At 34.9% G+C, this 72,089-nt stretch overlaps 1 non-coding gene and 1 pseudogene across 1 annotated transcript; one reads left to right on the forward strand and one right to left on the reverse strand.

Moving 5' to 3' along the window:
- Nucleotides 1-16,088: 16,088 nt before the first annotated feature.
- On the reverse strand, nucleotides 16,089-16,195 carry LOC131161129 (small nucleolar RNA R71). The gene has a single exon (XR_009138288.1). It is a non-coding gene; the product is annotated as a small nucleolar RNA R71 (small nucleolar RNA).
- Nucleotides 16,196-59,174: 42,979 nt separating this feature from the next.
- LOC131160928 (chitinase 1-like) lies at nucleotides 59,175-69,548 on the forward strand (annotated as a pseudogene).
- The last annotated feature ends 2,541 nt before the right edge of the window (nucleotides 69,549-72,089 follow it).

The raw sequence follows: 72,089 nt of genomic DNA on the forward strand, positions 1-72,089 counted from the left end.
AAGAAGGGCAGGACCTCCATTTATTTATTGATAAACCCTCACTTTTGGCGGAGGAATACCGTGGTTACAAGATATTTAAAGAGAGAACCAAAAGACAAACCTTTAAAGGCCTCCCAAATAATAACACCAACAATCAACCAAAATAAGATAACAAAACCAATCAAATCAAAACAAAACAAGGACCTACAAAACAAATATCACGCAACAAAAAAACAAAAGATAAATAACATAAAGCATAGACTAAAACCAACAGGAAATCTGCTAAACATACCTCATATAAGCCGTACCCATCTTCTCCAATTTATATAACCCATTGATAACTCTAGGGAGTTGATTACTATTTCTAAACAACATATTCCTCCCCCTAGCACCTTGACGAGCCAAGGCATCTGCCACTTTATTTCCTTCTTTATACCAATGTTTCATCGAAAAGTCTACTCCCTCCAATAAATCAATCAGCTGCTCCCAAAAATCTCATAAATACCACAAGGAGCACCTACTTGTTCTTATCCAATTTACAACAATCTTTGAATCACATTCAATATCAATACTAGTGTGGCCCAAATGTTTGCAAATCTTTATTCCCTTTAACACAGCTCTTAATTCAGCTTCATTATCTGAACAAGAACCTAAATATTTTGAAAAACCAAACACAAAAGAACCTGTATGGTCTCTAAGGATGCCACCACCATCCGCCGGCCCTAGGTTCCCCAAACTGCTTCCATCCAAATTTAGTTTCAACCTCCCTTGCCCCGGTTTTAGCCATCTCACACATTGCATAGTTTTACTTCTTTTATTCACACTTTTCACTTCTAGATTCTGTAATATCCGAAGATCAACATCCTTTAGCTGAGTCAATCCTGTCATGTTCCTGCTCAAAACCCCCACTCAATACTTAATGGACAGCCACACATCTGAACTATTCTCTAATTTCCCCTCTATTCTAACTACACATCTCCTTCTCCATAGCCTCCAAACTACTAAACAAGGAATCAAACCCATCAATGATCCCAATTGAGAAAATCTGGAAGCCCTATTAAACCACATTTGGACTTTTTCTTTCCAACTTTTGTTGTCTAAGGAAAGGAACACCAACCTCCACTGAAACCTTCCTCCAAACCTTAGTACCAAAGTCTCCCCTATTTAATACATGCTCCATATCTTCTGGCTGCCTCATCTCACAACAATTACACGCCGAAGCCAGTGAAACCCCCACCCTTCTCACCTTTTCATCAACACTTAAACACTCAAAACCGGCTTTCCACATGCAAATAGCAATTTTCTTCAGTAACCATTTATTCCAAACCCACTTTGCCCACTCAAACTTTGGAGCTCAAACTCTGATAACATCCCATGCTGACTTTGTATTAAAACAACCATCCCTTTCCGGGAGCCAAAGCAGTATGTCCGAAGAATTTTTAAGATTTCCCACCTTTTGCCTCACTTCTTCCACTTTATTATACCCCAGAATTCTCTGCAAAATTTTCACATCCCACGCATTATTGATAACCAAATCATTTAATTTGATATGAGAATATGCACCATCTAGACATTTTGCAACCGAAGGTCCCGAATCTAGAAACTTATCATACCACAAATTTACATCTCCTTCTCTAACTTTCCACTTAGATTTACTTAAAAGTTCAGGCATAGCCTACAGAATTTTCCTCCAAAAGGAAGAATCTAATCCATGAGGTCTGCAAAAGCAATATGTCCTCCCTTCACATATTTAGCTCTAAAAAATCTAGCCCATAAAGAATTTTGAGTTAATAAATGTCAACCAAACTTTATGAACAAAGACCGTTGCATTTTCGAAATGTCCCTAACTCCTATGCCCCCCCTCCTCTATCGAAACACACAATTTCTTCCAAGCCCTCCATTTCATTTTTTCTTTTCCATCCCTAAAACCCTAGAAAAAAAAAAGCATACATACCTTGTATCTTTTTTAACACCAGTTTTGGGACATTTAGAATAGCTAACAAATGCAATGACATACTCGACAACAAATGTCTCAACAAAACAAGACGACCTCAATTAGACAATAGTCTACTTTTTCAGCCCTCAACTCTCTTACTTATTTTTTGAATTAAAGGGTCAAAATGACGGCCCTTCAATTTACCATCCACTATCGGCACACCCAAATACGTAAAAGGAAATTTACCCTCACTAAAACCAATTTCTTGAAGAATTTCTCCTTTCCTCAGAACACCCAACTTCTTTGAAAAAAAAAATGGCTAATTTATCTTTATTCACCCTTTGGCCAGTCTAGCTTTCATACTCCTTAATCACCTCCATTATCTGTCTAATAGATTTTTTTTCAGTATTAGCAAATATAACAACATCATCCGCATACATTAAATGTGATATAATAGGTGCACCACACAGATGTGCAAACGGTAAAATCCTTTTCTCAAACATCCTTTTTTTAACTAACTTAGAAAAAACTTCTTCCATGATGATGAAAATATACAGCGACAACGGATCCCCTTGCCTCAAGCTCCTTTTTGACTTGAAGAAACCTCTATACGTGTCATGCATCATGATAGAAAACCAAGGAGTAGAAATATAATTTTGAATCAACTTACAAAACCAATCTGGAAAACTAAGAGCATGAAAAATCTGATCTACCACCTGCCACTCCACTCGATCATACGCTTTGCTCATATCAAGCTTTAGCATTATCTTACCTCCTCTCACCCGCCTATGTAATAATTTTGTCATCTCTTGAGCAAGTGTTATACTTTCAAAAATACTCCTCCCTTTCACAAAAGCACCTTGTTCTAAAGATATTACATCACCTATCACCAACGAAAGCTTACCAACATGGATTTTGGAGAAAATTTTATAGATTACATTACAAAGGTTTATCGGGCGAAATTTATCAAACGATTGAGGATCCTTTACTTTAGGAATAAGCACTATGTAAGAAAAAAAAAAATACCGAGGCAACATATCACCTCTGAAGAATTCTCTTACCGCATCCATCACATCATTTTTAATAATCCTCCAACAGGTAATACAAAAAGAAGACCCAACCCCGTTCGATCCCGGGCTACTATTCACGAAAATAAAAGAAATAACTTCATAAACCTCCTCCTCAGTTGGTCCTTCCTTCAACTGACCTATAGCCTCCTCAGAAACCACTGGATGGATAAGACCGTCTAGATTTGACCTTTGCACAGAACTATTTTGCCTCAAGAATTGCTCAAAATAATTTACAGCTTCATCATGGACCATCTGCATATTTTCCAACATCGAACCATCAGGGAGCACCATTGAATTTACACAAGAGTTACGTTTTTTTTGCATAATCACAGCATGAAAAAACTTTGAATTCTGATCACCATCAATCAACCATTTCAATTTTGCTTGCTGAGCTAACCTAGCCTCTTCCCTTTTGTACCAAACCTCCAATTCAGCCTTGGAAATAAGGAACTCTTCTTCAACTGACTCCGAGTACTTTGTCTATAGTAAATTCTCATATTTTTCCATGAATAAAACCACCAACATGCCCAAAAGTCTGTTTATTCCACATCCTAAGTCTTTGTTTTAACCTTTTCAATTTACTCGCCAATTTACACAATCTTGAATCTGCCACAATGTGTTCTTTCCAAGTTGATTCAACCATTTCCAAAAAATTCCCATGCAACGTCCACATGTTTTGAAACCTAAAAGGCATTGGCCCATACCTCTCCATATTAGCACACAGCTGTAAAATGATAGGAGAATTATCTGAAGTATTTCTTTTCAACAAAGATGTCTTAGCTTGACCATATTTTATAGAAAAAACATTATTAATCAGCACCCTATCCAGTTTCGCCCAACTTCTCATCAAACCTTGTTGGCTGTTACACCATGAAAATTGACTTCTTTCGAATTTAAGGTCCAATAAACCACATCTATTAATACAACCATTGAATTCAGCCATAGAAGAACCCAAGCGAGGTTTACCTCCAACCCTTTCCTCATCTGATCGAATTACATTAAAATCCCCCATAACAACCCAAGCCACATAAAAAATCGACAGCCCCTGAAGCTGTTCCCATAACTCTCTTCTTTAATATGATAACATTTGGCATATATAAAAGTAAGAAGCAAGGGACCTCTATCCTCTGTTAACACAACTGTCACACATTGATTACAGGCACCCACCCAATCCACATGAACATCCTCTTTCCAGAACAGCCAAATCTTCCCACCTTCCTCTACATTAAAGAAAAATTTAGTAAATTGCAAATACACCGCCAACCTTTTTATCTTTTCTATATCTTGAAAAGGTTCCGAAACTACCAAAATCGAAACTTTCTGATTTTCACAATTGTTTCAATCTTCTCTTCGACGTGCCCAACCCTCTTAAATTCCAAAACATAATTTTTTCCATCATAAGTTCAACTTTTGAGGCACTGCCTTAGCCCTCTTAGAATTTCTCACTTGACTATCATCTTTATATCTTCCTTCTAACTCACCCATTGTCATATTACCTTGATCAGAATGATATTCTTTTTGAGTATCAATGCAAACCTCCATATCTCCCTCAGACAACACATCATAATTCTCCCTACACCCTACACCATCCACATCCCTCTCTCTCTCATCCACCTCCTCCACCAAAATCACCTCCTCATCCTTGTCCTTTTCAACTTTTCCCTTCTCTCCTTCATCAACAACTCCGATTTCCTGGGCAAACCTAGAGCAACCTCTCAGTTATACTTGCACCCCTACCACCCCTAACTTCTGGTTTTGACAACGATTGAATTTCTCTCCACTCTTTTTCTCTACCAAATTAACTTCATCCACTTTTTGAGTGCCCACATTAATAATTTTTCTCAATCTCCTTCAACAGCCTACTCACGTTTCCCTCCTTCTCCTCCACCTTCTGAACCTGAATCTTCAAAACAGGACCTTCCTCTTCAACTATCATATTCTTTTTTCTACCCACTTCTTTCCAAACCCTCTTATCTCCCTCCTTCCTCATACCTACCTTTCTTTTATCCTTAGGCTTAACTCCAAATCGGTATACTACTTAAGTGTGACCTTGTTTACAACATTTATTACAATAAAAACATCTTTTCTCATATATTACCCTTTGCCAATTCTGCTTTTGTCCTACCAAAAACCCTCCACAGGATCTTTTTGCAAGTCCACTTCAACACATAATCTCGCACCAGTTGCTCATGTTCTATATAAAGTGGCATTTTATGTCCCCAGGAATCTACCAAACCTAGTGGCCAAACTTTGCAAACAATCCATTTTATATAAATGTAAAGGCAAACCTGGTAGGAAAATCCACTGAGGTGCGATCGATGGCTCCTTGTTTACATCAAAATTCACAGATTAGTTAAAAAGCTGAAATTGGCACCCTGCCACCCATCTTCCTTCTCGTGCCCATGCATAAATGTAATCCTTTTCATTTACCAAATTCAACTGAACATGGTAGTTGTCCATAAAACTTATCATTGGGACTTCAGAGAGACCCAGGATTGGATAATATGCCTCCGAAGGACATCAATAGATGGCCTTGCAGAAAGAAATTTAAGAACCAATGCAAACGTCAGATCCTCAACAGCCTTTTCCATCTCCAAATCTGAGAAAACAAAACCTAATTCTCCATTAATTAGTCCCAGTTTCCTTAATGGGATTTTGAATTTTGAAGATGGAATTGGCCTCTTCAAGGCTTCCATAAAACAATTTTCCCCCAGCGAAACCTTCCCCCTTTTCGACCTTATTATTCCCCGAACCACTCCCCTCAACCCGTAAACTAGCGTCGACACCTCCCCTCAACCCTCTGGTAATAGCTACCGTAGGTGGCGCGATCATGTCTAATAGTTATTCCATATTGAATACCAAAAAAAACAAAATAACAAAAAAAAAACAATAATAAAAAAAACCAAACCTGCGATAGACCTATGTCGTCACCGTATGTCGCCGATGCAGGTTCGCCATTACCACTTCGTCGTTGTCTCCATCTCAGATTACCTCAGCCCAGAAGCCTCTACCACTGCAACCTGCGGCAAAGATGGCGACACTGCTGAGGCGGTTGAAGCAACGGAGATGGCGGCGCTGGCGAGCAACCCCAATCCCAACTCCACCATTGGCCGCCAACAACACCGAATCCCTACGCCGTCAGGAGCGACGGAGCCTCGCTGAAGTCTAGAGGCAGAGCTCCAAACGCTATCATCGTGGGTTGCGACGACGATAAGAGATTCACAGCAACCTCACGGGCAGAGAGAGAGTCGGAGAGGACCACTAAATGCCGTCTAGGCGACAGATCCAACCCGTGCAGCCGAAGAAGACGAAACTCTCCATCCTCATTCGCAACGTCGGCTAGAAATAGCACCTCACAGCTTGTTGTCTTCCTCGTCGCGAAACTCTCCAACTTTGTCGTTTGCGATGTCGGCTAGAGAACAACACCTCGCGGCGACAGTGACGCCGGAGAAGGACACCCAAAGCCAACGCCGTCGTCACAGATTAGCGCTCCAGGCCATCATCGTCTTCCTCGTCGTGACGGTGGCTAGGGTTTCACCAGAGCCTCTACTACCATGACTTCTACATATATTAATGATTATGAAGTGCTTGATGCCATTGACTTCCTTCTTGTTTAGGTACATAGGGTTCCTTATGAGACTGAAGCAAAACGTTTTAAAAGGAGCATGTTTAAGTTTGAGAGGGATGATGATATCATCCATGAAACAGGATATCGAGGGAGAGGAAGGGGTAGAGGAAGAGCAGTGTTAGCCTTTGGAATAATGGATGTTGGTCTTTTATTTATTTATTCATTAAATTTTTTCATTATATATGAGCATGTATCAATGTATGATATGTCTACAATTGTAGAAATGACGATACTAAGAACTCAGATTGCAATCTAAATGCCTTTGGCTATTAAGTTATTATTTCTCACTGCAACTCCCGAAGGTTTTGGACTACAGAACGAAATCTTAAATTGAAAGTCATTCTTCACAAGTGTCCTATGAGTTGTATGAAGATCTGCATTTGTTTTTTTAAGAAGAAATCAGCACTTATGGTTTTCGATTAAACATACAAGAGCATCATTTGGACAATTGTCATTTTTGTGGGGACAACTTTCATCCCTTATGTAAGGAAGACTATGGAACGTGTCATCTCGATGATGGAGGTTTTAGGGATGCTTCTACAAAGAGTTTTGTCGTCCCCAAAAGTACAAGGAACGAATTTCCTATCTTAAGGAAATTTCCTATCTTAACAAATTTCCAAATCCAAGTCTTCCCTATTGTAGTAACCCAGAAAAAAAATTATTATTAATTAATTAATTAATTAGATAATATGATGGGCATATATATACACACACACACACATATATATATATATATATATACATACATACATACATACATATATATATATATATATACATATACATATATATATATAATATTAATATAATAATATAAGTATATATGTAAAGAAACCTTCCTAATTGTTGAGGAAGGTTAAAATTTGATTTGAGAACCCCCCCAAGCATATAAGCTCTCTCTCTCTCTCTCTCATCCTCTCTCCTCTCTCTCCTCACACTCTCACACTCTTCATTTTTTCTCCATCTGTAAGCCGAATCAAAAAACGAACACCACCACGAGGTCCCAGTTTCGATCCTTAGTAAGTTAATTGAAGCAGACTTTAGGTTTGGATTTCTTATGCACCACTCCAAGGTTAAGGTAAGGAGAATAAATTATGGCGGGAATTTCTATAATTTAATCGATTAAAATTTAATATGAGACTATAGGAATTATATACACGTTTTTCTAAATATTATGGCATATTGAAATTGGATTTTGGATTATTATTATTATTATTATTATTATTATTATTATTATTATTATTATTATTATTATTATTATTATTATTATTAAATTGGTGTTTGTGGGCCTAGAGATTTTGTAATAATTGTTATTTTAAAGTTGAACCGATAAAATTAAAGTATTTGATTTCTAGATTATCGTAGTAGATTTTTTGAATGATTTGACCGGTTAAAATTATTGATTTGATTTATTATACGTATTTTGTAAATAATTAAAGTGAGTAGGGTTGGTTATCTCCGTTTTTCTTTTAAATACATATTTTGAGTTAAATAAATGGTGGAGATAATTAAACTGGTGTTTTTAGTAAAACAAATATTGAAAATAGAACGACTAGTTTTCTAGTAATTTATATAATTATGAGAAACACTCAAATCGTGTGGCATGAGAAAGAATATTATTGTTTAATTAAAGTTATGGGTTTATAGTATGATATATTGATATACTGAAATGTGTGGGTATTATACTATTTTTGGAACTGTGGAAAAGAAAGTAAAGTATAGAGTATCATTATTGTTAAACTGCAATGTATGATTTAAGAACTCTGATGGACCATAGAACACTCGGTACCGCAGTTACAGCAATAAAGAGCTTAGTGCAACCACGCGTCTCAGGGAGAGTGTTGTATTGAATATTCAAGTGGGCTAGTGAAGTGTAGAGTTCCCACCTGAAGTCTAGACCAGCTATGGGATGACCATTCGTACTAGCAGACATATAGTATAGTTGACTTAGCCATGTGACAGGCCAGTCAGGGTTAAGTCCAGCCTACAGGCCGCACAACCCGTCATGGGGGGAAGTATGTCGCTTATCCATTCAAGGGTGATTTTTTATATTCATATTTGTAGATTTAACCAGAGTATAATAAAGTAAAGTATATGAAAACGGAGCATATGAAAATAGAGTATAACAAAGTAGAGTATTCCAGAGATTACAGTTCACAGAGTATAGTTGCAAAGTATTTACAGTGCACAACTTATAGCTGCAAAAATATTAACAGCTTATAGTTTATAATATTTATAAAGGTGTGAGTTATAGTTTGCATGTGAAAGTTATTTATAGCGAAGTATTAAATGTAATTTATAATGTGGTATTACCTGTGGTTGAGGCGAAGTAAACTCTCCACCCGAAGGCTTGTTGAGTAAGGCAAGTGCCCTGATAGGTATTAGTTGTAACCACACCCAAATTAAATTGGTAATGTTACATAAGGAATCAGATCAAAGGGGTGTTACATATATGGGCGTGTAATTTCCTCAATCCACAGGAACTCTCGCTTAAAAAAGATGTTGCATGTGTGAATACAGTCTATAAGTGTCTTAACAGTTGTTGTTGTTCATTAACAAATGGTTATATTTTGTATACACTAAACTCATTGGCCACACACTAATGATAATTTATTCCATCCTTACTGAGAGGTGTCTCACCCTATCATACAACTTATTTTTCAGAACCGTCTCGCGATCGAGCCTAGCGAGCTCTAGAGTGGGGTGATAGTATTGCTCAGTGTAAGTGGTTGCAGAACTCAAATGTATTTTGTTTATTTTATTTTATGGTTATGTAATATGGATAAAAGGATACATATTTTTGGGTTGTATAAATTAGTACTCTGGTATTTTATTTGAGGATGTTTAATTATATTCCGCTACTTGGATGATATTTATGGTATTAGAGATAGATGAATGGAACACATAACACCTCGGGCCCCACTTAGTGGGTTCGGGGCATTACAAGTGGTATTAGAGCTTTAGGTTGTTAGGTTCTGTAGACTCTAGGACGGAATAATACTAGAGTAGGTTCGAGTTAGGACGAGGATAGAAACGGGTAGATTAGGATACTGATAAGAATTTTGAGTTTTGTTTCATGGCCTGGAGGTAGACACCCCTTAATGGTCTTCTGTGATTTTCTGAATCAGTCACGAGTTTTAGAAAATCATGGTAAATCCATCAATGGTGATGTTTCCGAGCAGAGAGACTTGAACTTGAAATTTAAACTCGAAGATTAGGTTAGTTGATTATGTGGAAAAGTCTTTGAAGGAGAATCTTGGCAATTTAGGTGTCATGATTTGACAGTTTGTGGTCAAGTTGAGTGTTTGATGTTTAATTGAGAATTTAAATGTTAAACAGGTTAATTGTGCGAGAGAAGTTTATAAGGAAAAATTTAAGTATTTCAATATAAGGATTACCAATAAACTCAAGCTACCAACCTTAGAGTTAGATATCTATTTAAAGGAAAATCTCACAGTTGTGTTAAGTGATTGATTAGAAAATTTTGGGAACGAACTTTTTATAAGTAAGGGAGAATGTAGTAACCCGAAAAAAACAATTATTATTAATTAATTAAACATTATTTAATTGAATTAATTAAATAGATAATATGATGGGCATATATATACATATATACATACATATATATATAATATTAATATAATAATATAAGTATATATGTAAAGAAACCTTCATGATTGTTCAGGAAGGTTAAAATTTGATTCAAGAACCCCCCCAACATATAAGCTCTCTCTCTCTCTCTCTCTCTCTCTCTCTCTCTCTCTCTCTCTCTCTCATTGTTGACTTTTTGAGTCTGATCCCTATTTTGATGCTGACAAAGCACTTGGAACTAATGTGTGTGCCTAGTACTTGAACAAGTCATTAATTCCGAACACAAACATGAGAGAGGATTGATGGAGGCCAAAAAAGACTTAAAGCACATAATTCTGACGCACTCCATGGAAGACGGAAGAGCAAAAAGACAAGAAGACATTTGTTCTTATTGTAATCAGTTTGTTTTGTATTTGGTCTGTCATAATGCAAGGCATACATGGTATGAATGAAAGCTCAATGATGACCATATATGGACCGTAGGGAAATCAAAAGACCATAGGAAAGACTTCGGTCGGCCGACGCCAAGTTTTTAGGCTTAATTAAAAAGCCTAGGTCGTAGACTGACCATAGGTCACCAAGCACTTTATGAAAAATCCTCATAACTCAAAAGTTATAACTATGTGAACATGGGAGAATTCTAATCCAAAACAGGAGCTAAATCTTATTTTCAAAGGGCCTTGAGTGTTATAAATGGTCCGGTTGACCAAACTAGTAGAAAGTCAACATGTTGACTGAGGCCCAGGCGACCGAACCAAAATTGAACTAAACGTCCACGGTCGATCGAACCTTAAAACTTACTTTTTCTACCGTCCCAAGGCGCCTAAACCATTAGTTTAAAAACACCCCGGGCGACTGAATTGGGAGGTTCGGCAACCCGAACCATAGGTAAAGCTCCCAATCCTACAAAGGTTGGGAAATTGCTTTGGCTTCAGCCAACCGACTCACCCACATTCACCCAAACCCAAAAACAGGCTTGTGTCTATACGGGCGACCAACTCTAAGGACCAGGCGAGTGAACCCCTCGATCTCACAAATTTTTACTATGGTAATTAGGGTTAAAATTTAATTAAATATTTTTTAAAATCCCTAATATGTCCCTAATGGTCAAAAATCCTCCCAACTTTATATATAGCCCTCCATTACTCATCTTTAAACAAGATATCAAATTTGAAAACACTCCCAAAATTATTTTTGATTTTAAATTCCATACTTTCTTATTCCTTTTGGTTTGAAAATCTTTTTAAGAGAGAATTTATTTTTGGGCATTGATCTTTTATATCAAAATCTTTTATCCTCCTTCCCACACTCATTCTAAAACTTCTTTTTGAAGGAAAACAAATTTCTTGTGGGCATTCATTCTTCATCCAAGGCATAATTCTCTCTCTTGTTTTATTTGTTGAAAATCAATTTTGAGAGTATAGCTAGAAGTTTCCCCATATATTTCACTTGATAAATATTTTTGGGGACAACTGGTTATAGCTTGAGAATCTTAGCATACTTTTTGCAAGATTCTAAAGCTTATCTTGTGTTTATTGAAAATATTTTTGGATAAACTAATTTGAAATATCTCTAGTGCTTTATGTTTGAGATATCATTTAGGGCATTTGGATCTTTGAAAAGAAATTTCTTATTATTATACATTTGAGTCAAAGATCAATTTTATTGTTATCTCTCACACTACTTGACAAACATATTTTTGAGAGATAAGTTTGAATTGCTCTACTAAGCATAACTCACATTGAGTTCCACATTCATATCGTACGTGAGTGCGCATTGTTCTTATTGTTGTACATTCTACTTGTGTAAGAAACATTTTATTGTACAAAAATATTAATATTTGTTATATTCCCGACGTGTTGGTCGGAAGAGGGAGACTAGCCCTATGAATAGTCCCGAACTTGCTCATACCAAGTTAGAAAAGCACCGGACTAGTTCAGACTCGATTAAGAGAACTAGGTGCACCATCCTAGTAAGTTGTTGTATTAGGTGCCGCTCCAGCCGTTAAGCGAGCCATAGTAGAATCCTTTTACTTGTTAGAGTGAGGCGGGGACGTAGGTAGTATTGGCCGAACCCCGATAACATTTCTTGTGCCTGCTTTTAATTTCTTTAATTTAAATTTTAGCACTTGAATGTTTTTGTTTAATTGTTTGAATATTTGATTGGTTTTTTGATTATATAGAAAAATTGTAGGTTTGTGTAATGATGTTTGTGGAATCTGAATTGACCTAGGAGAAAATTTTTAAATGCCCAATTCACCCCCACTCTTGGGAATACACCAATTCCAACAATTGGTATCAGAGCCTCGTTGCATAGATTTAAACGTTTTTGTACAAAAGATTGCAATGGCTCAAATTGGTGTATCCCTATTCGGCAAGGGACAGTCATCTACTTGCCGTCCAATGTTTTGTGGTGTAAACTATATCCACTGGAAAATTAGAATGAGCATTTTTATTAAATCAATGGACTAGATGGTCTAGCATGTAAGTGTTAATGGTATTCGTATGCCCTTGGATGAAAATAATATTAGGTTGATGCATGCGAATTCATATGCCATGGATTTATTATACTGTGATTTAGATTCTAATATTTTTCTTAAGATTATGGCATGTGATTCTGCGAAGGATATATAGGAGAAGTTAGAAAAGAGATATGGAGTGTCTAAGATAGAAGAGACCACCACTCCAAATACTCCAAGCTCGAATGATCAAGAAGTGGTGAATCATGAAATAATAGCTGTAGTTGATACGGAGGTAACTGTATCTCACCCTCCTTCATTAAATATGTCATGCAATGACTCCTCTGTTGATTCATGCTATATGTTATGTGATGAATTATCTGGAAGCATGAGTGATAATTCTAAAAATGAAGCATACACTTATTCATGTAATAATTCTCATTATATACTTTGTATTCAATTCATCTGATGAATACAATGATTAAAGCATGCTTTCCAACATAAAACTAGAAAAGTGCTTTATTTAACATGCATAAATTTTTAGTTAAAGTGTCTAAATAGAAAATGATTTTGAAAAAAGGAAAATAAAAGGTTGGCTATGCAATTGGAAACTCTAAAAGAATATCATGCCACCTTAGAAAAGAAGAAGATCGTGAAGGTCTTGAAAATCATTTGCGTAGAAAAAGAAATTGATTATCTTGAAGTGGTTTTCAAACCTACTAGTGAAAAGGATACATCAAATGAGCCCTTAAGAATTAAAAGAAATATTTTTTTTCAAAAAGGGTTCACCTTTTAATTTCCATACCAGCTTTTATGCCTCATTTAGTAAAAGAAGGTTAAATAAGCTTAATCCTTCACGCACATTGATTACGCGTCAAAGTTGCGTAATTAGGCATTTAAAATTCATGCATTAAAGATCATAGTTTTAATTAAATGTCCGATTATGTCTAATACTTTGATCATCGAGTTCATTTGTTAATTTTAAGATATTTATCCTAATGCTATCGTGAATTTACAGATCTTCATGTTTTATTACTTCAGGATGCATTTTGGATCTTAGAGCCGAATTTAAAATGATAGTGAGCCATGTATGTGAATTGAGTGCCACGCATGAAGTCGTGTACATCAAGCTGTAAGCTAAGCCACGTAGAAAATTTGGAGACTCCAGCTATGCACGTGACAAGGAGACACCGCATGCAACACACAAAGAAATCGTATTTGAAGAATGTTAAAGATGAATTCGGCCATTCAGGGGAGTCGGGCTCCATGCTCGTGATGAGTTCCTCAGGTTGCTGGGCCTATGGATGTGCGCTAGACATACATAACATAAAAAAAAAAAAAAAAGGAAAAAAAAAAAAAGGGAGAGGTGAGGTCTGATTTGACCCAGCCATGAAAAATTGTGAGAAGAACCTGCGGGTGTATGGGCTTTAGAAGTTCATGGGTTGTGTGTGTGTGAGTTATGAAACAAAACAATAAAAAAGGGGGTTTAGTTTTGATGTGACCTAGCCATGCGAAGAGCTGAAGGTTACGCGCACGTGAGAGGTCAGTGTTGGAAAGAGAAGGGCCGCATGAAGTAAATTAAAAAAAAAAAAGGAAAGAAAAGAAGGAAAGGAAAGAAAAAGAAAGTAGCTTTTAGGGTCTTTAACAAAAAGGTTTTCTTTTGGGAAATGGGAGCGGTGCGCAGCAGGGAGGCTAGGATTGAGAGTGATCATTTTTCTTTCTTCTTTTCTGGGAGGCTGCTGCGAGGAGTTTGGAGAGAAGGTCGTGCGCCCGAGAGTGGGGGATTTTTTTTTTTTTTCTTCTAGAGGGCAGCAACCGGAGCAAGGGGTCCTTTTTTTGGGAGTCTTTTGGGTGCTATGCAGACACAACACATGAACAAAAAGGGTAGTTGGTGGTACACTAAAAAATTAATATATTTTCGGGAACTGAAAAGCAGTGAACAATGGCGGTGCTCAGGGTGTTCGCGGCACATGACGGTGGTGTTGTGGGTGTTGTTTTGTCTTCTACTCTCCAAATAAAAGAAAGCATGGTGAAATCGTTTATGTTTGATTTAATTTTCGGCATAAACTAATTTTTATATTCTAGGAAAATGATGTAACCCAGTTTTAAACTATGCTTGCTCTTCGATACTAATCTGAAGTAGTTTTCTTTTATGTTTGTCTGAGTTATTCTGCGCTTAATGCTTTTAATTAACTGGCCATTAATTAGATGATGTTGGTCTTGTGATTTGCTATCGAAAGGGGGAATTATAGGATAGATCTTCGATAATTCAGCATAGGTGAATATAGAGATCGAAAGACTTGTATGAACTTACGTAGCATTAAAAATCGAGAGTCTTATTGCGTTCTTGCGTTATTAATTTGCATATTCTTATGTTAAATAATAAATAAGAATATGTTCTGATTGACTATCGAAAGAGGCTTTTGGAAAAATTAGAGATTTGCTAACAAATAGAGAAAACAAAATCTAATTAGCTATATGAGTAAAGCATAGTGAGAAACTAGGTGAAATCGGTTTCCTAGAAGTTTTCACTCTCATTAATATGATATGTGGCAACTAGTTTTATTTTCGCTTGAATAGTTTATTTAAAGTAGCCTTATTTCAATTTTGTATTCTAAAATCATTAATCTTTCTAAGTAAAATCAAGATTAGTATTATTTCGGTACTTGGTAAAATTAAGACATCAATCCCTGAGGACAATACTCATCACATCACTATATTATAAAACTATGATATTGTACACTTACTATTTTGCACCGATCAATTTTTTGGCGTTGTTGCCAGGAATTGAGTTTTTCTTATTTTTTCCAATATCGATACAAAGTAATCTCGGTTTTAATTTAAAATTTTAGTTATATATATATATATATATTTATTTTATTGCTCTTCTTTTTATTTTATTTTATTTTTTCTTCTTTATTTCAAGTGTGTTTTTTATGTTGGATGCCTTGTGCAAGAATGCGTGACATTATTCCTTTTAATTTAGAGATTGAAAGAACTCTGAGAGCACTAAGGAAAAAGAGGGTACTAGCTATGGATAACAGACAACAAAATGTACAACTACGTGCCTTGAAGGATTATGTTTGGTCGATTGTGAATGACAACTATTCAAGTATCAGACACCAGCCCATTAATGCCAAGATTTTTTAGCTCAAACCTGCCTTAATCAGCATGGTACAACAGGCCCAATTCAGTGGATCACCACTTGATGATCCCAATATCAATCTGGTAATGTTTCTGGAGATTTGTGACACTGTAAAGATCAATGGTGTTACCGAAGGCACCATTAGACTGAGATTGTTCCCTTTTTCTTTTAGGGACAAGGCAATAGGTTGGCTATAATCTTTACATCCGGGAAGTATCATGAGTTGGCAGGACATGGCAGAAAAGTTTCTAGCTAAATTCTTTCAACCTACAAAAACAGCTCAACTCAGGAGTGAGATTGGTCAATTCAAGAAGCATGATTTTGAATCACTCTATGAAGCTTGGGAAAGGTATAAGGATTTGTTTCGATGCTGCCCACAACAAGGATTGCCATATTGGTTGCAGATTTAGATGTTCTACAATGGGTTAAATGGGCAAACTCGAACTTTAATTGATGCTGTGTCTAGGGGAACTTTGATGTCAAAGACACCTGACGGTGCTATTGCTCTTTCAAAAGAAATGGCCTCAAATAACATCAATAGCCAACTAAAAGAACTATGGCTAAGAAAGTTGCTAGAATTCATGAATTAGAGCTGTTTGTTGCACTTTTAGCTTAAGTTGCTTCTCTGTCTCATCAGATTTCAGTTTTGACAACCCAAAGAATACCACAAAATGCAGAATATATGGCGGCTACAAGTAGGACAAATCTGAGCAATGGAGCAAGTCAAACATGGGTTCAATACATTAACAATCGGAACTAAAATTATCAGGGTGATCCTTTGCCACAATATTACCATCCAAGGCTTCGGAATCATGAGAATTTGTCTTATGGAATTACAAAGGAATGTGCTACAACCTCCTCTAGGACTTGAAAGTCAACAAAACGAGAAGAAGATGTCACTTAAGGAAGCCATGGTATCATTTGTTGAGGAGACAAAAGCAAGGTTTAAAAATACTGATTCGCGTTTGGATAATATTGAGATTCATTGCAACAATATGGGAGCCACAATGAAGAATCAAGAAATGCAAATTGGGCAATTGGCCACGACCATCAATACCCAACAGAGAGGAATTTTTCCTAGCAACATACAAGTGAATCCAAAGGAACAATGTAAGGCTGTCACACTTAGAAGTGGAAGAGAAATTGAGAAATCACCATCAAAGGAAACCATGTCCACACCTACAGTTGAAAATAATGGCCAGGACAAGAATAAAGTGGAAGAAGACGAGATTGTGGATGACACACAAAGAGAGACGGACACGCCTCCATCAATTTCCTTTCCAGAATATCATCTTTCTTGGTCTTAATGAGCAGGGTTGTATCTATCTTTCCTCTTATAAATCCATTTTCTAATAGAAAACCGCTTAGCCTTTCATACCAAGCTCTAGGAGCTTGCTTTAAACCAAGTTCATGGCAATGACATTGATTTGTACAGACTTCCAATCTTCCTCAGTATATTCATCTTCAGTTTTAGGTACATTAGTCTTATCAATTACTTTCATAGGAATGTGATTTCCCTTAGTCACTATTTTCCAAACCTTCCAATCTACATTCAATAGATATATGTTCATCCTACGTTTCCAATAGGTGTAATTTACACCACAAAAAATGGGTGGTCTAGTGGATAAGTGTCCCTCACCGAATGGAGTTACACCGATGTGTGTCATGTGATCTTTTTACAAATTAACTATCAAATCTATGTGAACCCGCTCTGATACCAATTGTTGAATTAGGTGCAATCCCAAGAGGGAGGGGGGGTGAATTGGGTATTTTCAAATTCTTTGAATTTATTTACCATTTAATCCCTACTTGTATATTTAGTAAACCCAATCTCAGGGATTTATAACAAAACAAATTCAATTTACCAAAGTGTTCTTATTATCCAATTAATTGTGTGCAATGTTATTCAAACTACACATGCAATACAAACAATTTAAATATAGTGCTGAAAGTAAAGAGTAAAGGGAAGAGAGAAGACAAACGTAGTTTTTACGAGGTTCAGCCAACTTGGCCTACATCCTCGCCTTAAGCAACCACTCAAGGATTTCACTAAAATCTCTGCTCCTTAAATTGGGACGTAATTTCCCTAACAATCTGCTGCTTGCAAGAGGTACAGCTCCCTCCTACTTCATTACTTATAAAAGATACAACTTTCTCCTCAAACACCAGTTCACACACCAAACCGTGTATATAATAGAATCTGAAACAAAACACTCAAAAATGCTTCCAAACAAAAGATTGTGAGTATAATTCAAATTCCTAATACATTTACCATATGATGAAATATGAAGTTCAGGATGTATGAAATGATATAATCATTATTGTATGATATGTTTTAACATACAAAATCTTTTCAACAAAAACTCCCAAGTGATGATATATTTAAGACGTTTTGGAGAATATTAGGATTCTTAGTTCACTTTACAAAAATGCACAAACATCTAGTGTGAATTTATCAAAACCATTATCTTGAATATTTATCAATCTAAAAACATAAAGCTTTCTTTCAAATAGTCACTCACAACCCGATCTTTGTAATATGCAAATATATATATATATATATATATATATATATATATATATTTATACGGTATGTATTCCAAAGATCAAACACTGAATATAAAGTTTTAGAAAATATCCTTTGATAATATATCAGTATAAACACTACGGATATTCAAACAAGTCATTTTGCAATATGAAAAATTCAAGTCTTTGAATAAAAAAAACTTGACTCAAAAAGATTTAATCAATGACAACAGCTTTTCTCAAGTGATAATCTTATCAAAAATGATTTTAATGTATAAATATAAGCAAACTCAAGATCAAACTCTTCACACTTAATCAAAAATAGGTTTTGTAATACTAAAACTCTTTGAAGAATGAATATTAATCAGCAAATTAGTTTAAATGATGAACCTCTATGAAAATAACTCTTAACGAGAAGATTGATTTACCAAACCTCAATATTAGAATGAAAGCAAGATGAGTAAATGAGTTCCCTTAGAATTTCTGAGTTGATTTGCCTAAGCTTGATGTATGTAGGCTAGAGTGCAAGCAATCGTGTATCAATATGCTCAACTTTCTCAATTCTCTTTCAAATCAAAGTTTTCTTCTCTTCTTTTTTCGTTTTTTTCTTTTTGTACTAGGGTTTAGATATTCAGTATATATAGTTTCTTACCCTTAGAATTGATCTCAACCGTTGGATCAAAAGATATCTCGCGTGTTTGCTCAATAAAAATTAAAATTTTAATCTTTCCAGCAAGTTCAGACGTCTGAGGTCTAGGGCCCAGACGACCGAAGTCACTTTTATCCTTCAAAAAAATAGCTTGGACACAGGGTCAGACGACCAAGGTCAAGGTTCAGATGATCGAAGTGTCAAGTTAATACGACCGAGGTCAAGGTTCAGTCATCTAAGGTGCTTATGCCAGTTTCTGTTTTTCATCTAAAAATCTTCACACGACTGAACTTATTCTTCAGACGTCTAAGGAAATTCTTCGGATGACTGAGGTTGAGTTCAGTCAACCGAAGTCCCCATTTTCTAAATTTTTCTTTTCTAATTTAAAATTATGCTTTGCTCTCCTTCTTGGGTCTTGTATAAAACATATTTTCTATGATTTCAAAAGCATTTCCAAGTCCATGAAAGTCCCCTAATGATATACATGAAATGCATGAATCCTAAAGTCATTCTAAGTTATGTTGAGCCTTAAATTAAATCATATGAAAATGTAAGTACATGAGTTCTAAGTACCCATTCACAAGATGTTCTTGAACTTTGTCACTTGCATCTTGATTCTTGTACTCTTTGAGTTCCATGGATCTTGCCAAGATTTGTGTGCTTTACTTTAAGGCTTCTACGACTTGTTATCCCTCTGTGCATGCTTAATATAGTTCCTGTTCACAAACTCAATGCACATATCAAATACCAAGTGATTTGTCATTATCAAAACCGGATTAGACTCGTAGAGTCAACAATTCACATAAACATTACTTTTGCAGATGCCTTGGAACAAATGCCAAACTATGTCAAATTCTTGAAGGACATCATTTCCAAGAAAAGAAGGTTAGAGGACTTCGAAACAGTGAATGTAACGACCTGGGCAATTTTTAATTATTTAAAATAATAAGAAAGAAAATAAAAGGAAAAGGGGAAAATGAAGAAAGGAAAAAGAAATTGTAAAAGAATATTAAACAGGTTCTCGTCAATGAGCAGGATTTTCTCATCAACGAGAGATCTATAGAAACTCGTTGCCGAATATGTATGTCTCATCCACTAGGATTAACCAAGAGGGTTTGAGATGCTCTAAAAATCGTCGACGAGCTCACAACCTTGTCAATGAGTGTTCTTCATGGGATCGTCAACGAGTCCATGTGTCTTGTCGACAAGGCCCTGTCTATAAATAGAGTTTCTTTCATTTTTCAACGAGAAACTTCGGAATTTCTCTCTCGCTCCCTCCTCTCTCTCTAAAAATGGACCCTCAACCTTCTCTCTTCGATTTTGGGCAATATTTGACCTGATTTGACGACCCGAAACCACCACGAGGTTCATAGGATCGTTCTATGCAAGGCTGCGGGAGTTGATCATTGATTTACGAGGTTTGGGAAACATCCCAAAATCAGGGTAAGTGAGTTATTTTGGAATTTTTTTTAACGAATATTGTTATTTGGAGCCTAAAAAGTATTAAATAAGTATTTTTTTTCTAATATTTGAGTCAGTTGGGGTTTATATAATTAAACTAGGGTTTTTGAATCAGGGACCGGTGAGCATCACAAGCATCGGTTTGGGATACCTGTTGGTGTAAATCAAGGATTCGGGTAAAGGGGAAATTTAAATATTAAATCAGGTTTTCATGAATTAAAATGGATTATGTTTTATTTATGTATATATGTTTTCATATGGGAATAAAATGTCAACCATGTAAATTATGTTTTTTGAGCTTAGGACTGCTTATTTAGTTACGTATATATGAAAATGAACTGATGAAAGTAGAAAGTATTTCAGGATAATTATGTAAGAAATGAAGCCATATTTTCAGTAAATAAATGTTAAATGTTTGTTGGTTTATTTTACAGGCAATGTATGATTTTTTACTACTAAAATGAGTGGCATGAGTAAAAAGTAATGTTGTTTGAACATATGTTATATGTATGAGATGCAAGCTATGTAAGAAATGCAATGATAATGAAATGTATAACGACTATGTTGTTTGTGTATGATAAAGCAATCATGTATGCAATGACAGCTAAAACGAGCTGTAGACTAATTGATGACAGCTAAAAGGAGTTGTGTTAGCAGATTCTAGCGCATATCTATGTGAACTAATTGATGTACAGTTAAAAGGAGTTGTAGTATGAATGAATGAAATTAAAATGAATGAAATGGAAATGTGAATGAAATGGATGTGAAATATGAAATGTGAACGATGTAAAAGGTGAAAGGTTACATAAAGTGAAATGCTATGGAATGCTAAAGTTATGAACATGAACTGGATGATTGAATAATGACAAACAGAATAATGTATTATGGTATTATCAGGTATTTATGCTAGTAGAACATGTTCATTTAGGGTGGGGCAAACTATTCGCCGAAGGGCTTGTTGCGAAAGGTGAATGCACTAGTAGTATCAGATATAGCAATAGGCTGCATAACATACTACGGCAAAGGGAAATTACTTGTATGGGCGGGTAGATTTCCCTATTCTTGGGAGCGTTCGCTGGTAAACTTTTGTATGAACTATGTAAGTACGAGATTAATCTAACACTTAAGGGCTTACTGAGTAAGGTGAGGTCTCTGGTATGCTTCAGTTGTGATCTTTAGGTTGCCTAATGTATCATAACAGAGGGGTGCTGCTTGTATAGGCGAGTAATCACCCTTATCCTTGGGTAGTCTCGAGGGTAAATATTTGCATGTGTTTAAATAAGATCAAAAAATGATTTCAAAATTATGTTAATGGTTTTGTAAATGATATTAAAATGTTATTTATGATTCTTGTGTTGACCACACACTGTTTTAATATATATTGTTTTTTTCCCTTACTGAGATGTGTCTCACCCGATCACAAATTTATCTTTTCAGGACCACCACATAAACGAGCTTAGAGAAGCTCGAGGTTGATTGCATTTTTGGTTTATAGAAAGGGAAAGGGTATAAACACTTTGATGAAAATTTGGGATGCATATAAGTTATGTTTTATGTTTTATGTTTTAAGTCTTCTGGATTTTATGGATGGTTGTGAAACATACTGGTGTTGTGAATACTGAATATTTTTGGAGATATGTAGACACATGGGAATATAGGTGATGAATGGCTATTATGGATTACAGATAGAATTAGTAAACTCTAGTATTTATTTTTATGATTAAGGATCATAGTTATGTTTTTCGCTGCGTATGTATGATTTATTTATGGAATATCAGGAATTAATCGGGTATAACGCACCGGACCAAGTTTAAGGGTTCGAGGCGTTACAGTGAAGCTAACTGAAGAGTGTAGTGCTATTCTTCAAAAGAAATTGCCTCAAAAATTAAAAGATCCAGGGAGTTTCACTTTGCCTTGCACCATTGGAAATTCATTTTTTGATAAAGTTTTATGTCATCTTGGTGCTAGTATTAATCTTATGCCACTTTCTGTTTGTAGGAAATTGGGACTTGGAGAGATGAAACAAACAACCATTTCTTTGCAACTAGCAGACCAATCCATCAAGTATCCAAGTGGATTCATAGAAGACGTATTGGTAAAGGTGGAAAAATTTATTTTTCCTGCTGATTTTGTGGTGTTAGATATGGAGGAAGACCAAGAAGTTCCACTAATTCTTGGCCAACCATTCTTGGCCACTGGAAGGGCTCAAAAGGGTGAGTTAACATTGAGTGTAGACAAAGAAGAGGCTATGCTCAACATCTACCAAGACATGAGATTCCCAGAAGATCCAAGCACTGGCTTTCAGGTAGATGTCATTCAGCAAAGTGTAGAAAAGGCCTTTAAAAAAGATGTACTAGCTGATCACCTAGAACGATCCTTGCAAGCAGATTACAACATAGTAGCGTGTGGGGAGGCTAGAACCTAGGGTATCAAAGATGGAGTCTGTAATCTCTAAAGAAAAGATGCAGCAACCTATATCTTCAAAGTTGAAGCAATTCCCTGAGCATCTGGGCTACGTGTTCCCAAGTGATGCGTATGAAAATGCGAAAATCTACAAAGAGCAGACGAAGAAGTGGCATGACAAACAGATTCTTAGGCGTGAGTTTGCTCCAAAACAACAAGTTCTACTCTTCAACTCAAGATTAAAACTCTTCCCGGGTAAGTTGAGGTAAAGATGGACTGGTCCTTATACAATTGACAAAACTTTTCCTTTTGGATTAATAGACTTGAAGGACAAGACAGGGAATATATTCAGAGTTAATGGTCAGAGATTGAAGCACTATTATGGAGAACAAATCAAGAGGAACTGTGCATTTATTCCTCTTGGAGATCCTGGTTGATGAAGATTGAAAAGTTTGACTGGAGACGATTAAACAAGCGCTTATGGGAGGCAACCCAAAGAGTTTTTTTCCTTTTGTTTATTTCTTTTATCTTTATTACTTTATTTATTTATCTATTCACTTTTGAATAATTTAAATTTTTTATGCAAGTTTATTTGGCACGAGAACAGAGCTGAAATTTTAATTTTTCAACAGATTCACCAAGAAGCCATGGAAGTTCCTTTCTTTTCTTCAATCTTTCTCATCTTTGAATAACATAAAAAAAAAAAAAAAGTGTGAATATGGATGATTAGGCCATGATTGACAATGTCTTATACCCTTCACATACTTGCATATAACCTAAGAGTACACACTTGGGTTATTTATGTGTAGTTTCTCTCTATATGGTTAAAACTAAAAATTGTAACTCCATAAAGGTTGATTGGTAGTTCATTTTTGTTAATATGGCTATTTAAACTCTTGTATCTACTTGGTATCTTTTAAGGCTAAAAAATTACACGTTCACGCGACTTGTAGCACACAGGGTTCCTTGTGAACACTGAGAGAGCGCCCGTGGTGACTTTGACACCTTGTGATGTATTGTTAAGCCATTTATCGTTCTTTTGAGTTTTTGACGTCAACTTGGAGTTCATGAATCTCAACATTCCCTGTTTTTCTTCTGGATATTCTTTGTATACTAGTCTTGGTCTTTGACTTGCTAGCCTAGGGGTGACATCTAGTGGGGAAATAGAAACCTAGGTTTTGTAGTCTACTCAAGATATGAAAACTGAGCCACCCTTAGAAATAGACCTATTTCATGGATTCTTGTTCGAGCTTAATGCACATGGGTGGTATGAAAAAAATAAAAGAAGTGTTATGATTGTCCTAACTGATCATGAAAAGAAAGAAATTGAAAAATGAGTAGAAGAAAGAAAAAAGGAAATAGAAATACCCCAGAAGACGTGAAAGATTAATACCTGCTCCACACAACTAGAACAAAAGTCAAGGACACGATACATGTTCTCGACATATGAAGACTCTTCACCTACCTAATGCCTCAGATTATTCATGTCTGGTTTGTGAATAAGTTGATCTAGGGTGGTCTTGGTTGGATATGACGAGTAGGTGAGGAGATGCTACGGTGAACGACCCAACACCTCGTAAATAGGCTGGATCCTTTTCAGACTAGTCCGCTCCATACATTAAGCATTTTTTCCTTGCAATATGTGGGATGTTTGATTATGACACTCCTCCTCGCATATAACGAGTGAACCCATTCTTTTTAAGTGTTTTTGAAGGTATAGCAGTTAGGCTTAGTCAAAGCGACAGTTTTGTAGGTGTCCATGGATATTCTGGGTGTAACAAGTCATACACATTACACACCCTTCTAGATTTCGCTTATTTATACTCGAATTTATATGGCTACATTAACTCTGAATTGTGCTTGCTGGTTAATTTCATGTGAGTTTACTGTTTTTAATGGCTATCTAATGATGAGACTTGCATGAGTGACTTACTTTGGAGTTGCGTGAATTGTGTATGAATGAACTTGTGTATAATCTGGTGATATTCATGTATGTGAAAGGGTATGGTTGTGTTGCATGTGCGTTCATTCACTAAAATTGGTATGACACCACCCTCAATTGCAGTCACGCTATTTGCTAGAGACTAACAAAACGTTAGTTGGGAGGTGTGATTACGCGTCAAAGTTGCGTAATTAAGCATTTAAAATTCATGCATTAAAGATCATAATTTTAATTAAATGTTCGATTGCGTCTAATATTTTGATCATCGAGTTCATTTGTTAATTTTAAGATAATTATCCAAATGCTATTGTGAATTTACAGATCTTCATGTTTTATTATTTTAGGATGCATTTTGGATCTTAGAGCCGAATTTAAAATGATAGTGAGCTATGTACGTGAACCGGGTGCAATGCATGAAGTCGTGTACATCAAGCTATAAGTCGAGCCACGTAGAAAATTTGGAGACTCAAGCTATGCACATGACAAGGAGACACCGCATGCAACACACAAAGAAACTGTATTTAAAGAATGTTAAAGATGAATTCGGCCATTCAGGGGAGTCGGGCTCCATGCTCGTGATGAGTTCCTCGGGTTGCTGGGCCTATGGATGTGTGCTGCACATACATAACATAAAAAATATAAAAAAAAAAAAAAGGGAGAGGTTAGGTCTGATTTGACTCAGCCATGCGAAACTGTGAGAAGAACCCGCAGGTGTATGGGCTTTAGAAGCTGGGTTCTGTGTGTGTGAGTTGTGAAAAAAAAACAATAAAGGGGGTTGGGTCGTGATGTGACCCAACCATGTGAGGAGCTGAAGGTCACACCCACATGAGAGGTCAATGATTACACGCTTAAAATACGTAATTAGGTGCTTTAATTCATGCATTGAGGCTGTAGACACCCCATTTTTACCCAGGCCCAATATATGTATTACTATTATTATTATTATTGTTATTTTATTATTATTATTATTATTGTTTTATTTATTCTTATTATTATTATTATTATTATTATTATTATTATTATTATTAATTTTCACTAATCTTATTGTTATTATTATTATTATTATTATTTCTTATTATTATTATTATTTCATTAGTATTATTAATATTACTTTTATTTTATTTTTTTTATGTCTATTTTATTATTATTATTTATTATTTTATTATTATTATTATTTTTATTGTTATCATTATTATTAGTATTTTTTATTATTATTTTTGATATTATTATTTTTATTATGATCATTATCATTATTTTAGATATTATTTTATTATTATGGTATTATTTTTATTATTATTTCTTTACTATTATTTTGATTATTCTTATTTTTCTTGATCATTATTATTATTATTAGTATTTTTATCTTATTATTATTAGTATTATTATTGTTTTATTATTATTTTTCTTACTATTATTATTATCATTATTATTATTTATTTTTGTTATTATTATTTTTGTTATCATTTTTAGTATTTTTTATTATTATTTTTATTATTACTATTATTAATACTATTATCTTATATATTATTAGTGTTGATACTTTACTATTCTTATTATTATTATTTTTATTATTATCATTTATATTATTTATTTTTATTATTACTATTTTTATTACCTTATTATTATTATTGATAAGTTAGGGTTTGGGAGTTTTGTTTTATAAAAAGCCAAGAGAGGCGCTGCAAAGAGGGGGGGCGCAGAGCAGCAAACAAAAAGAAAAACCCTCCCTTCTATCTCATCTTCCATCTCAACGACCGAGGGGCACAGCGGCGCAGACAAAAAAAATTCCCATCTTCTTCTTCTTCTTCTCCACAAAAAAATCCACTGTTCCAGCCATCCCCTCTGAACAACCTCCATCCGAAAGCAGAACCACCACTCCCGGCTTCATCGTCACCCTCCTCTGGCCTGCGCCAGCCTCCACCCAGTTCGGAAAACTCCGGCAACCGCCCGAAGATCCCGCTCCAGATTTTCCCCGCCTCCATCCTCTCTTCTCTTTCTCCGGTTGAGCCTCCCTCCTCAGCCCTTCCAGCAGGCCTCTCGGCCTCCTCCACACCAGCAAACCACCCCTGCTGCTCCTCTGGTCACACCAGGCCCGAAGGCCACCAGCGACAGCTCCAATCGAGGCTGTCTCAGGCAGCTCCAACCCAGACAGCCCAATACATCGTCGCCGTCGCCTACGCCACTTGCCGTCACTCTCGCAGCAGCTATCTGCACCAGCATCCGCCAGCAGTCACGCTTCCTCTGCTACACAGTAACCCGAACCACCCAGTCCTCTCTGCTCCAGATCTCCGGCCATCACCATCTCAAGTCCCGGCTGAGCCACCCTCTCTGTAAGTCTCCGCACACACCCACTTGCCTATACTCATCTATGTTTTACTTCTTTTTGTGTTTACTGTGTTGCACATTGTTTTTTTTATATAGATTGGTTTGATTTGCTTCAGTTTTAATATTTAAAGTTTACTCCTTTATTTTGTATGTGTAGAGATTAAATGATTAACAGATTTTTTTTAGTTGTGCAGGGTTAAGCTCTTGATGGTAAATATTAAATATTCAGTTTATGATACTTATTCAGGCTTATTTGTTTATTTATTTATTTCTAAATGTTAAATATAGGTGTAGAAAATTCATTGTAGAAATTCATTTTAAAAAACTTAAAGTGTGCTTTTTTTTGCTGCGTTTATTATATATATAAAATATTAATATTATTGTTGTCTGTTACATTGTTTGTTTTGATATTTAATATCCGTGATATATTTTTCTTGTTATTATTATTGTATACTTTAATATTGTTGTCATATTATCATTGTGTATTTATTTTGCATATTATTATTATTATTATGTTGCATATTTATTTTATATATATTTTTGCATATTTATGTGATTATTATTATTATGACCTTATATATTTATATTTATGTTATTATTGATTGCATATTTTAATTGTATATTTAATTTGCATGCATAGGTATTATTATCATTGCCTTAATTATTTATCGGCATATTTATATTATCATTTAATTGTATAGTTTACATCTTATTATTGTGATCACCTCATATGTTTAGGTGCATATTTACGTTACTTTTACCTATTCTTCTTATTGTATATTAGGGTACATTTAAAATTGCTGCCTTACTACTATATATTCTTAATATTGTATTCTCGTATTTTGATTTATTGTATCTTGATGTACTTTTAGGGTTGAAATTGCTTCCACATAAATTATGTACTTAGGGTTTTTTTTTTGTCATTATTGTACTCTCTTTGTATTTAATTTTTGTATAGTTAAGGTTGCGTGTTAATTTTGGTTGCCATAATTAAATAGGTAATTATTAATTTTAGAATTAACTTGTTTCCATAAATTCAATTATTTTCTTGCCCGTTTTAGTAGTTTACATATTTTAAATTCAATTTGTTTTCCTTAATTAATTGTTAGCATACGTATGTCTTGTGCATATCTTTGACCGCGTGTTAATATTAGGATAAATATCATATTATTAAAATATGTATATTGTTAGTTAATGATGTTTAGTATTGTTACTGTTAATATTATTATTGTTACCATTATTGTCATTTATTATCATTATTATTATTATTATCATATCTATTTCTACTATTAATATTAGTATTGTTATTAGTATTAGTATTATTTATTAACGTTATCATTCTTATCATTATTAATAATATTATCACTATTTTTAGTATTTTCTTTATTCAATCTTATACGTACTATGGTATATATTTTGATAAAATATTTTCTTGATTTTTAAATCCCTATGATTTAATTGCAAGGGGTATTAGCCTTTGGGCATCACGTACCCTAAGCTCTGAGGGAATATATGTATATATTTATTTATTTTCCTATGTATTTATAAATTCATAAAAAGGAGTAATGTAAAGATTTATTAGATTAACTTAGGGATAATTTTAAATTAATTAGGTGCCGTTCTTAAGAACGGGCGCGTAGGGGGTGCTCGTACCTTCCCCTCGCGTAACCGAACTCCCGACCCCAATTCTGGTAATGTAGACCGATTCTACCCCTAACGGGGTAGTGATCATGTGTTCTAACCACACTAAAGGTTAGTGGCGACTCCTACACCATGTTTTTCCTTAAAAATAAAATTGATTTTTTTTAATTCCGCCGCCCGGGGCACACGCGCTCCCGGGACGTCGCGACAGAGGCAAATATTTTTAATTAAATATCTAATTACTCTCAATATTTTAGCATTGTGTCTTATTTATAATATTTGGGTTTTATTGAATAATTAATGAATTTTTGGTATTTTTATCACAGGGTAATTATTGGAAGCTAAAACTAATGCTACTTCGTAATCTGTGCATAATTTTCTCATTTGAGCTCCAATCGAGACGATTTGAAATGTTGCAAAAATGTGAGAAAATTATCTACAACTTTCGTGTTTTAAGCTTTGAGAGCTACGAACTCTAAGACAATCAAAATTGCCCTTGTTCACTAAGAAGTAAAAACAAAAAAAGAAAAAAAAAAAAAGAAAAAAAATTTAAAAAACTTTGATTTGACCCAACCATGCAGTCGAGTCTTTGTTGGGCTCTCGCTGGGTAAGGCTGGCCTCCCGCTCTCCCTTTATATATTTTCTTTTCTTTTTCTCTTCCAGCAACCCGACCATGCAGTCGGGTCTTTGTTGGGCTCTCGCTGGGTAAGGCTGGCCTCCCGCTCTCCCTTTATATATTTTCTTTTCTTTTTCTCTTCCAGCAAGCACCCTCTCCCTTTCCTTCTTCTCTTCCTTGCCCTTCTCCCTCTTCCCTCTCCTCTCTTCTTTCTCCCTCTCAGCCCTAGCTCGCTGAACTCTCTCTCACGCACAACCCCTTCTCCCTTATCTTCCCTCTTCTCTCCTATCTTCTCTCTCCCCTTACCCCTTCCCGGCTTCCTTCCTTGCTATCCACGGACAACAATAGCCTGCACTACTGCTTGTTCCTGGGACAACCACCAACCTGAGAAGCTCCAGCCCTCTTCACTGCTGCTGCTCCTGAACCCAAGCCACCCATAGCTTGCTACTGCTACTACTGAACCCGAGCCATTCCTCCACTGCTGCTGCTCCCCTGCCTCCCCTGTTGCCAGCCACCTTCTCCCATGGCCAACTTGCTCCTATTCTCCTCTCTCTCTCTCTCTCTCTCTCTCTCTCTCTCTCTCTCTCTCTCTCTCTCTCTCTCTCTCTCTCTCTCTCTCTCTCTCTCTATTTATTCTTGCCTTTAAATACTTGCATGATTATTGTTAAATTCCAGTAAATTTTTATTCAAGTTTTGAACTCTTGAATTCTTGTTCGGGTATTATTATTAAAGCTTATTTACTTTCTTTCGATTCTTATTTAATATTATTGTTAGAGCTAATTTTTGCTTGGTTTATTTTCTTCATTAAAGTTCGGTTTAATCTAAAAAAAAAAGGGAAAAATATATTTTTTCTTTAGGAATTAAAATTGTTGTCTTCCCTAGAATTTAATTTTTGTTGGGTTTTATTTATTTTAATTTCAGTTTAATTAATGTGTGAATTTTTATCGTGTTTCCGTTCATATCTTAATTGTTAAAGGGTTAAATTGGGTTTGCGTTATTGATTATATTGAAACTTAATTTTTATTTAAGTTTGTGTTCGACTGAGATTTTTTAAAGTTACATGCGTATATTGTGTAGTAAAGTTTTGATCTTTAGGCTTTTGTCCGGAATTTTAAACATAGAATCTTCGTTCTCATTGATAAATTTAGTTCGTGATAGGGCTTATAGTTTAAATTTCACGTGCTTTAATTCATCAAAAGAAATCTCAAACATTATAAAAAAAATAAAAAATAAAAAATAAAAAATAAAAACCAAATCTGAACTGTGTTCAGTGACCTTTTTGCTTCTTATTTTCTAATTGGAATTATGAAAAATTTGGAACTAAACTATATTCCATGAGGAGACAATCTGGTTTTCGGGCTAAATATTACATAACAGAACTCCTATACTTGAGATTGCTTCTGAGCTACTCATTTTTAGAGTGAGCCAAGTTTTTTGACGCTGTTGCCGAGAAATGTTAGTTTTAGTTTCAAACTAGTATTTTTCCAATTATTTTAATTTTTCTCATTAAAAAGAAAAAGGGAAAAAATAAGAAAAAAAATTAAAAAAAAGAGTTTTGAAAAAAAAAAATATGGCTACACCAGCACCTGCACCACGCACGCTTATGGATTTTTTGCAGCCCACACGAACCACATAACCATCTTACATCATATTGCCTAAAAATGTACAGAACTTCAACATTAAGCCTAGAATGTTATCTGTGATACCTCAATTTTATGGGATGGAGTGTGAAAATCCATATCAGCATTTAACTGATTTTGAGCTTGTATGTGTTACATTCATAGATGGGACTGCTATTAATCAGGCAATTAGATTGCGTCTATTTCCTTTTTCATTGAAAGACAAAACTAAGACGTGGTTTAATTCTCTTAGGCCTAATTCTATCTCTAGTTGGGCTGATATGCAAAGCGAATTTTTGCATTAATTTTTTCCCTTATAGAGAACTCTATTTTTGTAGGAACAGATCAATCGATTCATGCAAGGAGTTGATAAGACATTTCATGAAAGTTGGGAGAGATTCAGAGATCTAATTAATATGTGTCCCCACCATGGATTTGAATCATGGCGCCTAGTCAACTATTTCTACACTATGTTGACTCCTGAATCGAAACAATTCGTTCGAACTATGTGTTCAGAATATTTCTTCGACAAGGAGCCTGATGAGGCATTGGATTTTCTGGATCATTTAGCTAACTATACTCAGCAGTGGAACACTAGGATTAACAAAAGACCGATTGCAGATCAACCATTAAGAACAATTCATGGTCGAGAGTGGAATGAACTGAAAGAGGATTTTTGTGTTGAAGCACGTATGGCTGAACTCACCAAAAAAGTGGAGGCTATGGAGATGGAAAAGGAGAATAGTACAGAGAAACTTTGGAATCAACCTTCTCAATCTTATGCCCCCCCTTATCAGTCGTCATATCATCACACTGCCTTTCAGCATCAGTACCAACCATAAAAGATCTCTTAGAGCTATGCACCTTCAGGATTTCAATCCAATGTAGCACTTGCTCCACCGGAGAAGTCTCTTGAGGATGCCAGTTCATGTAAATTTAAGTCACAACTAACAATTAGTATACTCAGGCAATAAATGAATTGCGGGACACCAATAATGAGATGAGCATGTAGTTGAATATTTTAATAAAAAGGGGAATTTTTGGTAGAACCTCAACCTAATCCCCAAAAATACCAGCACCAACAGCAACAAATACATAATATTTTTCTTGAGACAACGGAGGCCGTTATTACTTCGAGAAGTGGAAAATAAGTTCCCCAACTTGAGATACTTACTGACAGACCAATAGTTGTCCCGACACCTGAAGTTACAACTGAGATAGATGAGGTCAAAGAAAAATCAGAGGAGGCAAGCCCATAATTGAAGAAGTCAGTTAACGTGAAGACTGAGACCAGTAAAGAGTACCAACCTTTGGTACCTTACCCTCTGAGATTGATAGTCGTGGAACCATCATTCACTATTGGAGTAAATGTCAAGGAGTGCAATGCTGAAGTGAATCCCCACAGTGGTACGGTGATGGGTACATTCGATAAAAAGGGTGAGCACATTGGTGAGAATTTAACTCTCAAGAAACTAGGCAAAACTTTTAATGCTAATGCTTCTGAAGAACCAAAGGTAACTACTCTAACAACTTTGCCTCAAAGATCGATTCTTAAAGAAGTGAATTTCCTAAAAAATATACTGAATAAAGATCATTTCTTGTTAAAACAAGGAAGGCAGTCTCCACATATTTTGTCTGGTACCTTAGAACGTATTGATTTATTTGAGGCTAACTTTTGTGCAGGTAACAAGACTGATTCAGTGCGACGACCCAAATTTGGAGACTCACTAGTTCAATTTATAGACCTGCACCTACCAGATGAAATTCCTCCAAAGCCTCCGTCAGACAGACTGTGATGTTTTTCTTTCCCTTCTTTTCATTTTGTTTTACCTTACTTTATTTTTAGTTTATTTTCAGGTGCATTTTTTTGTAGTTTCAGTTTTTCTTTTACCTTACTTCTCCACCCAGGTACGCTCTATTTCCCTCGTGCAAAGTTTTTCTATTTCCCTTATACTTTCACATTGAGGACAATGTTCCACTTTAGTTGGGGGCTGAGAATTTGCATGCGACAATATGCACATCCACTTGCTAAGTTTTGTATTACAAAATAAATTATTAAAATAAAAAATATATATAAATATAAAGAGAGAAAGAGTATTGAGGATAGATGATTATGTCATTATTAACACTGACGTACACCTTACACATACTTGCATATAACCTAAGAATTACACACTCAAGTCATTTATGTGTAGTTTCTCTTTATGTGACTTTGTAACTCCATGAATAATTGATTGTTAGTACACTTGTGTTAGTTTGGCTATGTACACTCTGGTATTTACATGGTATCTCACGAGACTGAATAGACACATTCATGTGATTCATTGCACTTAGGGTTCCTTGTGAGTACTGAGAGAACACTCATGGCGACTATGACACCTTTTGAGATATCCTTGAGCTATTTATCATCCTTTTGAGTATTAACATCAAATTAGAGTTAATGAAACTCAGTTCTATTTTCTTTGGGACGATTCTTTGTACACTAGTTTGTGTTTTTGACTTTTTAGCCTAGAGGTGACATCTAGTGGAGAGATAGAAACCTAGGTCTTGTAGCCTACTCAAGATATGAAGGCTGAACCACCCCTAGAGATAGACTTAGTTCATGGACTATTTTTTGAGCTTAATTCCCATTGGTGGGTATGAATACAATAAAAGAAGTATAATGATTGTCCTAATTAACTAAGAAAAGACAAAAATTGAAGAATCAGTAGAAGAAAGAATAAGAAAAATAGAAGTGCAAATGAAATGAAAGGCTAATACCTGCTCCATATAAATACCACAAAAATTCAAGGAGACGACACATGTTCTCCACGTAGGAAAACTCTTCAACCACTTAATGCTTTAGATGTATTCACGCCAGGTTTGTGAATAAGTTGATCTAGGGTGGTCTTGCTTAGATATGGTGACTAGGTGAGAAGATGCTAGGGTAAAGACCTGATGTAACGCCCCAACCTGAGTCTGCTAGGGAGCAATGCATCCCTCCTCCTCCACCTGGACCAGACAACAAGGTGCACCTTTCTTTTCAGGAGTTTTCCCATAAGAACTCCATAGTTAATGTAACGCCCCGAACCCTTAAACCCGGGTCCGGTGCGTTATACCTGATCATATCCTAATAAATCATAATCCTTAACATACGTAGCGAAAAACATGACCATAATCTCTATATAACATACACCACAATACCGTAATACCAGAATTTACTAATTCTAACTACCAACCATAATAAATTAATCATCCACCTGTATTCAAATATATGCAAAATATTTTACCCACGAGATTACCCAAGGATATGGGTGATTTCCTGCCCATACAAGTAGCACCCCTCTGCTCTGATACATTTGACAACCCAAAGGTCACAATTAAAGCATACCAGGGCACTCACCTTACTCAGTAAGCCCTCAAGTGATAAATTGATTTCGTATTCACACAGTTCATACAAAATTTTACTGGCAAAGGCCCTAAGGATAGAGAAATCTACCCGCCCATACAAGTAGGTTCCCTCTGCCCTAGTACGTTATACGACTATTGCCACATCTGTAGCTACTAGTGCACTCGCCTTACTTAGCAAGCCCTCAGGCGAAAGGTATGCCTCGCCCAATCGTAACATATTCTACATACATACATACTTCTAATATCATTATACATCATTCTTTCTATCATTATTTAATCATACACCTCTATTCATGTTCATGGCTTAACATTGCATTGCATTTCACTTTAAGTGACTCTTTCCCATTTTACATTGTGGTATCAGAGCAAAGGGATAGTTACCCCCGATCCTCGGGAACTCTAGCTTATAAATGATTGTGGCGAAGTAAGACTCCGCCCAGGGGCTTGCTGAATTGAGGGACGGCGATACGTAATGCCTCAATCTTAGTGAGTGCTCTAATAGGTACCCGTTGTTGCCACGAGTGCAAGGCCCCTAAGGGAAAGTGACAACGCCCAAAAGGAGGGTCGTTACACCTGACACCCCACAAATAGACTAGATCCTTTTAAGATTAGTCCACTCCATACATTTAGCATTTGTTCCTCACAATATGTGGAATGTTTGAACGCAACACTCCTCCTCACATATGACGAATGAATCCATTATTTTTGAGTGTTTTTTAGGGTATACTAGTTAGGCTGAGTCAAAACGACCGTTTTGTAGGTGTCCACTGGTATCCTAGGTGTAACGAGTCATATACATTACACATATCTCAAGACTTTGCCTTGTTTATACTCGAATTTATATAACTACATTAACTCTGGATTGTATTGCTGGTTAACTTCATGTGAGTATACTGTTCTTAATTGCTATATAACGATGAAACTTGCATAAATGACTTACTTCGAAGTTGCGTGCATTGCATATGAATAGCTTGTGTGAAATTCAGTTATATCCCTGTATGTGAAATGGTATGGTTGTGTCATATGTGCATTCGTTTCATGTTTGTTGGAGTTAGCGTTTGTGATTACCGCCCTAAAATTCATTCACGTTATTTTCTAGAGACTACCAAAACGTTAGTTGGGGGTGTGATTACACGCCTAAACTGTGTAATTAGGTGCTTTAATTCATGCCCTAAAGCTTATATTTTTAATTAAATACCTAATTTCTCTCAATATTTTAGCATTGTGTCCTATTTATAATATTTGGATTTTATTGAGTAATTTATGAATTTTTGGTATTTTTTATCGCAGTGCAATTATTGAAAGCTAAAACTGCCCTACTTTGTAATTTGTGCGTAATTTTCTTGTATGAGCTCCAATCGAGACGATTCAAAATGCTGTGAAAATATGAGAAAATTATCTACAACTTTCATGTTTTAAACTTTAAGAGATATAGGCTTTAAGATGGTCAAATTCGCTCTCGTTTTCTGAGAAACAAAAAAGAAGAAAAAAGAAGCAAAACCAAAAAAAAAATTAAAATTAAAAGGCTTTGACTTGACCCGGCCATGTAGTCGGGTCTTTGTTGGGCTTGCGTTGGGTAGGGCTGGCCTCCCCCTCTCCCTTTATATATTTTCTTTTCTTTTTCTCTTCCAGCCAGCACCCTCTCCTTTTCCTTCTTCTCTTCCTTTCCCTTCTCCCTCTTCCCTCTCCTCTCTTCTTTCTCCCTCTCGGCCCCAACTCACTGAACTCTCTCTTATGCATAGCTCCTTCTCCTTCCTTTTCCCTCTTCTCTCCCCTCTTCTCTCTCCCTATCCTCTTCTCTTCTTTCTCCCCTTCCCCCTTCTCAGCTTCCTTCCTTGCAATCTGTGGATAGCCACAACCTGCACTGGTGCTTGTTCTTGCGACAACCACCAACCCGAGAAGCTCCAGCCCTCTTCACTACTACTGCTACTAAACCCAAGCCACCAATGGTATGCTGCTACTGCTACTGAACCCAAGCCATTCCTCCACTGCTGCTGCTCCCCTGCCTCCCCTGTTGCCAGCCACCTTCTCCCACAGCCAACTTGCTCCTATTCTCTCTCTCTCTCTCTCTCTCTCTCTCTCTCTCTCTCTCTCTCTCTCTCTCTCTCTCTCTCTCTCTCTCTCTCTCTCTCTCTCTATTCTTGCCTTTAAATGCTTGCATGATTATTGTCGAATTCCAATAAATTTTTATTCAAGTTTTCAACTCTTGAATTCTTGTTTGGGTATTATTATTAAAGCTTATTTACTTTCTTTCCATTCTTATTTAATATTATTGTTAGAGTTAATTTTTGCTTGGTTTATTTTGTTCGTTAAAGTTCGGTTTAATCTCCAAAAAAAAAAGGGAAAAAATATATTTTTTCTTTAGGAATTAAAATTATTGTCTTCCCTAGAATTTTATTTTTGTTGGGTTTTAATTATTTTAATTTCAGTTTAATTAAAGTGTGAACTTTTATCGTGTTTTTGTTCATAACTTAATACTTAAAGTGTTAATTTGGGTTCGCATTATTGATTTTATTGAAACTTAAGTTTTATTTGAGTTTGTGTTCGACTAAGTTTTTTCAGAGTTACATGCTTAGATTGCGTAGTAAATTTTTTATCTTTAGCCTTTTGTCTAGAATTTTAATTGTAATCTTCGTTCTCATTGTTAAATTTAGTTCATGATAGGGCTCATAGTTTAAACTTCACATGTTTTAATTCATCAAAAGAAATATCAAACATCCAAAAAAAAACTAAATCCAAACTGTGTTCAGTGACCTTTTTATTTCTTATTTTCTGATTGGAATTACACAAAATTTGGAACTAACCTGCATTCCCTGAAGAGACGATCTAGCCTTTGGGTTAAATATTATACGACAGAACCCCTATACTTGCCATAACTTCCGAGCTGCTCATTTTTAGAGTAAGTCAGTCAACACTGGAAAGAGAAGTGTTGCGTGAAGCAAATAAAAGGAAAGGAAATAAGAGAAGGAAAGGAAAGAAAAAGAAAGTGTCTTTTAGGGTTTTTAACAAAAAGGTTTTCCTTTGGGAAAGGGGGGCGGTGAAGCAAGGAGGCTGAGATTGAGAGTGATTTTTTTTCTTTCTACTTTTCTGGGAGGCTGCTGCGAAGAGTTTGGAGAGGAGGTCGTGTGCACAAGAGTGGGGGATTTTTTTTTTTGTTGTTGTTTCTTCTGGAGGGTAGTAGCCACAGCAGGGGGTCCTTTTTTTGGGAGTCTTTTGGGTGCTACGTAGACACAACACATGAACAGAAAGGGTGGTTTGCGGTACGCTAAAAAATTAATATCTTTTTGGGAACTGGAAAGCGGCAAACAATGGTGGTGCTCGAGGTGTTCGCGGCGACACGACAACGGTGTTGTGGGTGTTGTTTTGTCTTCTACTCCCCAAATAAAAGACAGCATGGTGAAATCGTTTATGTTTGATTTAATTTTCAGCATGAACTAATTTTTGTATTCTAAGAAAGCGATGTAACTCAGTTTTAAACTATGTTTGCTCTTCGATGCTAATCTGAAGTAGTTTTCTTTTATGTTTGTCTGAGTTATTCTGTGCTTAACGCTTTTAATTAACTAACCATTAATTAGATGATGTTGGTCTTGTGATTTGCTACCAAAAGGGGGAATTATAGAATAGATCTTGGATAATTTAGTGTTGGTAAAATATGGAGATCGAAAGACTTGTATGAACTTATGTAGCACTAAAAATCGAGGGTCTTATTGCATTCTTGCACTATTAATTTGCATATTTTTATATTAAATAATAAACAACAGTAGGTTCTGATTGACTATCGAAAGAGGCTTTTGGAAAAATTGGAGATTTGCTAACAAATAAAGAAAATGAAATCTAATTAGCTAGATGAGTAAGGCATAGTGAGAAACTGGGTGAAATCGGTTTCCTAAAAGTTTTCACCCTCATTAATTTGATTCGTGGCAACCAATTTTATTTTCAATTGAATAGTTTATTTAAAGTAGCCTTATTTGAATTTCGCATTCTAAAATTATTAATCTTTCTAAATAAAATCAATATTAGTATTATTTTTGTACTTGGTAAAATTAAGACACCAATCCCTGAGGACGATACTCGTCACATCACTATATTATAAAACTACGATACTGTGCACCTGCACTGTACCGATTGTCGCGACGTCCCGGGCGCGCGTGTGGCCCGGGCGGCGGAATTAGAAATCAATTTTAATATTTTCATGTAAAAACATAGATATCGGAGTCGCCACTAACCTTTAGTGTGGTTAGAACACGTGATTACTACCCCGTTAGGGGTAGAATCGGTCTATATTACCAGAGTTAGGCTCGGGAGTTCGGTTATGCGAGGGGAAGGTACAAGCACCCCCTACGCGCCCGTTCTTACAAACGGTACCTAATTAATTTGAAACTATCCCTAAGTTAATCTAATAAATCTTTAAATTACTCCTTTTTGTGAATTTATAAATACCTATGAAAAATAAATAAATATATACATATATTCCCTCAGAGCTTAGGGTACGTAATGCCCGAAGGCTCATACCCTCGCAATAAAATCATAGGGATTAAATCGAAAATAATGTACAAAATACACTCCCAAAATTTGAAAATCTTAGAGTTTTTCTAAGTATGAAAACACTAGCTTGGGAGGTTTTGGATCCTATTCGGGATGAAAAAGTAAAGAAAAAATGATTTTCGTGTCTCAAAATATTTTTCCAGATTTTTCTATTTTATTTTACATTTTTGTATATATCCCGAATTTTGAACAATTAAATAATGAAAGGACAAATAATGAAAGTCAAGTCAAAAATATTTTTTCAAATTTTTTCTAATTTCCTCTTTTTTGTTCTTTTCATAGTTTTTTTGAAAAAAATAAATAATAAATAAAATAGTGTAAAAATAAATAAAGAAAATAATACAATACCCATAACATTTTATAATACTACTATAGTAATAACATTGCCAATATGTATATATATATATCATTGCACATAACTACTAATAATAAATGCTGCTAGAATAATAACATGTATACATCATAATTAATAACAATACAAGCCCTATACAACTTTAATCCGATCATAAGCAATAATAACAATAATAAGGAAGTAATCAAACCTTAAAAAGAAATCAATGTGTAACAAAATGGAAACAATAAATACAGATATGTGATAATATAGAAATAGTTGAACTAAGGAAACTAATATGTGGCAAAATGGAAACCCTAAAAACCCAAATAAGGAAACCCCAAAGATTAATATGAAATTTAATACTAAATACAACAAAAATATACACTTATACATTAAAACAATTTTTATTATACTTTTAAAAATCCTACAACTATATTATAGACATTTAATGTGTAACATAAGAGTTAAACATGTAAACTAAATATGTATTACACTAAATAAAACATTACAAGGAGAAAACTCAAAATATACCTGCATAAAATAAAAAAAAAAACCCCCAAATATTATATATTGATACAAACCAAAACCAGCATAGAAACAGAAAAAAAAATAAACAAATAAAACGAAATAAAATAAAATGGAATCACGTGCCCGTGTGTGTGTTCACGTGTCTGCATGCAGAGGGGCAGAAGACTCACCATCGGGACTGAGTATGGATCGCCGGAGTCTCCTATGACGCCGTGGTTGCCGGATGGCCGCTGGTTTTGTTGATGTTGGCGCTGCCGATGGTGGTTGCTGGTGTGGACGGTTCGGGCGACAGCGACGGCGAGAGGCGTAGACGACGGCGACAGCGTGCTGGGAGCCGCTACGGAGATCTGGTGGCCGCTGCTGGTGCTCACGGTGGCTGGAGGCGGAGCTTTGGTCGTTGGTATTGGGCGTCTCGGCCGTGGCTGGTGCTGTCGGGTCTGGCGCTGCCGATGGTGGTGGCTTCGTTGCAGCGGGGCCGTGCTCTGCTGGAGTGAAGGCTGGGCTGGAGTTAGGAGTTGCAGAGAGACGCTCGGGACCTGCTAGAACTACCTGTTCGTGTGCTCGAGTCTTCGGGTGGCTGTGTGGCCTGCTGGTGTGGAGTTCCAGATGGGCGGCTGTGAATGGGGAAGATGGGCTTGGCCGAGGATGATGGCTGGGTGAGCGTGAGCAGGAGGCTGCGGCTATGGCTGCTGGGCACGAGTGAGTGAGTGAGAGGGAGAGAAGAGAGACAGGGAGGCTCTGCGAGAGGTTGTGAGGCTTGTGTGAAAGAGAGAAGATGGCTTTTTTTTTTTTGTGCGTCTCCGCGTGCTGCTGTGCGTGTGCCGCGCCCCCATTCGGCTGTGTGTATAAGAGCCTATATATAGGCTTCTAACCGAAACCCTACAACAAGCCCTAAATAATAATAATAATAATAATAAATAAATAAATAGTAATAATAATGAGCAAAATAATAATAATAATAACAAAATAGTAAAAATACTAATAATAATAATAAATAACTAATATTAATGATAAAAATAATAAATAATAATAATAATAATAATAATCAAGAAAAATAAAAATAAGCAAAATAATAGTAAAGTAATAATAATAAAAATAATACTATAATAATAAAGTAATATCGAAAATAATGATAATTATCATAATAAAAATAATAATGTAAATAATAATAAAAAAAATACTAAAAATAATAATGATAAATAATTAATAATGATTATAATAGTGAAAATAATAATAATAATAATAATAAATAATAATAAAAATAATAATAGTAATAAAAATAATAATAATAATAGCAAAATAACAACAACAACAACAATAATAATAATAATAATAATAAGACTAATGAAAATTGATAATAATAATAATAATAATAATAATAATAATAATAATAAATAAAAGTAATAATAATAACACTAATGAAAAATAATAATAATAATAATAATAATAATAAATAAAATAATAATAATGATAATAATAAGACTAATGAAAATTGATAATAATAATAATAATAATAATAATAATAATAATAATAAATAAAAGTAATAATAATAACACTAATGAAAAATAATAATAATAATAATAATAAATAATAATAATAATAATAATAAGACTAATGAAAATAATAATAAGAAAAAATACTAATAATAATAATAAAATAATAATAATAATAATAATAATAAATATATTGGGCCTGGGTAAAAATGGGGTGTCTACACCGATCACACATACAAAATCTACTTATTCTATAAAAGAAAATGGCTCTTTCAGTTTACTTTGTTTAGCTAAAGGTGCTAGAGGCATGAGAAAAGAAATGAAATGGATAATCAAAAAAGCAAACCCCGTAGGACCTTATGAAAAATAGATTTAAATTAATATTACTTAATTTTTTAATTCTTCCTTAGTTCCTAGGTTTAAGAGTAGAAATGATTGTTGGCTTAGGAAGTGGTTGGTACTTAAAATGAAAATTCTTAGTAGATGCATTCACTATACACTATATTGAATACTAAGATCATTAGAAATTAATTCAAGCAAATATGCCAATTCAAGTAAGATATCCAATCTAAATCCAACACTCATATATCATAATGATAGGATAAAATATGAAAACATTGGTTGTAGCATACTTGAATGAAATCCACTTCCAAATGGACAAGGCATTCTTGCTTGGTAAATAATTCTAAATGCTTAACTCATGCTTAAAAGATAAAACATCTTAAGTTAAGCAACTATTGTCCATTGCATAGAGATGAGGTTTAAGGATCCATCCTATTCTATATATCCTTAACCCTAATCTCATTAATCAAAATCCGGTCATCACTCTAGGTATAAGCACTGATGCTAATAAATGTCCATTCCACTAAGTGCTTATTAAGAAGACATCCATCGTAATCAGATTAGAGGGCATCCACTAAAGGAATCAAGCTTCTCATCTAAGTAAATCAAAATATTCTCTTTGAGAAAATTTAGTAAATCTTCGATTTTGGTTCACCATCTGATCTATAGAACTCTTTACCAAACCATGATCATATCTGGTAAAGAGTCTACCTTTTCATTGGCTCATATCCTTACTTTAAATTATGATCATATCTAAAGGATACATTCCATTCTCCAAAGGGCATTGTTCACAAATAATCATATACTTCTAAATGCTCTCTGGATAAATTGTTAGGACATATTTGCGAGCATGAAAAAAAATTTAAATTATGTCATGCGTCTCCTATATACTCTTCTGGACTTAAAGAAGATCAAATTGCTAAGAGTATTTATCCTCTCCTGCTTCCTAAGCTCTCAAACATTAACATCAAATCATTTAGAGCTTTACCTTATCAAAATAAGTTAAATGGCTAAAATGATTGCTTTGGGTTTCTATCAAAAATAAAGATACATAGTTCAAAGAAACCTACACACAAATTGTTAAATAGGAAAGCCATTCTAACTTGTGCCTCTCACACGTATTGAAATTCATATCAATTAATGCAATATTGGCTTAGTACACTTAAAGAAATATTCATTGTGACTTTTTGGTCCGATAAACCTAAGAATTCATAACCAAGCTTAAATCATTGAAAAACTAAAACACTTGGCTAAGTTATGAAAAGATCAAGGCATAAAATGGAAATATATAGAGCGCCTAACTCAGGGGGAGCAGTTCACTTATATAAATTAAATGTTCTCATAATCATACCATATGTTTATATACCTTTATGAATAGAACTATAAATTGCTGTCCATTTTATACTGAATGGTTAAATCTCTTTAATGGATGGTTTATATTTTATGAACTATTATTTGAGCTACCTAACTGCATGCGCTGTCTAAAATGCCTCCAACATGGCGGATGCAGTGATATGAAATGTATGCTGGTAGTTGATTTTAGATTGTTGCATGATTCATATGTACATGTTGTTGAAAACAACCATTTATTAGGTACGAGTTCTATGGAAAAATGTCCAATTTATAGACGGCATGCTACCGAAATTTCATTAAAATTTTTCCAAGTAAAACCATGTACAAAGATGATTATGATACAATGAAAGTTAAACTATTTTTGAAAGGATAAGTGAAAATCAGTTAAATAATTCAATTTCATCCTAGCATAATCATAGGTTAGTTAGAGGAGTTCAACTCCATCCCTATAGAAAAAGCTTAAAGAACTCATATGCATCAATTCGCTTTTTGAATATTGAGGCTTTTCAAAAAACTTGAACATCATATCCAACTCTTAAAACTATATAATTAGATATGGATTGTTCTTGGTTGTGAACACAAAATCATGCCTCAGTATATCTTTTCTAATGCATGTGTGATCTATAGGGAAACTATACTGGTTGCAATGTTTGAAATGAATTAATCAAAGCCCAGTATAGTTATTCTAAAAGGGTTGAAATGATTGCTTATACTGAATGGCATGCTTAGTGAAATCATCTTAAATTAGCATAAGCAACTCATTGCATCTAAAAGATAGGATTCAAATCGAAATCGGGAGCATCTAAACAGAAATTCTTATCTTGTTTTGCTCACCAATATTTTAGGCATAGATCAATGTTGTAATTTGTAGTGGCATGTGCTTTGAAGTGTGATGAGTTTTGTTGAAAATCTTAATTTGAAAAATTTTGTTTAGCCACACTCACTTGTTCTGCCATATGATTTTATATTTAAAATTGTCTATCTTTAAGTTTCATATGGTTGTAATTTTTCTGGTCATAAAGTTGCTTTGTGCTTAAATGTTTACCAGAAAAATTTGTAAAGTTTCTTTTTAAGCAAGCATTGCTCCTATGCATTTATTTAAAATCATAAGGGAGATATATATTTATCTATTTATATTACATATTTTTGTTTTTGGCAAGAAATGAACTTACATAGAACATATCATGTTTTCTTGTTTATGTGCTTAAATGCCTTCATGACTCGTGCTATGTTTTTTAAATTCTTGTGTCGTGATAATAAAATTTTTTTTTTCAAAAGTACTTAACTAGTTCAATAATTACATGGGAAAATACATTCTAACTAATTAGACTAAAATCATGCTCAAACATACTATTTTTTTTCATATGTCGTGTGCTTTAAACTAAAATATTTCATTGGTCTTATGAAACATTTGAACTGCAATGGTTTGTGTATATTTCTTTTTTAATCTAGTTTATCATGTCATTTTTATCTCAAATGACCAGTTATACTATCATTGTGTGCTTAACTACATTTTTTTAAGCCCAAGTATTTTTATATTTATATGCCCAAATACTACATCAAAAAGGGGGAGTGTTTTTAAAAGGAGGGAGAATTTTTCTGAGCTAAATGATAATTCTTTTAGAAAGGGGGAGTGCCACCTTAAGCTAAGATTTTTTTAAAAAAATAATCAAATCTTTTTTCTTAACTTAATCCTTTTGTTGATGCCAAAAGGGGGAGAGAGAGAGAGCAAAATGTAAAATCTCTAAGCTATAGTGCATGCTACATGTATGTGCTTCATTATCAAAACTAAATGCATATATTTATTTGAAATGTCTTCTTTGGTGAATGTGCTTGATTTATATTCCTTATGATTTAGACATGCATATTCTTGGGGGGAGCCTTTTCAGGCTAAACCCCATTTTGCTCTTGGGTGTTTGTCATCATCAAAAAGGAGGAGATCATTGACTTTTTGAGTCCGATCCCTGTTTTGATCCTAACAAAGCACTTGGAACTAGTGTGTGTGCCTAGTACTTGAACAGGTCATTAATTCCGAACACACATATGAGAGAGTATTGATGGAGACTAGAAAAGACTTTAAGCACATACTCCTGACGTACTCCATGGAAGACGAAAGAGCAAAAAGACAAGAAGACATTTGTTCTTATTGTAATGCATTTTGTTTTGTATTTGGTATATAATAATGCATTGTAACGACCTGCTATTTAAATGGGTTTTTTTTTTTATACTATGATATTTAACATGCTCTGATACTATACTGGATTGAACCCAATCATTAACTTAAGCAGCAAGAAGCAGAAATCAAATAAACATATCCACATATAATTATATACAATACCAGAGTGCTAATAGGTTTCCCAAAACACACATATTTGACTGTTACCCCCAATATCCTCAACCGGTGAGGGCTATACAAAAATACTCAAAAAAATATACTCACTCTCTCTGATAGGGTAGTACTGTGATCTCTCTATCTGCGAGCCTGGTCCGCTCGTCCAACTGGCTCACCTGAAAAATAATTTAACGCTGGGATGAGCCAAAGCTCAGTAAAACGAAATATGCTGTTACTAGTGTGTGGCAAATGAGCTACAATATTATGCAAATTTTTTTTCATATAATCATGTATCACTGAATCTGTAAAGCACAATACTAGAAATATAGTTTTCATCTTTTTCTTGTTGCTTAACATTTGTGTACTTTAGGTTTCTATTCAAAATACTGCTAATATATGTATATATTTTCTATTTCTGTAAAGCTGTATGAATATAATAATAACTGTAAACTTCCCTATGGATAATTGTGTGTCATGATTTAACCCCTCATGACAAGGTTGTGCGGCCCGTAGGCAGGATTTACCCTGACTGTCCAATCAGGAATTAATCACTATACTCCATAGTCTGATCTGCCCTCCTCAACCCATATCTGATGGGGAGTCTGTCCACTCGTCGGCTCTATGCGATCGACCTTTATACCACGTATTATCTGAATAGGTGGTTGCACTCTATAAACTGTATGTAGCTACGATACCGTGCTCTATAAACTGTATGGTCCAATAGGGTCTGATATTATATAATACATCTCTATATACACAACTATCTGTTTTACCATGATTCTGTAATAACTGTATAAACCATGATGCTGTAAAAAACTGTATCTATATCAATGGTGTTTCTATAATAAACTGTAAAACTATATGTCATGGTACTGTAAAATGTATCTGTATCAACTATATAATCATGGTATTCTGTGATTACTATAAAACACATCCATTGTTTGTATATTCTGTAAAACATAGCTCAAGAAAATACTGTAAAACATATTTCCGTACTATATCTATATTCTCAAGTCACACAGTAATTTTAAAACATATTAATCACATTTGATAAACTGTATAAATCTCTACTGTAAACAATACTTTGGTGGAACATTTATAATTTCATACTAAAAACATATTCTTATAACCTAGCATAGCATATTTCCTTTACCTATATCCTGCTAAAAATCCCCTACTATAACGGATCCAACACCCGCAAGGTTCTCCACTCAACACCCTGAAAATCATAAATCCTAGAACAAAACATCAATATTTCTTGACCTACATCATTTCCCATAACTGTCAGAAAGCCAAAAATGGACTAAAAGACCTTACCCTGAATTTGGGATGAAATCCAACCTCGTTTCACCAATGATCCGCTCTGGCAGACCTGCAGAGAACTTCGTTAGGAGCGTCGTGGTGGCTTTGGATCGTCGATCCGGCGACTGGCGGGGCTAAAATCGATGGAAGAAGGAGGAGGAGCCGTAGAGGAGAGAGAGAGAGAGAGAGAGGGTTCAGCTGAAATTCTGCGATTAAAAATCAGTTTAGGGCTATTTATATTGGGGAATTCATCGATGAGCCACATCACCTCGTCAACGAGTCCTTCAGTAAATTCGTCGACGAACCTTACCCTTCGTCGACGAAATTCAGAGTAGCCCAAAATCCTCGCTCGGTATTTTCTCATCGACGAAATGGGACCTCGTCGACAAGATCTTGAAAACCTTCGTCGACAAATCCCTGTATTCGTCGATGAAGCTTGGTAGTTTCCTGAAATTATTATTCCCTAAAAAATGCAATGTCATCGACGAAGTCTACTGCCTCCTTCTGTTCCTGTTTCCATTTTCCTCCCTCTTTATTATTATAATACTATTATTCTGCGGGTCACTACATGTATGGTATGAATGAAAGCTCAATGATGACCATAGATGGAACGAAGGGAAATCAAAAGACCATAGAAAAGACTTTGGTTGACCGATGTTGAGTTTTTAGGCTTAATTAAGAAGCCTAGGTCGTAGGCTGACCATAGGTCCCCAAGAACTTTATGGAAAATCCCCCATAACTCAAAAGTTATAACTATGTGAACCGTAGAGAAATCCAATAAAAAACAGGACCTAAATCTTACTCTCAAAGGGCTTCAAGTGACCGACCATAGGGAGTTATAAATGGCTCGGTCAACCAAACTTGTAGAAAATCAACATGTTGACTGAGGGTCGGGCAACCGAACCAAAATTGAACTAAACGTCCATAGTCGGCCAAACCTTGAAGCTTACTTTTTATACCATCCCCAAGAGCCCGAAACTATAGTTCAAAAATACCCCAGGAAAAAAAATTGGGAGGTTTAGCAACTCGAACCATAAGTTAGGTGCCCAAACCTATGAAGGTTGGGAAATCGCCTTGACTTCAGCCAACCGAACTCACCTACAGTCACCCGAACCCAAAAACAGGCTTGTATATGTTCAGGCCACCGACCCTAAGGAGCGAGTGACCGAACCTCTCGGGTTCACACATTTTTAGTACAGTAATTAGGATTAAAACTTAATTAAATATTTTTTAAAATCCCTATAATGTCCCAAACGGTCAAAAATCCTCCCAACTTTATATATACCCCTCCATTACTTATTTTTAAACAAGAGATTAGATTTGAAAACACTCCCAAAATTACTTTTGATTTTAAACTCAAACTCTCTTATTCCCTTTGGTTTGAAAAATTTTTTAAGAGAGATTTTATTTTTGGCACACTCATTTATCCTCCTTCCCACACTCATTTTAAAAATTCTTTTTGAAGGAAAACAAATTTCTTATGGGCATTCATTCTTAATCCAAGGCATACTACTCTCTCTTGTTTTATTTGTTGAAAATCAATTTTGAGAGTATAGCTAGAAGTTTCCCCATATATTTCACTTGATAAATATTTTTGGGGAGAACTGATTATAACTTGTGGATCTTAGCATACTTTTTGCAAGATTCTAAAGCTTATCTTGTGTTTATTGAAAATAATTTTGGATAAACTAATTTGAAATATCTCTAGTGCTTTATATTTGAAAAATATATTTGAGATATCATTTAGGGCATTTGGATATTTAAAAAGCAATTTATGATTATTATACATTTGAGTCAAAGATCACTTTTATTGTCATCTCTCACCCTACTTGACAAACATATTTTTGAGAGATAAATTTGAATTACTCTGCTGAGCATAACTCACATTGAACTTCATATTCATATCATACGTGAGTGCGCATTGTGCTTATTGTTGTACATTTTGCTTGTGTAAGAAGCATTTTATTGTATAAAAATATTAATATTTTTTGTATTCCCGACGTGTTGTTTGAAAGAGGAAGACTAGCCCTGTGAATAGTCCCGAACTTGTTCAGACTTGGTTGGGAGAGCACCGGACTGGTTCAGACCCGGTTAAGAGAACTAGGTGCACCATCCTGGTAAGGTGTTGTATTAGGTGTTGCTCCACTCGTTAAGCGAGCCATAGTGGAATCCTCTTACTTGTTAGCTTGAGGCGGAGACGTAGGCAGTATTGGCTGAACCCCGACAACACTTCTTGTGTCTTTTTTTAATTCCAACAATTTAAATTTCAGCGCTTAAATGCTTGTGTTTAATTGTTTGAATATTTGATTGGGTTTTTGATTATATAGAAAGACCCTAGGTTAGTGTAATGCTATTTGTGGAATCTGAATTGACCTAGGAGAAAATTTTTAAAAACCCAATTCACCCCCCCTCTTGGGAATACACTAATTCCTATACTCATCTTCTCCCCTCTCTCTCTCTCCTCATGCTCTCCCACTCTCTTCATTTTTCCTCCATCCGTAAGCCGAATCAAAAAATGAATACCTCCACGAGGTCCTGACTTCGATCCTTAGCAAGTTAATCAGAGCAGATTTTAGGTTTGAGCTTCCTAGGCACCACTCCAAGGTTAAGGTAAATAAAAAATATATGTCGAGAATTTTTATAATTTAACCGATTAAATTGTAATATGAGATTACAGGAATTATACACACGTTTTTCTAATATTTTGGCACATGGAAATTGAATTTTGGATTATTATTATTATTATTATTATTATTATTATTATGAGTTAATTAAATTGGTGTTTGTGAGCCTAGGGATTTTATAATAATTGTTATTTTAAATTTCAACCGATTGAATTAAAGTATTTGATTTCTGGATTATCTTAGTAAATATTCGGAATGATTTGACTGGTTAAAATTATTGGTTTGATTTATTATGCGTATTTTGTAAAGAATTAAAGTGAGTAGGGTTGGTTATCTCCTTTTTTCCTTTAAATACATATTTTGAGTTAAATAAATGGTGGAGATAATTAAACTGGTGTTTTTGGTTAAAAAAAGATATTTAAAATAGAATGACTGGTTTTCTAGTAATTTATATAATTATGAGAAACACCCAAATCATGTGGCATGAGAAAGAATATTATTATTTAATTAAACTTATGAGTTTATAGTATGAAATATTGATATACTGAAATGTGTGGGTATTGTACTATTGTTAGAATTGTGGAAAAGAAAGTAAAGTATAAAGTATTATTATTGCTAAACTGTGATGTATGGTTCAAGAATTCTGATGGACCATAGAACACTAGGTACCGCAATTACAGTAATGAAGAGCTTAGTGCAACTATACGTCTCAGGGAGAGTGTTGGTATTGAATAGTCGAGTGGGCTAGTGAAGTGTAGAGTTCCCACTTGGAGTCTAGACCAGTTATGAGATGGTCATTCGTACTAGCAGACATACAGTATAGTTGACTTAACCTGGTGGTAGGCCGTCCAGGGCTAAGTTCAGCCTATGGGCCTCACAACCCGTCATGAGGGGAAACATATCGTTTATCCATTCGGGGGTGAGTTCTTATATTCATATTTGTAGATTTAACCAGAGTATAATAGAGTACATGAGAAAAGAGCATATGAAAACAAAGTATAACAAAGTAGAGTATTCCAAAGATTGCAGTTCACAAAGCATAGTTGCAAAGTATTTACAGTAGACAACTTATAGTTACAAAAGTATTAATAGCTCACATTTTATAATATTTATATAGGTGTGAGTTATAGTTTGCATGTTAAAGTTATTTATAACAAAGTATTAAATGTAATTTATAATGTCGTATTACGTGTGGTTGGGGCGAAGTAAACTCTCCACCCGAGGGCTTGCTGAGTAAGGTGAGTGCCTTGATAGGTATTAGTTGTAGCCACACCCAAACTAAATGGATAAGGTTACATAAGGTATTAGGGCAAAGGGGCGTTACATGTATGGGCGCGTAATCTCCTTAATCTTTGGGAACTCTCTCTTAGAAAAGATGTTGCATGTGTGAATACAATCTATAAGTGTCTTAACAGTTGTTGTTGATTAACAAATGGTTATATTTTGTATACACTAAACTCATTCGCTACACACTGATGATAATTTATTCCATCCTTATTGAGAGGTGTCTCACCTCCATCATACAACTTATTTTTCAGGACTGTCTCGTGATCGAACCTAGTGAGCTCCAGAGTGGGGTGATAGTAAAGCTTATAGTGACTTGTTATAGAACTCAAATGTATTTTGTTTATTTTGTTTTCTGGTTATGTAATATGGATAGAAGGATACATATTTTTGGGTTGTATAAATTAGTACCCTAGTATTTTATTTGAGGATGTTTAATTATATTCTGCTGCTTGGATGATATTTGTAGTATCAGAGATAGGTGAATGGAACACATAACACCCCGAGCCTCACTTAGCGAGTTTAGGGCATTACAAGTGGTTTCAGAGCTTTAGGTTGTTAAGTTCTGTAAACTCTAGGACAGATTAATACGAGAGTAGGTTTGAGTTAGGACGAGGATAGAAACGGGTAGATTAGGATACTGATAGGAATTTTGAGTTTTGTTTCGTGGCCTGGAGGCAGAAATCCCCATGGTCTTTTGTGATTTTTTAAATCAATTACGAGTTTCAAAAAATCATGGTAAATCCATCGACGCTAATGTTTCCGAGCAAGAAAAACTGGAACTTGAAATTTAAACTCGAAGATTAGGTTAGTTTTGTGTAAGGAAAAGTCCTTAAAAGAGAATCTTGGTAATTTAGGTGTTGTGTTGACCCTATGGGTCATACCCTGTTTTGATTATGACAAATACAGTATTTAATGGTTTGATGAGTTTGTGTGCAGGACCGATCGAACGTATAATATGGTGCATGCACACGACACATGAAGTGAAGACCTGAAGACCCTATTTATGTTGTATTGTAATTCAATCATTCATTTGGGTCTGTAATAGTAATTAGGAGAACATGGTCTGTAATAATTATTGCCTTACCTGCATGGAAGGATCGATAAGCTCAAGACCATAGATGGACTTTAGGTGTCTTGAAAAAGGCCTAAAAATGATCCTAGGACACTCACTCATGCATATATTTGAATGGTCATTTAAATAGGGTGTTTGCATGATTAAATGGGACCAAAATGCTCTAAATGGGTACTTTCGGTCGATCGTACTCCACAGTACAAATACTCCCGGTCGATCGAACCCAGACCTGGTCAACTGTTTGACCACAGTACGGTCGATCGAACCATTATAGTTCAAAATCCCCGATCGATCGAAACCTCCCTAAGTCAAAGTTTGACCATTTGGTCGACCGAACCAGTTTCTTCACAGATCCCTGGTTGACCGAAACCCTTTTTGGTCAACATTTGACCACCTAATCGACCGAACCAGGTAGTTCAAAAGGCCTTGGTCGACCGAAACCCCCTGGGGTCAAAAGTTTGACCATCTGGTTGACCAACCCTTTTTGTACTCCAACTACCTGGTCGACCGGAGGGTCCTCGAGAGAACTCCCAATGGTCTGGTCGACCGAACTAGCCAGATCAAAATGACCTGGTCGACCGAACCTCAAAAAATTGAGAAATCTTCTTCTCCTGGTCGACCAAGACCTCAGTTCAAAAGTCTCCTGGTTGACCAAACCATATGAGACCTGGTTGACCGAACTTGTTCTGATCGACCGGACCTCTTAGGTTGCCTCATATTTTTTAACGCAGTTAACTTTTTAAAACAGGGTTAAATTGGTCTAAAACTATATTAATAATACCCTAGATGTCCTAACGGCTATAATTTTTCCTATCTCTATATATAGGGCTTTATTTGCAAAAATTAGAAAGTAGATTAGAAAAACAATTAGCAAAAGTTCTCTGATTCTCAAAAGCTCTATTTCTCACATCCAAGCCTTATTTCTTCATTCTTACTCATCCTCATTGCAAATCTTGCTAAGTAAGAGTGCTATTGTGAGTATCTAGTAAAGCTTACACTCTCGCTAGTTTTAGAATCTTTGATATATATTTTTATCCAAGAGTAAGCTTAAAGTTTTTCTAGGAGACTTCATTAATAAGTCTTCTGTAGAAAAACTTCATAGAGCTTGTGAGTTTTGCATAATCATTGCAATACTCAAGAGTTCGTATTGCTTCTTGTTTGTGAAATAAATTTTTACGAACCATTCTCAAATATCCTGTGTGCTTATTTTTTAGAAAAACTTTTGGGATATTTTGCTTGTGAAGATCTTTTTTATTGCACCTTTTGATTGAAAATATTATCTTGACACAAAGATCAAATATTTTACAAACAAATTTCAAATATCTCTTGTGATTTATCTTGAGAAAAATATTTTGAGATATTTGTTAGCATATTGAAGATCTTTGTTGCTATATCTTTTTATCTTGATACAAAGATCAAATAAGTTTTTACAAATCATTTTTAAATATCTCTTGTGGTTTATATTGAGAAATATTATTTGTTGAGATATTTGAAGTGTGCTTGTGATCTTTGTTAGTGCATTGTGATTAAAATATTATTTTGACACAAAGATCGTATCATTTACACTCTCATGCACTGATTGCTATATTTGCATAAATATTTGAGAGAAGAAACTTAGACTACATCGAGCTTATCAAATCCTATCTTTGGGTAGTGTATTGATTATATTGAGCGTAACTGGGTACATATCTGTTTTACACGAAAGCACAATCACTGTACCATTTGTTGTATTTCAAATCTGTTGTATTTCTAGGCACGGGCCTGAAGAGGGAGACTATCCCTGGAATAGTACCGGATTGGCTTAGACTCAGTTAGGAAAGCTAGGTGCGTCATCCTGTTAAGGCGTGTAAGTTGAGGTCAGCCCCGCTAATTGATTTGGTTGTAAAGGTTGAGATCAGCCATGTGCTAATTGACCTGATTGTTTATATGTCGCTCCACCCGTTAAGTGAGCCTATAGTGGTATTCCTTGTGCTTGTTGGCCAAGGCGGGGACGTAGGTAATTTGGTCGAACCTCGATAACATTTCTGGGTGTCGTCTCTTTTATTGCTTTATTGTGCATGCCTGATTAAACGTTTATTGTAGTTTAAATTCCATTGTATATTTACATTGATTTATTTTACATGCACTAGATTGACCTTAAGCTTGTGTAATACTGTTGTTAGTAGTTTGACCTAAGGCAATAAATTTTAAAATACCAATTCACCCCCCCCCCCCTCTTGGGATTGCACCAAAGCTAACATGTTGTGATTTGATAGTTTGTGGTCAAGTTGGGTGCTTAATGTTTAATTGAGGATTTGAATGTTAAACAGGTTAATTGTGCGAGAGAAGTTCATAAGGAAAAATTTAAGTATTTCAATATGAGGATTACCAATAAACTTGGGCTACCAATCTTTGAGTTAGATATCTATTTAAAGGAAAATCTCATAGTTGTGTTAAGTGATTGGTTAGAAAATTTCGGGGACGAAATTTTAATAAGTAGGGGAGAATGTAGTAACCCGGAAAAAATAATTTTTATTAATTAATTAATTAATTAAACATTATTTAATTGAATTAATTAAATAGATAATATGATGGGCATACACACACACACACACACACACACACACATATATATATATATATATATATATAATATTAATATAATAATATAACTATATATGTAAAGAAACCTTCCTGATTGTTCACGAAGGTTAAAATTTGATTTGAGAACCCCCTCCCCCCCCCGTATAAGCTCCCTCTCTCTCTCTCTCAACCTCTCTCTTCTCTCTCTCTCTCTCTCTCTCTCTCTCTCTCTCTCTCTCTCTCTCTCTCCTCACGCTCTCCTACTCTCTCTCTCTTTATTTTTCCTCCATCCATAAGCCGAATCAAAAAACAAACACCACCACGAGGTTCCGGCTTCAATCCTTAGCAAGTTAATCGGAACAGATTTTAGGTTTGGGCTTCCTAGCACTACAAAGAAGGTGGGTTTTAGTGACGAAAGTATTAGTGACGATTTTAAAACCGTCACTAATAGTGTTGTATTAGTGATGGTTTTTAAGAACCGCCACTAATAGTGTAAGCATTAGTGACAGTTTTAGCAGTCGTCACTAATACAACACTATTAGTGACGGTTTTAAAATCGTCTCTAATACTTTTGTCACTAAAAAATGCAAGTAAACAATTTTCTGGCAAAAATTTTTTCGGGAAAATATTAGCGACGATTCTCGGGTACTAGTGACAGATTAAATTCGTCACTAAAAGTCGCTTATTAGTGACGATTAACAAACCGTCAACTACTAATATTTATGAATATATGAAAAAAAATTTAGTTAAAGGTATTAGTGACGAATCCCCCAATCCGTCACTAATAATGAGGTATTAGTGACGGTTTTGAAACCGTCACTACTAGTGTTTTTATTTAAAAAATATAAAAAAAAAATTTAGTTAAGGGTATTAGCGATGGATTGGGAGATTCATCACTACTAATAGGATATTAGTGATGGTTTTGAAAATGTCACTACTAGTGTTATTTATTTAATAAATATAAAAAAAATTAGTTAAGGATATTAGTGACGGATTGGGAGACCCGTCACTAATACTTCCTATTTAAAAAAATAAAAAATTTTAAATTCAGAGTATTAGTGGCGAATTTATAAATTCGTCACTATTGATCCATTATTAGTGACGGATTTGAGAACCGTCACTAATACTTCCTTTTTTGAAAAAACAAATAAAAAAATTTAAGCTCAAAGTATTAGTGACGATGTTATATATTCGTCACTAATAAGGAACCAATAGTGACGAATTTGTAGATTCGTCACTAATAGTTTTTAAAATAAAAAATAAAAAATTTTCAATTCAGAATATTAGTGACGAATTTGGTAATTCATCACCATTGGTCCTTTATTAATAACGAATTTCTAGATTCGTCACGACTAGTCCATTATTAGTGAAGAAATGTGAGTCGTCACTAATGCTATGTTGTTTATAAAAAAAAAAAATAGATGGAGAGTAGTGGTGACGGTTTTGAAACCGTCACTAATGCCCAAAAACCCCTATTCCTTTCCGCGGGATATTTTCCCTCCCTCCTACTCCAGCTGGCCTTTTCGCCTCCGCCTACTCCCACGGACCTCTTTGGCTCTCAGTCTCCCGCAGCTCTCGCCTGGTGCGCCTTGTTTGCCATACATCTCAGTCTCGTGTTCCCGCGAACCTCCTAGTGGACTGCTGGCCTGGTACACCCTCTCCCAGTCTCCCGCTGCGACCCCCGTCTAACCCCTTTCCCTCTCGCTGTTCCCAGTCGACTGACGGCCTTCTCGCCGGACATCTTGGTCAAAGCCCTAGCCAACTCGCGATCCCTGTCAAACCCCCTCTCCCAATCTCTTGCTACTCCCAAGTAATACTCAAAATTTATTTTCTATCTTTTTATTTTTATTTTATTTTTATTTTTTTTGAGTAATACATTGTCGTTTATCTCTTAATTTATTTATTTATTTTTATTGAAACAAGAATGAAAAAAAAATTATTGTTTAAAAACTTATAAAACTATAAGTAATGAGTTATAAAAATTTTAAACTATAAGTAATGTTTAAACAAGAATGAAATTTTTAGAAAGATAACGTGTTATGCATGTTGTAGGACTAATTACTCTTAGTGTGTATTGAAAAAATTTTGGGTATCCAATTCAAATTTTGGGCGATTCTATCAATTTATGCTTGCAAAGTTAGGTTAGAATTGTGATCTGTTTCTATGCATACACGAACATTTTCTGAACTCCAAAACAGTTACCAACAGTTATAGGCTCATGGAACTAGTATTGTCTGTACTTGCTTGATTAATACAAGTACTTTTTTCTTTTGAAAATTGTTTTTCAAGTGTTTGGGTACTCTAGGAAAAAAAAAACTATTGGGTAAAAAAGACTTTCACAAACTCTAGTTGCAATCTGACGGGGTGCATACAAAGCAAGTTTAAATCCCACAAAGAGAAGGCCCATTCATTTTTCATAATTTGCCACATAACTTGTCGCTTTTCATCATCATATTGGAGGCTGAAATTATTTTTATATTTGAGTGAAAAAACAAGTTGTTTTTGTACTGTAAAATCTATTTTAATTTCTATATTTTAATTAGTACAATCAAAGATTTATACCAATTCATATTCATATAGATACTTCAATGTAAATGATCCTATTAAGATAACAATTTTGTATCTCTTAGTCTTAGGCATGAAGAAAATTGTTCTTCCCACTTACAACCTGAATGGACCATAGATTTTCTTATTATTATTTCATGAAACAAATGAATTAAGTTTCAAATTATATTTTTGAATAAAATTTGACTTAATATTTTTTTTCTTAATTAATTTAACTAGCGATTGCACACACAAATATAGTTTTATTATACTTTATGTCGCGACGTCTCGGCGCGAGTGGGCCCGGGCGGCGAAATAAAAATTATTTTAAATTTTCAAGGAAAATAGGAATATCGAAGTCGTCACTAACCTTTTAGTGTGGTTAAAACACATAATTACTACCCCATTAAGGGTAGAATGAGTCTACGTTATCAGAGATGGGGTCGGGAGTTCGGTTACGCGAGGGGAAGGTACGAGCACCCCCTACGCGCCCGTTCTTACGAACGGCATCTAACTAATTTGGAATTATCCCTAAGTTAATTTAAAAAGTCTTTCACTTTACTCCTCTATTAGTAGATTTACATATATAAGCAAATAAATAAAATAAAAAATAAATAAGTGAATCATATAAAAATATATGTACTATATATATTCCCTCAGAACTAAAGATACGTGAAACCCGAAAGCTCATACCCTAGCATTAAAATCATAGGGATAAAAATTAAGAAAATACTTAAGAAAATATACTCCCAAAATTTAAAATTGTATTGAATTTTTTATAGGAAAATACTAGTATGAGAGTTTTTTGGATTTCGAAAGGTGTCAAATATAAACATATAATGTGAACAACGATATCAAAAATACCATGATACATAAAATAAAAATAAAAATACATAATAATAATAATAACTATATGTCATATGTACTATATAATAATAAATCACTATACTACCTAATAACTTACCCTAATAATAAACCAACCTAATAGATAGTAATAATACACGCATCACAATAATGATAATAATACTAAACTTAGAGTAATGATAATAATAATAATAATAATACTATATCATACATAATAATAATAATAATAATAATAATAATAATAATACTACACTACCATATAATAAGACATTAACATCCTATAAACGTAATGATGACAACTTGGAAATTAATATTCAAAACCCTAAAGTTAGCACTAGTACATACACATATGGAAACAATTAATCCCCAATAATAATAATAATAATAATAATAATAATAATAATAATAATAATAATAATAATAATGAAACAATTTGAACTAAAATAAATATACAATATATGCAATAATAATTATGGAAATAATTGAAGCCTTACCATTAATATACAATAATAAGGTGGAAACAAATTAAACTCTATAATACACATGCAATATATACAATAATAGAAACTATTACACAAGTAATATTACGGGAAGCAATTTAAACCCTAAAGTTAACAAATAAAACACGCGACAATAATTATGGAAATAATTTAAAACCTTACCATTAATATATCATGACAATATGAGAGACCAATCGAACCCTAAATAAAACATTTAATGAACAAAACCCTAAATATACCCATTAACCCTAAATAAAACATGTAAGAATCTAAACCCTAAATACACAATATATACTAAAATAAATAAAAAACCTCAGGATAATATACAACAATAACATAGACACCCTAAATAATAAATGAGTATATTACAATAATTGAAAATACAATGATAGCATGAACACTTTAAACCAATATTCAAACAATAAATATGGACATGTAATAAGGTATTAAGTAGTAATCCAACACTTATAACAATAATATTAATATTTATACATATATATATATATATATATATACTAAAATCCTAAACATGAAACCTATATATTACAATAAAAAAAAAAAACCTTAAATATTACACATGCCTGCATAAATAAATAAAAAAACCAAAAAAAACAAAAATGTTAGTTTTCAATACAAAACAAGACCAGAAAAGAAACATAAAAAGAGATAAAAATAAACAAATCAGAAATTGCATGCCTGTGCGTTTGTGTGCGTGTGTGCAGAGACTTACAGGGGACTCATGAGGTTTGGAGATGGCTCACGGATGGCAGCAGGTTGGCAGCAGGGGGCGGCTATGATGGAGCTGCTCGGGTTTCTGGTGGTTAGCTGCTGTGGGGATGGTGTTGCTGTGGTGGTCGAGTAGGTTGCACGGTGAGCTGGAGCTGCTGGGGAGTTGTCGAGGCTGCCAGTGTTGGTATCTTGGCCGGAGCACGGGATCTGCTGGTGGAGCAGACGGCCGGGGACGACGATGGTTGCTGTGCGTGGCCGTTCTGCTGTGCTGGTGAGACAGGATCTGCACAGAGACGAATGGAGAACGACGGCGCAGCTGCTGTGTGCAGCCGTGGGCGTCCTGCGGCTGGAGTTGGGCAGCGGCAACGAAGGAGGAGATGGTGATGGCGGAGCGTGACTGTGCAGCGAGAGGGGCAATAATGGGGGCTGCTCGTATCTGGGGTGATCTGGTTTGGGAGCAGCGGAGAGGGATGGGGGATTGCAGAGAGATGGAGATAGATGGGAGTTGCAGCGGCTATGGTGATGGTGGGCCGGAGAGAGGGACGGTGACGGCTATCTGGGGCGGTGACGGAGTGCTCCGCGTGGCCGGAGCTGTGCAGAGGGGCTGCGGAGCTGCGTGGCTTTCGACTGTGGTGGCTGGGAGGATTGCCAGAGCTGCGTGGCCGTGGGATAGGTGGCCCTTTTTTTTTTCTCTCTGTTTCCGCTGCGCGCCCCCCTCCTTGCATTGGCTGTGCCCACTTATATAAAAAGAATTCTGAAAACACTAAAAAAAAACTTCTTTTTTGATTTTCTTTTTCTTTTTTTTTTCTACTTTTACTATTATGGTAATAATGAAAATAGTAATAATAATAATAATTATTATTATTATTATAATAAATCAATAAGGTAATAATAATAATAATAATAATAATAATAATAATAATAATAATAAATAATTGCAGTAAAAATAAAAATAATAAAGATACTATCAATAAAATAATAATAATAAGACTAATAATAATAATAATAATACTAATAGTAATTGCAAAAAACACTAAATGACAATAATAAAATAATAATAATAATTATTATTATAGAAAAAATAAAAAATAAAAATAAAAATAAAGTAATAATAACAATGTAAATAATAATAATAATAATAATAATTTAATAATAATAATAGTAATAATAATGAAAATAATAATAATAATAATAAAAGTGATAAAAATAATAATAATAATAATAATAATAATAATAATAATAATAAATATATCCAAAATATTAAAAGTAATACTAATAATACTACTGGTAATAAATAATAATAAATACAAATGATTATAAGAAAGTAATAATAAAAATACTAATAATAATAATAATAAAATAATAATAATAATAATAATAATAATAAGGTAATAATAATAATGAAAATAATAAGAGGAGACCCCATGTTCTATTTGGTTAGGGCAAAAATAGGGTGTCTACACTTTATATAATGAATTTCTACATTTTATATTTTTCCATTTCTTCAACTTAGGGTGATTTTTTCCATCTTTACAATTACCCCGCTATTGCAATATGAATCATCACCCATTTAATACCCATGTGACGTTCATTTTCTAATATACTTTTTTCCTCATCTAATCCTCCTCTACTTATTTTCTTGAAGTCACCATGGTTAGAAAAAATTTAGGGAATCTTCTAACTTTTTGTTTGCTATCTTTTTTTCCGTTCTTATAGCAATTAATGGATCTTATTGTACTGATTAATCTTTTAGTCATTTTCTATGCAAGCAACATGATCACATGCATTTCATGGAGATTTTACAAGTGGCAATCAAAGTTTTTAATGAATATTAGTATATTTCTTTTACTTCAAGCAAGTGAAGCATGCATAAACTACACTTAGAGTTTGAGAGCCATCTTTGAGTTTTCAAAGTTTATGCTCAAAGTTATTTTAGAAATGATTAATAGACATGTATTATTTCAAACGGCAGCAGAAACGGCAGGCCCCTTAAGTTAAGCCCCAATCGCCAATACAAACAAAACCAAAACAGATCCTAATCTTCAATCATCTGCTCATGACTCCTCCTTGCACTACACTCTACACAGAAAAAAACCAAACCAATCTGCCTCCTCAACGGGTGATGACTCCTCACTCACCAATATGTTTAGGCCAGGGGACCGTTTGGAAATATGAAATTAAGATTTTAAATTTCAATTTATATTGGTTTTAAAGAATATGTATATAAAAAATTATATTGAGTTTTCTTTCCCTTTTTTTTTTTTTTTTTTAAATGTACATAAGTTTAAATCTATGTTTTAAGATCTATGCTCTCAAATACTACCTAAAACTTTTGTTTTATAAACTCGTACCTATACAAGCCTTCGGCGGAAAATTTTAGCGTAGCATATTCAATAACTAAACTCGAAAGTTTTCAGAATATAATCTTTAAAAGGGTAGGTAAAGAATAATACAAAAAGATTATCACGTCTGCATTGATAATCTTATAATATCATACGAATTACAAAATAAGAAGATTTTATGCCATCAAGGTTCACATGCTTAATATCTCATCATTCGCAGTTGGTCAATTGTTAGATTTAAACTAGTTTTATGGCATTATACAATCTATATCTTGATATTTTCATCATGGACATCATTAATTGTTGTAGCTATAATCTCAATTGACTAGCATTTATGATATCCATTTATATATATATACATATATATTATGGTATGAATTAGCGTGAAGGCAATGCATTGTATATATGAAATCAAGGCCTGATTCAAGTTAAAAGAAGTTAAATGACAATGAAAACAAAAAAAAAAAATCAAATCAAATTAGATAATTAATATAGTAGATTGGTTTACATTTTTAAATGTCTAATACATAGTTCGGATGGAGTTTTGTTTTCCAAATTGAACTACTAAAATACATGCTTATGTTGAACGCCAACTGCATGGCTGATGCAGTGCATTGTGAATTGCATGCTGGTAGTGGAATTAGGTTCTCGCATGCTCAAACTCACTAGTATCTACATAATGCGTATTATTGTGATTTGTTTTCTTGAATCTATCAAGTTTTAGTGTAGGAATTTTTTGGGAAATGTTCAATTTATAGAAGGCATGCTGTCGAAATTTCGTTAAAGTTTGTCCTTAATAAAACTATGTACAAAGAAATATATGCATGATCAGTTAAAACTTAAAGTCATTCTAACTCGCGTCTCTCACGTGTTGAAATTCGTAAGAAAAGAGACGATCTCAGGCTTATAATTGAAAATAAAAAAGACTTGGCTAAGAACAACAATCGTAAGTGTACAGTAAAAGGTCAAGAACTAAATGGAAGATGAAGTAAAATGTCAAATTAATTACTATCATTTCATGTATTCATTGAAGCTTAGACCCGTCTAAGAATGGTTACTATACATTCATTCCTAATCTTACATGTGAGACAAATCAATTATTATATTTCAATTGCTTATTAGTCATACTATGTTGACTAATAATCACTTGAACATGTTAGTTATTTGTTTCACTTACGATTAGTAATATTTGTATTTCAACCATTCTTAAATTGTCCAATGTGGACAGTTCAGGAAGTTGTATTTACATTGTTGTCATCGTTCACGCTTTGTCAATTGTCATTATATATTTCGAGCGCATCTCTACTTGTGTTCTCTGGGTGCATAATGGGACGTCGTGACAATTTGTTAGTGATGGAAAACTAGCAAAATTTTCACTTCCCCTATCTCGTGTACATGGAGAGCCATAGGGAGATGCTGCCAAAATTTATAATGACTACGACGAAGGAATTTGAGCTATTGATCGCAATATAAATGCAACATTCCTGAATGGGATAGGATTCGTACCCTTTAGAGTATGATGGTTGATTATAGGATTTACGATGCATGCATGATAAACATTATGAGAATATAATGAACACCATTTACTTGAACATATTATAGGATAATTAATGAACATGGATAAGAGTTGGATGAATGCTCGGGGTAGGTTTTTGCCAGAATACATGAAAGAGGTACATGATTTCATAGAGTTCGCACTTCCTCGTGCAGACAAAGCTTGTAGAATAAAGTGTCCTTGCAAGAAATGTTAGAACATAACATTTAAACACATTGATTTGGTCTATTCACATTTGTTAGACTTTGGAATTGAGAAAAGGTACACAAGATGGGTGTTCCACGGTGAATATTACGCAGTTCAGAGCGATAATGATGACGATGAAGATGAGGGGCAAATATAGTAGGTGGTGATACAAGTTCAGAAGGGTTAATCAAATTGTTAGGTGACTTGCAAAGGGGGATTTCAGTGGACACGGGTGATGTCAATGTGTCACGTACTAGTGATGAAACTACTTAAGTGGGTACCATACCTTGCGATCCTAGTACGTTGAATCAACTCGGTAAACCATTTGCTAATATCATAAGGGATGCACAGGTGCCCCTATATCCAAACTGTAAAAAGCTCTCAAAATTAGAGTTTCTGATAGAGTTGCTTCATGCAAGGACAATGCATAGGTTATCTCAGAGCGCATTCAACATGCATTTAAGCCACATTAAGGCAACACTGCCTGATGGTGAAACACTTCCCAAGTCCTTTTATGAGGTGAAGACATACATGCGTGAATTAGGTCTCGGTTACACTCTAATACATGTGTGTAGGTATGATTGTGCACTCTTTTATGGTGAACATGAAAATGCGAACAAGTGCCTAGAATGTGGTGAACCGAGGTATACAACTAATCAGAAGAAGGGTAAAAAGATTCCCAAAAAAGTTTTACGATATTGCTGCAACGATTGCATATGTGCAAAAATACTGCTACAGATATGAGATGGCATCAAGAGAAACGTATTCAAGATGGAAACACCCTTAGCCATCCAACGGACTCCGAAGCTTGGGCCGAATTTGATAAATTGCATCTGTGGTTTGCTAGTGATCCTCGCAACATCACACTTGGCCTTGCTTCAGATGGGTTCAATCCTTTCGGTAACATGACCAACCCATATAGCATGTGGCCAGTTATGATGATGTCATACAATATGCCGCCACGACGATGTATGAAAGAACCTTTCATTTATATGTCTCTACTGATTCCCGAACCGAGCGCACCTGGTAATGATATTGATGTTTACCTGCATCCATTAATTGACAAGTTGAAAGAATTATGGGAAAAAGGAGTGGATACATTCGATGTGGAAACTGGGACAACATTTTGGATGCATGCTGCAGTCTTGTGGACAATTAATGATTTCCCCGCATACGGCAACCTATCAGGTTGGAGTACAAAAGGTTACTTAGCATGCCTAGTATGTAATAAGGATGTTGGGTCCTTATCCTTGAAGCATGGCCGCAAGTTATGTTTTATGTGTTATCGTCGTTTTCTACGAACTGAACATCCTTGGAGGACTTGTGGCGTCAGAAGCTTCAATGGAAAACCTGAACAAAGGTCGCCGCCAAAGCGGTTAAGTGGGGAAGAAATATTAAACCAGCTAAGGTTGATCGGAGATGTGAAATTTGGGAAACCTCCGACCAGTATAAAAAGAAAACGCATAGAGTGGGAGTTGAATTGCACAAAGAGAAGCATCTTCTTCAAGTTTCCATACTGGAAAGATCTTCTACTACGCCACAACTTGGATGTCAAGCACATCGAAAAGAACATTTGTGAGAATGTCATTAGTACATTGCTTGATATAAATGGGAATACAAAGGACACCGCAAATGCTCGCCGAGATTTGGAAGACAAGGGAATAGGACCTGAGCTACACCTATTTCGTGATGGGGAAAAAATTCTCATGCCATCATCTTGTTACACATTTTCGAAGGATGAGAAGAATAAATTCTTTGAATGGTTGAAATCAATGAAGTTCCTCGATGGATATGCATCGAACATAGCTCGATGCATAAACACAAAGGAAGGGAAGATGCTAGGAATGAAAAGTCATGACTGTCACGTCCTTCTACAATAGGTTCTACCCGTTTTCCTTTGTGGACACTTGACTGAAGATGTTCGCTCGATGCTGATTGAGCTGGGATTCCTTTTTCAGCAGTTGTGCTCAAAATAATTGAGCGTAAACGTACTTGAACAGTTAGCGGATGACATCGTGATCATACTATGCAAGCTGGAGAAAATTTTTCCTCTAGCATTCTTCGATGTGATGGTCCACCTAGCTATCCATTTACCGAGGGAGGCCATAATTGGAGGACCGATTCAATATCGTTCGATGTATCTTATTAAGAGGTAAAGTATAAAGTCCTTGTATAATGGTCACGTGATTTCCTTGTTTTTATTTTTTTTTCTTTATTGTGTCTTCAAATCTATAATGCTACGTAAAATGCACAGGTTCTTGTCCACTTTGAAGGGGTACGTGCGCAATAAGGCACAGTTAGAAGGTTCTATCATTAAGGCGTACATTGATAGTGAATGTCTTGCATTTTGTTCAATGTATCTACATGATATTGACACAATGTTCACTCGTGACGAGCGAAATGTGGACATTCATGTTATTAATGCCGAAGATGAAGAACCCAAGAGCTTTATATTTCAATAAAATGTTCGGCCTCTCGGTGCACGAGTTTACGATTTCATTGATATGGACGACCTAGAAAAGGCTCATTTTTACATCCTCAACAATTGTGATGAAACTGTTCCATATATCGAATACGAGGTTCCAAACTCCTTACTTTGGAGTCGTGTAAGTAACAAAAACTACTTGAGTGAGAAGCAATGTATGTTTTCACTATTGACGGTTTATTCTTCTAAACTCCTGTTTATTTAATAGATGAAAGTCATGTTTTACAGTAAGGAACTAACGACAAGTAAAGATTTGTACACGTTGGCATGTGGCCCCGATCAACGAGTTAACTTCTACAGCGGTTGCATTATTAATGGGTTACGATTTCATACAAAGTCCCTCGAACTGCATAGAAGAACCCAAAATTGTAGGGTTGCGGTGCTAGGCACAGAAGGAGATGAAGAAATTGACTACTTTGGTGTGTTGGATGACATTATAGAGCTTAGCTATGAAGCAAATAGAGTTGTCCACCTATTCAAGTGTACCCGTTGGGACATCGACAACAAAAAGACTGGGATAAACACCGATACCTACTTCACCAATGTCAATTTTAGCAAGAGCTAGTATCAAAATGACCCTTTCGTGCTTGCGACGCAGGCAAAACAAGTGTTTTACCTTAAAGACACCAAATTGAAGGGTGAATGGCATGTGACTCAAAAGATTCCTCCCCGAAGTTTGAACGCTATTGCAGAAGTTGCAGATAGTGAGATAAGTGCCAGTGAGACTGCATGCCAAGAAGATAAGTCATTTGTCCACGCAGCAGCACAATATGGTATAGATGTTGTCGAAGAAGGCGTTGATCCTATACCATTGCATAGGGATGGTGCCAAGGCAGAACACGTAGGGACTGTTGACATTACAATTGAACCTTTTGTAGATGTTCACTTCATCGACGATGAGGAAATTGATAGGGAAGATAAAACAGGGGTCAAGTACTGTAGTGAAGAGGAAGACAATTTAGAAAGTGAGGATGATATCGATATTGAGGACGTATAGGGGGGTAAGCATGTTATTTTTGTCACTATGTATCTGACATGTGTAAATAACTTAAAATTAGATATATGATGCATCCATCTAATATTCGTACTTCTTATATTTACTTGTCTATTAATTTGCAGATATGGCACCAAGAGGCCGACGTTGGAGAAATCCTTTCAGGCACACAAGTACATCGCATGAGGATGATTCGACATCCTCCAGACCAACGGACCCCGTCGGTCCTGATGTGGCGGCACCATTGTCTAAGCCATCAAAACCTCAGCCAAACATGGATACCACTTATGCGACTGACACACATGGTGAGTTTCCGACCGTCATGAGCAGTGTTGGTATGGATACAATTAATTTATTTACATGTCAACCGTTGATGATAGTTGTTCACATGTATGATTATAATGTTGTTCTTAAATTAACTCTACTTTCAACATCTACGACCACGACCAGGTCAGGCCGTGGTGCAGCAAAGAACATGTCGCTGAAGAAGCACCTGGATAGGACTAAACAGCGGATTCGGATCAACATTGCTCTAGGATACACCGCCCCGCTAAACGATTGGTGCACCGCATGGACAAGGGAGCTCGGCATTATATGCCAACAGTATGCTCTAGTCACTACATTCAGCTAGCCGTAGGTAACTCAAGAGCAGTGCATGGTTCTTTACATGCACATTTTGGTTAGTTCCCAAACCCTATAAAGTTTTTTTTAATTTACATGTTTTTTTACTTTTAATATACTAGTCAATTAACAACTTTCTAACATTGTAATTGTATTACCTGTATATGCAGGAGGAGTTTGATATGGACATCCTCGAGGATGACCATGTGAGGAGGGCGGTTGACGTCCAATTATGTAATAAATTTAAGAGCTATCGCTCGAAAATGCACTCCCATTTTCGAGCGATGGGAGATGAAGAAGAAGAGCAGCCATACGATAAGATATCCCAAGAAGATTGGGACATGGTGTGTCACCATTTCCGCAACCCGCGCTATCAGGTGATGTGCTTATATTATAATCACTAATTTTTCACAATGATTTTGCTAATATATCATCATTACATCTTCCTTGTAGGCCATATGTAAAACAAATGCTGCGAACCGCAGCAAACTCCCTACGATGCATTGCGGTGGATTGAGGCTATTCGTAAATCATCGCCAGGTAATTACTATATATAAAATTATCTGACCATTACATGACATAATACTAATGATGTATTATATGATAATGTAGCGTGATCCCGAGACTGGTGCAGAGGAGCCGCTGTCGGATCTGTATCACAGAACACACCAACGGCGATCGGGGGAGTGATGTGAGGGTGCGCATGACAGACATGTAAGTGAAGTAAAAGATTTAGTTTATTACTTTATTCAAAACATCAAAGTTGTAGTCTTACTTATTCATTTTTATCATTTTCATGATTGAAATTAGGCACGACTGGTCAAGCTAAGGGATGCACCTGTTTCAGAGGGGAGCAGCACATGACAGATTTCGAGATCACTTCCCAAGTGCTTGGGCAACGAGCAGGGGGGCTAGGTGAAAGGTCTTGGAAGTGGTTACATCACCCCAACAACATCATCATCCATAGGTGCGGCAGCTTGTGCAGAGATGGAACGACAGCATTGAGAGGCTGAATATGATATGCAGGAGATGGCTCGACAGATGCAGATGATCGTTATGGAGAACGCGGAATTGAGATCGGAGGTCTCCAACTTTCGAGCCCAGATGCAAGCCATGATGGATAGGCAAGCGCGGTTAGAGGAAAGGATGCGCCAATATGGACTAGATGATGCAGGTGGCTCCTCTGATTAATTATAAGGTATTATGATCACAAATTGAATTTCATGTTAAATCATGCTAGTCTAAAATGCCTCCTGCATGGCGGATGCAGTTGATGTGTATTACATTAATAGGAAACATAAATTTGAAGGCTAATTCACCATTGTGAATGTTTTGGGTTCCATAGAAGATGGTTAGACTAAAATTCAAAGAGTTATGAGCCGAATAGATCAGGAGAGGAAGGGCGTCAATGGAGTTAAAATGTAGGTTTTGAGACCTGAAATTTCTATTTAATATAAGGGTAAACTTAACATTACATATTTATCACTTTAAGGACTATCAAAATTTTCTTTTAATCTTTAAGAAGTAGTTCAATGCTAGTTGGAAGGTCTTATGTATTGCATGTAATTTTATGTAAATAATAATGTGTAAAATATTTTTATAATTTCAATAAACTTTAGACATATTTTCAAGATGAGTTAATAATATATTGTCATAATTTAGTTTACCAATATTAAAGTGTGAATATTCATAATTATTTATAAAAATTAACACCTTGTTTAAAAATTATAAAATACAAACATTGATTGAGATATTATTATAACACCATATAAATATAGGACTAATGGACGTGAAAAGTCTTAATAAAAAACATTATGACACTTATGCTCTGATTAACCTTTTAAAAAAAATTAAAATTTTAATATTTACATAATAAGATGTTTTTTCATTGTTTTTTTTTTAATAAAAATTTTGGTATATGAATTCTTAGGAAAATATTAATAATTTATTATAATTTCTAAATTGCCATTTGCTATATAAAATCTTGATCAATTAGTGAGTTTTCTTTTTTTTTTTTTATTGTATACCTTTCCCCTTCATCAACCCAGATAGCACCCAACACGTCCGGTGTCTTCAGTGAATACATAGGAGTTGAGTTCAAACATGTCACATTTTCAGACGTACCCATTAACCCACAAGTCCAATTCCACTTCATTCTCTCCTTCGCCATTGATTACACTGTCTTATCTTCTCCTCGTCCAACAAATAGAAACTTAAGTATCTTCTGGGATTCAAATGGTCTCAGCCCCTCCCATGTTTCTTCCATCAAGGGTAAACATCCGAATGTCAAAGTAGCATTTTAAAGCTAATCCTAAAACTTTTGCTCAGTGCATAAGGCAGCTCATTGCGACGCTTAAGGAGAATGGGGTAATCTCTTTTGCTTCTATAGCTCCATTTGATGATAACGAAGTTTAGAAACATTACTTGGCTCTGTGGAAGAGTTATAGGAACCTCATAGACTATGTTAATTTTCAGTTTTACGCATATGATAATAGAACATCTGTGTCTCAATTCATTAGCTACTTCAATACCCAGATGATTCGGACGCATGTTATTTTGTATATAGTAGGATAGTGGCAAAGCAGATTCATGTCTATTTGGGTCTCACATCGATTTTTCAAGATATGTTTAGGTCATTTAAAATCTTTTCAATGAGCATATTATCGGATGACTCGAGATAACAATTTTTATTTAAATTATGAATTTAAGATATGGTTACATGTATTACTATCGTGAATATGCTACATGATTGCATGCTAATCTAGAATGCCCCTTGCATGGCGGATGCAGTTGATGTGTATCGCATGCTGATAGTGGATATAGGTTATCCTGTGCCTTCAAATTCTTATAAATGATCTATTTGAACCTATCAGATGCAGGTTTTGTGGGAAAACGTCCAATTTACAGACGGCATGCTGCCAAAATTGCGTTAAAGTTTTTCCAAACAAAAAGAAAAGATAGGGTTAATTTAATGTTAAAATATTTTTGAAAGAATGAGTGAAACTTAGGAATCATTATAAATGAGACAATATAGACTTAGTTCATTTAGAACGGACATTCATTTATATGCTTTTGGTTCGGTAAGCTTAAAGCATTCATTACCATGCCAAAATCATTAAAAATATTATATACACTTGGCTGAGGATTTGAAAATTTGAAAAAGGCATACGTTGAATATATACATAACTCATAGGGAGCATCAGTTTCATAATTATTTAAATTAAATGATCTCATCATCTCATAACATTCACGTCCAAATGCCTGGATGAATAACAATACTATACTGAACCCAATACTATCCACTGTTCTCTCCCATTTATATTCTGAATTTAAGATATGATTACATGTATTACTGTCGTGAATATGCTACATGATTGCATGCTAGTCTAGAATGTCTCCTGCATGGCAGATGCAGTTGATGTGTATTGCATGCGGGTAGTGGATATAGGTTCTCGTGTGCCTTCAACTTCTTATAAATGATCTATTTGAACCTATCAGGTATAGGTTTTATAGGAAAACGCCCAATTTATAGACGGCGTGCTACCAAAATTGCGTTAAAATTTTTCTAAACAAAAAGAAAAGATGGACTTAGTTTAATGTTAAAATATTTTTGAAAAGATGAGTGAAACTTAAGAATCATAATAAATGAGACAATGTAGACTTAGTTTATTTAGAATAGACATTCATTTATATGTTTTTGGTCCGGTAAGCTTAAAGCATTCATTAACATGCCGAAATCATTAAAAATATTATATACACTTGGCTGAGGATTTGAAAATTTGAAAAAGGCATACGTTGAATATATACATAACTCACAGGAAGCATCAGTTTCATAATTATTTAAATTAAATGCTCTCATCATCTCATAACATTCATGTCCAAATGCCTCGATGAATAACAATACTACACTAAACCCAATACTATCCACTATTCTCTGCTATTTATATTCTAAATTTAACATATGGTTACACGTATTACTGTCGTGAATATGCTACATGATTGCATGCTAGTCTAGAATGCCTCCTACATGGCGGATGCAGTTGATGTGTATCGCATGCTAGTAGTGGATATAGGTTCTCCTGTGCCTTCAACTTCTTATAAATGATTTATTTGAACCTATCAGGTGCAAGTTTTGTGGGAAAACATCCAATTTACAGACGGCATGCTGCCAAAATTGCGTTAAAATTTTTCCAAACAAAAAGAAAAGATAGACTTAGTTTAATGTTAAAATATTTTTGAAAAGATGAGTGAAACTTAAGAATCATAATAAATGAGACAATGTAGACTTAGTTTATTTAGAACAGACATTCATTTATATGTTTTTGGTCCGGTAATCTTAAAGCATTCATTGTCGTGCCGAAATCATTGAAAATATGATATACACTTGGCTGAGGATTTGAAAATTTGAAAAAGGCATACGTTGAATATATACATAACTCACAGGAAGCATCAGTTTCATAATTATTTAAATTAAATGCTCTCATCATCTCATAACGTTCATGTCCAAATGCCTCGATGAATAACAATACTACACTAAACCCAATACTATCCACTATTCTCTGCTATTTATATTCTAAATTTAACATATGGTTACATGTATTACTGTCGTGAATATGCTACATGATTGCATGCTAGTCTAGAATGCCTCCTACATGGCGGATGCAGTTGATGTGTATCGCATGCTGGTAGTGGATATAGGTTCTCCTGTGCCTTCAACTTCTTATAAATGATCTATTTGAACCTATCAGGTGCAGGTTTTGTGAAAAAACATCCAATTTACAGACGGCATGCTGCCGAAATTACGTTAAAATTTTGCCAAACAAAAAGAAAAGATAGACTTAGTTTAATGTTAAAATATTTTTGAAAAGATGAGTAAAACTTAGGAATCATAATAAATGAGGCAATGTGGACTAAGTTCATTTAGAACGGACATTCATTTATATGTTTTTGGTCCGATAAGCTTACAGCATTCATTGCCGTGCTGAAATCATTGAAAATATTATATACACATGGCTGAGGATTTGAAAATTTGAAAAAGGCATATGTTGAATATATACATAACTCACAGGGAGCATCAGTTTCATAATTATTTAAATTAAATGCTTTCATCATCTC

Source organism: Malania oleifera, chromosome 7 (genome assembly GCF_029873635.1).
Source record: "Malania oleifera isolate guangnan ecotype guangnan chromosome 7, ASM2987363v1, whole genome shotgun sequence".
In the NCBI taxonomy this organism is placed as follows: domain Eukaryota; kingdom Viridiplantae; phylum Streptophyta; class Magnoliopsida; order Santalales; family Ximeniaceae; genus Malania; species Malania oleifera.